Below are 66,532 nucleotides of genomic sequence, written 5' to 3'. Positions count from 1 at the left end.
TTCAGGAGAGTGAAATGCGGCCCACGGCTCCCGGCCCACGGGAAAAGAGGCAACACAGTCCCAAAAAAAAAAAAAAAAAAAAAAAAAAGTCTAGATTTTCAACTTTTCTGGAAAAATTAAATCATCTAGGAACATACTGTTTGCATTAGTATGACAAAAACTGGCTAGGGTTGAGGTAACAGCTGCTCCCTTGAAATGGGGCCAGAAGGCTTCAGTTTGTCAAAGTCCTCAACAATCCTTATTGCTTCCCAACATGGAGGCAGAATATCCGCTGCCATGTTTTAATTTATACCTGCCCTGCATGTTATTTGTCTAGTTCATATGAACACGTAGGTTTGCAACTCTCATGAAGGCTTTCTTTTTATTTTTGGCTCTAGCTCCCAAACTGACTGACTGACAGACCAATCAGTTGATCTACTTATTAATCTACCAATCTTTCATTTATTCTTTTGCAGCATTATTCTCATTAAAATAAATATTAATATCAAAAGGCAGAAAATGGTACCTACTAACATGAATGTAATATCTAGTACAATACAGTATCAAGTACTACTTTTACTTTTATCTACCATCTACTTTTAAATAAAAGTGACCTGGGCTGGGCGTGGTAGCTCACATCTGTAATCCCAACACTTTGGGAGACCAAGGCGGGCGGATCACTTGAGGTCAGGAATTTGAGACCAGCCTGGCCAACATAGTGAAACCCTGTCTCTACTAAAAATACAAAAATTAGCCAGGCGTGGTGACATGCACCTGTAATCCCAGCTACTTGGGAGGCTGAGGCGGGAGAAGTGCTTGAACCGGGGAGGCGGAGGTTGCAGTGAGCAGAGATTGCACCACTGCACTCCAGCCTAAGCAATAAAGTGAGACTCAGTCTCTAAATAAATATATGTGAGCTGAAAAGAGTATTTCTCTGTATTGTATGTTTTTTCCAGAGCTACAGATTTTATTTGTTCTTTATCACTTTTCCTGACTCACCTCATAAGCAGCACCCAGATCCTGGAATTTCTCCTGGGCTTGTGGATCATCAGGGTTCCGGTCGGGATGAAGCTGCAGGGCTAGTTTCCTATAGGCCTTTTTAATATCCTTTATAGAGGCACTTCGAGGCACCCCCAAGATCTTATAGAAGTCTCGTCTGGGAAGTAGAGGGAGAGAATACTTCATCAGAGTTACATGTTACATTTTTAAAAGTAAAAGATTTATTTTTCCTCTACATTTAGGTTTGTATCTGAGCAAAGAGGTACGAAAATGAACGTTTATGTGACACATATACACACAAAGAATGACTAAAAAGAGAACACCAGAATTTGTAATGAATCTTATATATTGAAGTAATCACAGTAAGAGGCTACATACTTCTTTTTAGATTATTCAAATCGTCTGTGGCATCTTCTTTCAGAACCACCTTCAGTCAAGAAAACCACTTCCTTATTTTATGGTCTCATGTTATCTTTAGGCAGTAACCATATAATCAAATTAACTCTTCCCCCCTTTCTCTACATTTGCTTCAAATGATTTTTTGACTTTTCTAAAAGTCAAATAACACTCTCAAAGGATGATTTTCCTAATTTAAAAAGATTATGCCACATAAATGTCCTAACAGTAGCATTGCCAGAATGTTAAAGACGAAGCAACTTAAAATAATAAATAGCTCAAGAAGCTGGGAAGTACAAGGGCTCTCCAAAGGGTCTTCTTGTTCCCCTCCCCATCCAATTTCCTTCAGTCCCAACTCGGCCTGGCATCATCCACCCACTTTAAAATCAGCCCCCCAATGGCTCTTCGCAGGCTTGGCATAGAGCATCGTCCGCTTCTCCAGCTCAGCGGGGCACAGCAACCCACCTCTTTGATCAAACAAACGTCCATCCCCCAACCTCAGCCTGGCACTGTCACTACCTTTCCTTACAGACAGGCATCCCTCTTTCTTCCCCAGTTCTACGTGACACTACTTCAGTTCACAATCACCTTCTTTCCCTCACCCCCCAAATGCCGTTGGCAATGGATCCAACTCCCACTCCTCTGGGCAAACCTAGCTCTACCAAAGACCTTCTCTGGACCTAACGCCCTCTCACTGGTGTCACCCACGGTTCTCCTCTCACCCCACTAGTCTGGCCCATACTACCCCTTCTCCGCCACCCCGCCAACCCACAGCGACGCCCCTCTCCACTCCCTCAGTCTGGCAATGCCACTTCCCCACCCCTCCCACCCCCCAGCAAAGGCTGACCCCCGGGCCCTGCTGTCTGCGAGTGTCTATTCCTCACCCGGCAATCACGGCCCCGATGAGGTACAGTAGCAACAGGCAAAAGGTGCTCAGGTTCTGCGGAGCCATGGTTCCTCTGTCCCGGGTCTTGTCCCACACACTCCTCACAGCCTCCTCCGCCGCCTCGTCGGCTCGCCAGCCCACCCGGCCTTGTGAGGCGTCTCACACCGGGGGGCGGGGGGGGGTCTCCTCCTTGGTCCTAAGAGACAGCTAGCTAGCCCCCTCCTCTGCCAGTCCACTTCCCGGGAGTCCCAAGTCCCGGTGAGAGAAGCCCCCGGTAGGCGAGAGCCAATCGTTGCCCGGGACATCACACGCGGCCGGCGCCTGAAAGCCAATCAGCGCAGTACACTTCACCTCCGAGGCGGCACGGGTAGCCAGTTAGGCTTCAGAACTGCAGTCGCAGCTCTTGACCAATTAAAAGAGGAGACGTCAGAGGGTCGCGCCGCTACAGGAATCCGCTCTGCCCGAGCTACCGCGAGTCGTAGAAAATTACGTAATGGTAGGGGGCTGGTCCGAGTAAGGGCACCTGAGGTACACGAAATCCTCCCCCCACCCCCGGCTCGCCCACTTCCTCGGACTTTGCACCAATCAGTAGGCTCCTCCCCAGCACCAACCAATTGTGGGAGAGAAGTTTTCTCTGTGTTTCAAATTTGGAATTTCATTCATACCCAGCTACGCGCCGAATGAGGGAGCAGAATGAGGGAACAGTGGCAGAATGAGCGGGGACAGTTATTCCACAACTGTACATCGGACGCATTGCTTAGGACTCTTATTTTACGTTCTCCAAGCAACTCCATAAGTCTCGGAAAGGCGACAGTGATGACTGACCGACTTAAGTTCGGATTCGGCTTCCACCGCTTCTCAGTGGTGAGACTCCTCCCAAGTCTGAGCCTAAGTTTCTTTATCAACAAAACTAAGGCAAAGCACTTATTGGCAGTTCTGTGAATTTTAACAGGGAAAAAAAATCTGTAAATCGTCGGGCATATAGTAAGCGTACAGTAAGTAAGTAAGTTGATTCCCCGTCTTCCCCCCCGATTTTGCTCATCACAGTTACACAACTAGTTGATCAGGACAAAACTCTGGGTGTTTTTACTCCTTTCATGTATAAGCTATCCAAATCTTTACCTCTGAACTATACTTGTAGTGAATCTGTTCACTACATCTCCATTACTAGGTCTCTGGATCACAGTGTATCTCTCACCTGGCCAGGGCCTCCTAACTGGCCTCCTTGTCTCCACTCTTAATATCTTCCTTAATACCTTAATATATGTTGCTCATCCCTGTCCCTCACTCCATTTTTTTTTAAGGGCCGGGCGCGGTGGCTCACGCCTGTAATCCCAGCACTTTGGGAGGCCGAGATGGGTAGATCACCTGAGGTCAGGAGCTTGAGACTAGCCTGGCCAACATGGTGAAACCCCGTCTCTACTAAAACTACAAAAATTAGCCGGGTGTGGTGGTGAGCGCCTGTAATCCCAGCTACTCGGGAGGCTGAGGCAGGAGAATTGCTTGAACCTGGGAGGTGGAGGTTGCAGTGACCTGAGTTCCTGCCACTGCACTCCATCCTGGGCCACAGAGTGAGACTGCATTTCAAAAAAAAAAAAAAAAAAAAAAAACCATAAAAAATAAAAGTCAAATCATGTCACTCCCCTGTTTAAAAGCCTGGAATGGCTCTTCATTTGCACTTAGAATAAAATCCCAGCTCTATGCTAGTTTACAGAGCTGTTTATACTTTGTCCTCTCACCTATTATACTCCTAACCATGTTCCAGCAAAACTTGCTTCCTTTCTTTTTTGTATACACCAAGCTCATTCCTGCCGAAGGCCTTTGTATTAGCTGTTCCCTTTGCCTGAAACACTGTACTCTCGCTCATGTCTTAACATGGGTGATTCCTTCTTTAACTCATGTATCAGCTTAAAGGTCACCACCTCAGAGAAGACTTCCCTGACCAATCAATCAAAATTAGCCCCTACTGAGTTCTTACTCTTACACCACCCTGTTTTCTTTTCTTTTTCTTTTTTTTTTTCCTGAGACGGAGTCTTGCTCTGTTGCCCAGGCTGGAATGTAGTGGCGCAATCTCGGCTCACTGTAACCTCCGCCTCCCGGGTTCAAGAGATTCTCCTGCCTCAGCCTTCTGAGTAGCTGGGACTCCAGGCGCACACCACCGTGTACGTCTAATTTTTTTGCATTTTTAGTAGAGACTGGGTTTAACCATGTTGGCCAGGCTGGTCTCGAACTCCTGACCTCAAGTGATCCACCCGCCTCAGCCTCCCAAATTGCTGGGATTATAGGCATGAGCCACCGCACCCGGCCTCCTATTTTATTTTTTCATCCCTGGTCCCTAGACTGTACACACTGAAATGCCAGTTTCATGACAGCATGAATCTACATTGTTCTGTTCACAGCTATGTAAGACAGCACCTTAGAACAGTGCCTGGCATGGAGTAGGTGCTGAAGTATTTTTGAGTAAAAGTTACTTGGATGGTGATCATTGCATGGCTGGCTTCTTATTCTTCAGGCCTTGGCTCAAATTGGGCACTACAACGTGGCCTTCCCTGACCCCCCTTCCTCATAGCATTTACTGCTATCTGAAATTATCTTATTTTACTCCTTAATATGTATTGTCTATTCTCCCTGTTACACACTCCAAGCAAGGACCTTGTCTGTTTTGTTCACTCCTGTCATTCTAGTATCTACCACTGTGCCAGACACACAGTGGTACTCAACAAATAACAGCAAGGTCACAGAGCTAGTAAGTGGCGCAGCCTGGATTCTAACCCAGGTCTGTGTAAATTTGAAGCCCCTGCTTTCAGGAAGATACCCAGTAGGGACAATGGAGGAACTAAAAAACAAAAGAGGAACTAAATTGCATTTTATGGTCTAAATTACCTTTGTATATTTAGGTGTGGACCTAAATAGGCCATAAACGAACTAAAAAAAAGAAGGAAACGTCCAGAAATCCTGAAATAGAAGTTTAAAGAAAGGAGTGATGGCTTCTGCCCGGCAATCTGAAAAAGCTTCATGAAAGTGGAAACACGAAGGGAAAGCTAACAGAGATAAGGAGTTGACGCTGAGGGGCTGCAGGGAGTGCCAGTCTCGCTTCAGACGCCCTGGGTTTGAATCTTGGCTCCATCTCTTGTGTGACTTTAGGGTTCTGTTACTTTCACCTTTCTACGCCCTAGTTTCTTCATCAGTAAAACTAATGTACTTAAAGGGCTCTTGAGAACACTGAGGAAATATAAAGTTGCTTTACACAGTGCTGAGACCATAGTAAGGGCTCTATAAATGCAAACTGCCATTAGTAGTATTTCTGATGAAAGCGTGCTGATCTTACCAGCAGCTGTTAGCTGACCACAGTTATGTGGAGCAACAGAAAGCTTCCTACTCCCCCTGGGTTGAAAGGTGAGACACCAGAAAGTGGTGGGTCTGGCTCCTGGTGCTACCGTCGCGGACTCTTGGCCCCAGCCCGGATTTTCTCAGACGCTTAAATGGCAATCTGCCGCTCTAGCAACGGGGTCCGCCAGTTCTCAGTGGTGCGGGGCCTCGCGCTTGCGCAGTGGGCAAGGCGGCGGCGCGCGGCGGAGGGGAGGGGAGGGGAGGGGCGGGCCCAGCGAGCGGACGCGGGTTGAGGCGGCAGCGCGGGGAAGTGCGGCGGAGCGGCGCCTGCCTTAGCAGGTAATCGCGCGCGGGCTGGCGCCGGGGAGGGCGGTGTGGGTCATTCAGGCTGCAGGCTTGGGCCGAGGAGGCCGCCCTCGCGCTCGCCGCCCCTCGAGTCAGCTACCGACCCTGTCAGGGTGGGTGTCTGTGTTCCTGAAGTCTAGTCGCGACGCTGGGGCGGCCCACGCAGAGTCCCACCCCGGATCGCGTCCAGGGTGGCAGCGAAGCCCCAGTACAACTGCCTTGGACCCACGCCGATCTTCCGACCTGAAAATGCTTAACCCCAGCGCACCGCCAGGGTCAGAACCCCAGTTTGTGTTTGTTTACGGATTGAGCCCTCTCGACTCTCGGAGTTAGAATGGAGGGCTTACCCCTGGGATCTGGCTGTTGACAGGGGCTCAGTACCTCACCGAGCAGCCTCTTTACGTTTTGGAGAGAACCGAGGTCTTCCTCGCCTAACTTTTATCGTCTGGTTTTACTCAAAACGACGCCAGTCTCTCCACATTGGAAGACAGCTGCCTTTTGCCCTTCCACGCCCATCTTTTGAGTTTACACTCTCTGATTCTTTCACCTGGCCTCCTGTCTAAGGCTCTTTATTCTGGAAATTCTCTTCTGGATCCACTCCCGTTTTTAAGAGATTCTCCCAAAACTGGATTCCTAGAGTACATTTGTAGTAATGCAGTTCTCAAGTCGACCCGAATCCTAATCCAGGGCTGTGCCGGCTAAGTAGGTGTCCTTAACGGAAATCTCTTAATTTCGCTAAGCCTCATTTTTTTCATCGAAAATGTGTACAGTCTTAAGTACTGTATCTCCAGGTAGTTGTGAGGATGAAAGGGGGAGAAGTATGCAAAATGATTAGCATGCTACCTGGTACATAGTAAGCACTTCATTGATGTCAGTTATTTTTCCGAACAGATGATTCTCGAGAGAAGCAGTTGGCAGGTCGGGCGCGGTGGCTCACGCCTGTAATCCCAGCACTTTGGGAGGCCAAGGCAGGCGGATCACCTGAGGTCAGGGAGTTCAAGACTAGCCTGGCCAACATGGTGAAACCCTTTCTCTACTAAAAAAATACAAAAATTAGCCTGGCGTGGTGGCGGGAGCCTGTAATCCCAGCTACTCAGGAGGCTGAGGCAGGAGAATCGTTTGAACCTGGGAGGTGGAGGTTGCAATGAGGCGAGATCGAGCTATTGCACTCCAGCCTGGGCAACAGAGCAAGACTCTATCTCAAAAAAAAAAAAAAGCAGTTTTCTTAGAATCAAATGCAAAATATAATAATAGCAATAAATTTTATCAGTCATATAATTGATTTTTTAAATGATTTTTTAGATTTTAAAAAATGATGTTGCTGATGTTGAGGAGTGCACAGTGAAGTGGCTACCATAGTCAAAGGATGGTACAATTTGATAAAATCATTTGGAAGCAACGAGAATGTATTTCACAAGCTTTAGAAATGTCAATTACTTCATTTCACAAAAGTACATCTGAAAATTTTCTCAAGGAAATAATTTGTAATGCAGAAAATATGAAGAAAGGTGGTTGTGATAGCATTATTTACACTGGTGACAACATTTGAACTTTTGTAATGAAATTTCTTGACATACACAAAAATAGAATCCATGAGCCCCCCATGTGCCCATCACCCCACTTCGGTAATGATCAGTATTTTGCCTATGTTGTTTTGTGAAAATCTGAAACCTAGTAAGGTGTCTAAAAATGGGAGAACAGTTGAACAAAATGGGATACATTTGTTTAGAATACTGTAAAGCTTTTGAAATAGTACAGAATTGTATATGTAACATCACAACTGTGAAAATTCAGAAACTAACATCTAATTTATGTGTAGAAAAAAGACAAGAGGACGGGCGTGGTGGCTCACTCCTGTAATCCTAGTACTTTGGGAAGCTGAGGTGAGGGATCACTTGAGGTCAGGAATTTGAGATCAGCCTGGCCAACATGGTGAAACCCCATCTCTACTAAAAGTACAAAAATTAGCCAGGCGTGGTGGTGGGCACCTGTAGTCCCGCTACTGGGGAGGCTGAGGCAGGAGAATCACTTGAATCTGGGAGGTGGAGGTTGCAGTGAGCTGAGATCATGCCACTGTACTCTAGCCTGAGCAAAAATGCCATCTCAAAAAAAAAAAAAGAAAGAAAAGAGAAGAAAGAAATACAATAAAATATTAATTAGTTGCCCTTTACTTGGGGATTGTGGATGATTCCCTGTTTTTGTATTTTATAAACATTCCATAAAAATCATGTATCATTGTTACAACAAAATCTAAAAGTATCACACCTGAACTGACCAGGGTAGAATATGCCAGAGTGGGTTCACTGTTACGGAGAATAAAGATGCTGTAACTCCTGATCTATTCTTGCAGTCTGTGTTTACATTAGCATTCTTGCCTGCTCCCTCACGTTAGCACTTCATATTGAGTTTATGTGGTCAGCTAACATGTCGAGATCTTTAACCAACTGTCTTCTGTGTAAATGATTTAACTTTGTGAAATATATTTCCCTGATTTTGACCAATGTTCCCCCTCAGAGTAGAAGAAGGTTTCCTGTGATAGGATGACTTTTTTCCCCTCATTCCTTTTCTTCCTGGGATCTCACTCAGACTTCATGCATCTACACACACTTCCTAAAACAAGGATTTCTAACAATTTGAGTAAGATAATTTTGTTTTATTACAATTTTTTTCTCAGATTATAATGAGATCTGATTAAAAAAACTGTTCTGCTCTTGGTTGATGAACTAGAGCTGCCTTTTAAGCTGATGATGTAATACATGCAACACAGTTGAGAGAGAGGGGTCACCTTCCAAGAAAAAAATGCATAAATGAGACTTGTTTCAAATCAGTTTATGAAGAAACTTTATTTCCTAGGTATGCAAAGAAGCCTTTTCACCCAGATGTCCTTAGAGATAATATGGATCAGTCCAGCGTTCTCCTCTGGGTGAAAGCAGAACCCTTTATAGTGGGTGCCTTGCAGGTCCCCCCTCCATCCAAGTTTAGTCTTCACTATCTCAGGAAGATATCCACCTATGTGCAAATCCGGGCCACAGAAGGAGCTTACCCGCGCCTCTACTGGTCTACATGGAGGCACATCGCTTGTGGGAAGCTGCAATTGGCCAAGGACCTGGCGTGGCTTTACTTCGAAATATTTGATAGTCTTTCAGTGAAGACACCTGAGGAGCGCCTGGAATGGTCTGAGGTTCTGTCCAACTGCCTGTCTGAGGAGGAAGTTGAAAAGCAGAGAAATCAGGTATGGATTGATATGTGTGTATATTTAATTACTTTTGGAAAGAAACCATTCTTTTTTAAATAAAAAAAATTTTTGTGTGTGTATTATTATAATTTTTACATTTTTAAATAGAGACAGTCTCACTTTGTTGCCCAGGCTGGTCTTGAACTCCTGGCTTCAAGCAGTCTTCCTGCCTCAACCTGCCAAAATGTTGGGATTACAGACATGAGCCACTATGTCTGGCCCAATAAACCACTCTTAATTTTTGTATTAGCTGTAAAATTTTAGGTTTTAGGCCAATGGCCATTATAATCTCAAGTTATTATTTGAGTTGTAGTAGTTCCAGTTTGGCAGTATCTCATGTATTCAGTGAATTAGTCCTTACTTACCAGACATTACTCACCTACTCCCAGAGCAGTAATGTTTCAGGAACTCTGTTATTGAAAAAGGGAAAGATTTTACTGACTTTAAAAAGATTTTGGGGTGAACGAGTGTTATGAACAACTGATATGTTACAGTCAGAGCACCTGACTATTTTAAAATGAACATCTGCTACATGATGGGATTCAAAGATGATTAGAATAGCATCTCAGCCCTCATGGAGCTTATGGACTAGTAGAGGAAGCTGGTATTAAAAAAGAGATGCTATTTAATAGTGTGATATGTATGATAAAAGAACATGCAAAGTACATAAATTGAATAAAGACTGATTTATTTTGGTGAATCAGGGAAGACTTCACAGAGAAAGTATATTAATCAAGTAGGCTGATTATAGTAACAGACAGCCCAGTATTTCAGTGGTTTCTCATTCAGGCAGCAATCCAACACAGGTGCTCCTGGCTGGACAAATCTCTGGGCTGCTGTCATCCAAGCAGTGACCAGGGATCCATGCTTCTATCATTTGGAGTCACTATTAATCAGCTTTGTTAAAAGCTGCTTTCATTTGTTAAGAACAAACAAATGTGAAATTCCAGTGGCTTACAGGGGAAAAGATTTATTTCTTGCCCATTTTACATGTGGGCTTCATTTTTGCTATGGCATTTGTCCAGGCTCTGTGTTTTCCCATTTAGGGACACAGGCTAAAGAAATAGCTTCTGTGTAGATCATTCTCGTTCTTGTAACAGAAAGGAAGAACAACAGAATGGAGGAAACTCATGATGGCTCTTTTTAAATTCTTATTTTATGTATACAGCTCAATAAGTTTGGGGATAAGTATATGCTGTGAAACCATCGTGACCATCAAGGACACAGACATACCCATCACCCCCCATAGTTTCCCCCTTCTCTTTTATTCTTGTTATTTTGTGTGTGTTCGTGTTAAGAACACTTAACATAAGATCTACTGTCTTAGAGAATTTTAAGTATACAACGTATAATTGTTATCTCTAGGCAGTATGCTATAGAGTAGATCTTCAGGATTTAATTTTCTTGCATAATGGAAACTTTGTAGCCTTCGACCATCACCTCCCCATTTCCCCCTCCTCCTAGCCCTTGTCAGTCACTCTTCTCTCTGTTTTTATGAGTTTGACTATTTTAGATTCCACATATACGTGAGATTATATAGTTTTGTCTTTCTGTATCTGGCTTATTTTACTTAGCATAATGTCCTCCAGGTCCATCCATGTTGTTGAAAATGGCAGGATTTCTCTCTTTAATTTTTTTAAGAGACAGGATCTCACTCTGTTTCCCAAGCTGGAGTATAGGGATGTAATCATAGCTCACTATAGCCTGGAATTTCTGGGCACAAGCAATCCTTCCACCTCAGGCTCCTGAGTAGTTAGGACTACAGGTGTGTGCCATCACACCAGGCAAATGTTTGTATTTTTTTCATAGAGGTCGGGATCTCACTGTGTTGCCCAGGCTGGTCTTGAATTCCTGGCCTCAAGTGATCCTCCCACCTCAGCCTCCCAAAATGTTGGGATTACAGGCATAAGCCACTGTACCCAACATGATTTCTTTCTTTTTTGAGGCCAAATGGTACTCCATTATATATGCATGCCAAGTTTTCTTTCTCTAGTCATCTATCTGTGGACATTTAGGCTGCTTCTATATCTTGGCCGTTATCAATAATGCTGCAGTGAACGTGGGAGTGCAGGTATTTCCAGGATCCTGATTTCAGTTCCTTTGGATAAATACCCAGAAGTGGGATTGCTAGATCATATGGTAGTTCTATTTTTAATTTTTTTAGAAACCTCTATGCATTTTTTAATAATGGCTATACCAGTTTACATTCTCACCAACAGGGTACCAGGATTCCCTTTTCTTCACATCCTTAGTAATACTTGTTAATCTTTTGTTAATAAGTGTGAGGTGATATCTCATTGTGGTTTTGATTTATATTTCCCTAATGAGTAGTGATGTTGAGGACCTTTTCATATATCTGTTGGCCATTTGTATGTCTTCATTGGAGAAATGTCTATTCAGGTCCATAGTCCATTTTTTAATTATGTTATTTGGTTTTTCTTGCTATTGAGCTGTAGGAGTTCATTATATATTTTAGATATTAATCCCTTGCCAGATACATGGTTTACCTTTTCTTCTGTTGATTGTTTCCTTAGTTGTGCAGAAGCTTTTTAGTTTGATATAATTCACTTTTTTTTGCATTGGTTGCCTGTGCTTTTGGTGTCATATCCAAAAAATCATTACCAAGACCAACGTCAAGGAGCTTTTTCCTTGTTTTTCTCTAGGAGTTCTACCATTTCACCTCTTACATTTAAGTCTTTCATCCATTTTGAGTTGATTGTATATGGTACAAGCTATGGTCCCAATTTCATTCTTTTGCATGTGTAGATCCAGTTTTCTCAGCATCATTTATTGAAGAGACTATTCCCCATTTTGTATTCTTGACACCTATGTGGAAAATTAGTTGACCATATATGTGTGAGTTTGTTTCTGGACTCATGATGCCTCTTAAAACTTTTATTCAGATTTGACATAAACCAAGACTGCTTTCATTCCATTGGCTGAGGCATTATTCCCATGAAGATGGGAAGGTAAACCACTTTTCAGGAGATAAGGAAAATCCCATGGCCATGGGTAGGGCTGTATAAGCCTCTTAGAGAATTTGAAAGTGAACAATAGCAAATAATAATACAGTTTGCCACAGCCATGCCCGTTGGGGCCTCAGAGTCCTTTTGCTTCCATTTCTTTTGGGAGTTTTATGATTACACTTGAAAGTGATAAAGATAAGTTCATTCACATTCAGTTGCTGTAATTCATTTGTGCCATATCTAACTGCAAGGGAAGATGGGAAATGCCATCTAATTGCATACCCAGGAAGAAGATAAAAAGTATTTAGTAAGCATCTAGCAGTCTCTGCCATGTAGGGTAATATCTAAACAATGTTTTGGAAGTTGAAAAGAAGTTTGTCAAGCAATAAAGAGGGAAAGGGCAGTACATTTATTCATTAATCAAGTATTTATTATCTACCATGTACTCGGTATAGTAGTGGATGCTGTGCATATAGAGATGAATAAAACCTTCAGGAAGTTCCAGATTTTTTGAGTGCTTTTTATGTACCAGATGCTTTGCTAGTTACTAGGGGTATAAACATGGAGAAGGCAAGGATCCTGTAGTCTCCATGAAGAAACAATGATAATGTAACAAATAATTGTTTAAAATGGAAGTATATATAAAATCAGGGAATTATGCTTAGTGAAAAAAAGCCAATCCCAAAAGGTTACATATTATATGATTCTATTTACCTCACATTCTTGAAATGACAAAATTATAGAGATGGAGAACAAGTAAGTGGTTGCTAAGGGCCTAAGGAAGGGGTGAGGGGGACAGAGAAGTGGGTATGGCTGTAGAAGGACAACATGAGAGATTCTTCTGTTGATGGAAATGTTCTTGTATCTTGACTGTATCGGTGTCAATATCCTGATTGTGATACTGTCCTATAGTTTGGCAAGACAGATAAAGGGTACATGGGATCTTTCTGTGTGAATTCTCACAACTATATCTCAATTTACAATTATCTCAAGAGTTCAGTTAAGAAAGTAAAACTTTATAAAATATACAAATTCATGGGGCTTCATATTGACAGTTGATTAAATAGGTCTGGGTGATCCCGAGAATCTGTACTTTTAAGTTTCTCAGATGATAGTGTTTTTAGCCAAGTTGGGAATCAGGGTGAATATAGCTGTAGACCCAGATGTATTACTTTACTTTTTTGCCTCTCCTGTTTGCGGGTAGGTAGATGAGGGTAATCAGGAGCTTCAAATCGTGAGCTTCAACCACACCCTTCCTTGAATAAGAAATGACTATACATCTATCAGACCAACAGTGTTTTTGTCTTTAAGTCAAACACCCCTTTAAGAATTTGGTGAAAACCTGAGGCCTACTTCCTTAAAAAATGCACATATACTGAAGAATTACATACAATTTCAGGGATTGTACTGGTACCCTAAACTTTCTTGATAAGTTTATGAATCTTAAGTTAAACCTCTATGTCTTAATTTTCTTCTTACTTCATCTACTTATTTATTCAAACTACTAAGGTTGGTTTTTTTTTTTTTTTTAACTGTAAGGTTAAACTTCTGAAATAATGTACTTAAAAAATGTATGTACTTCATCCTTTCATCAGTTTTGGGAGATAATTTCTGTAGCCCTAGATGCTATACAGCTTTCTGTGAAGGTAAGTTATTCCACCTTAATTAGTTTTAGGAACTCTTGGCCAGGCACAGTGGCTCACACCTGTAATCCCAGTACTTCGGGAGGCCGAGGTGGGTGTATCACCTGAGGGTCAGGAGTTCAAGACCAGCCTGGCCAACATGGTGAAACCCTATCTCTACTAAAAATACAAAAAATTAGTTGGATGTGGTGGCGAACACCTGTAATCCCAGCTACTCAGGAGGCTGAGGCTGGAGAATCACTTGAACCAGGAAGGCGGAGGTTGCAGTGAGCCAAGATCGCACCATTACACTCCAGCCTGGGCGACAAGAGCAAAACTCTCTCTCTCTCTCAAAAAAAAAGGAGAAACTCTTACATCTGGGTATCAGAGACATACATATCAAAACTAGCAATGTTTCTAAGTTTGTTTTTTTTAGGGTCAGCCAACTCGTGAATTTACTATGTCTACTTAGTTGTTAGACTAGTGGTTGATGTTTTAAAACGTCTGTTCGTCTTTTATTTTCTTCTTGGACAGCTTTCAGTGGACACCCTACAGTTTCTGCTCTTCTTATACATTCAACAGTTGAACAAAGTCTCCCTAAGGACATCTTTGATTGGTGAAGAGTGGCCTAGTCCCAGAAGCAGATCTCAGTCTCCTGACCTGACTGAAAAATCTAATTGTCATAATAAGGTACTCTTTATATCTTGATGTCATTCTCTAAAAGGGACAATTTGTGAGGGAGATGGTTCACTTGCATTAAAAATTATGATGGAATTTCTTACATAAGTCAGTGATTTGATGGCTTGTTTTGTTTTTCACTTTTTGTTTAAATTGTAAAACAAAATAAGTGTGTACAGTCTTAATCAAAATAGATAAACGGTTTCAGTTCCTTCACTGATAGAAAAATCACTTGCCTGATTTTTGGCCATGTCATTCACTATATTCAATTAGCATTCCCATTTTCAAAATGTTAATGAATGTGAATCAACTTATTTGACTAAGGATCATCAAGAAGATGTAGTGCTTGCAAAGTCTTTTGAAATCTACTGAAAAAAATTTATAAAAATATCTTCTCATGTTGTTTAAGTAATTACATATGTGACAACCCAGAAGCTAAATTTAACTGCCTCACATTGTGAATTTTAGAGGATGTCTTATTGCTTTTTTTCTTTCTGTTTTTGTAAAGAAAACCAAAATATTTTACTTATTCTTGTGTAAGTATTTTGAAAACTTTAAGTAAAATGTAGACCTCAGTATTAATGCCATGTACAAGCTCTTTAAAATGTTCTAAAGCTAAGAAAAAATATCTCTTTGCTATTTGGAACTTTTATAATCTCCTTTTTAATAAATCTCTCCTCCTTTATATTCCATGATGCTATTACTCTTGGTTTTGCTTCTAACTCTCCCTTTTCACTGTCTTTCATAAATTTCTCTCCCCTTGCCCTTACAAGCAGCTACTCTGTCTGGGGCAATTTTCTCTTACTCATTCAAGATAATTCTTTATATTTCTATGACTTCATATATCTCAGTGACTCCCAAGTTTGTCTCCTTTCCAGAGCTCTTGCTTTATACTCACCACTTTATATTCTGTATATTTTTTATTGAATTTAAGCTATAGCTTAAATTCAGAATGTTCAAGCCCAGATGTATTAGAGATGCCAGTCACTACCTCTCTCTCTGCATGCAGTTCCTGCAGAATGGACACTGTTAGGAGATGCGTTTTGAGCCAAGGTAGCCTCCATTCAGTTCTGCCTCTATCATTTAATATCATTTAGTCATATGATTTTAGGCAAGTCAGTTAACTTCTCTAGGCCTTGGCTTCTCTTCTCTAAGTGGGGATAATAATGCATATTTCTGAATGGCTATGAGACTTCAGTAATATATTAGCGTGGGCCTTGTTAAGCACCAGTAAATGGTGACTTTGGTTTATACTACAGCATGACCTCTCGCAATAACTGATTGGACCAGTGATGGACACTTGAGTAGCCCATTTACTGCTATACATTTGAAATTGGCCAGATTTAAAGTGATGACCTGGGCCAGTCAGTTCCCCCAGGAAGAAATTAGGCATTGGTGATAGGTGTTTGAACTGAAAACCCATTTGACACTGGGACTAGAATAGCCATCATGCTCATGAATGAACTAGAGTTATAAGGGATTAGAAATTCTGAGACCAAGGCGGGCGGATCACCTGAGGTCCGGAGTTCGAGAGCAGCCTGACTAACATGGAGAAACCCCGTCTCTACTAAAAACACAAAATTAACTGGGCATGGTGGTGCGTGCCTGTAATCCCAGCTACTCGGGAGGCTGAGGCAAGAGAATCCCTTGAACCCAGCAGGTGGATGTTGCGGCGAGCTGAGATCGCGCCACTGCTCTCTAGCCTGGGCTACAAGAGCGAAACTACATCTCAAAAAAAAAAAAAAAGAGAGAAAGAAAAAAGAAATTTTGAGATAATCAGAGAAGCACGGGTTACTTATAATCAGAGAAAAAGAAGATAATGGAACAGACATGCAGGTTCTAGGTGGCTTTCCAGTTCCAATTCTAATGAGGTTTGCCTCTACTTCAGTTTGGGAGACAACGGAGCGTCCATACAGTAAAATCTCCCTTTACTTGAGTTAATCTGTACTTCTTAAGTGAGTAAAACTCACCCATGTTCTCTCTCACCACTCATATCTCATTATTGTCAAGCCTTACTGATTCTGCCTCAGACACTTTAACTCTGTTGCTTTTCTTCTTATTGTCTAGGCTTTTTTATTGAATGACTTTTTTTTGCCTTGATTTCTAGAATTAGGTCCTGCCTGGTCACTCTGCTTTAGTCAGCAGTCCACTTACTACCACACTGGACTTTTCAAAATGCAGATGGATTATATTTATCTCTGTTTAAACTCCATCAACAAATCCTCATCCTCATTGTTGTTTTATATTGTACTCCATGGAACCACCTCAGGGCCTACTTTGGGGGAGGGGGATGGGGTAAGAGGGAGGAATAGGTTGAGACTAACTCTGCTTTTATCTGTTTTATTTGGCATCCAGAGGAAAATTTATTAAAAAGAAAATAAATATAGCTATTTAGAAAATAGTTTGAAGGTCCCTGGCATACAAAATAAAGTCCAGATGTTTTAGTATTTCATAAAAGGCCTTTCATGATTGGTCCCTGCCTACCATTTTAACTTCAACTGCCACTTCCCAGAATGCTTCCTGTACCCCACTCAGAACTTGCAGTTCTCTAACATAGCAGGTACTTTTTCTCCTGTGGGCACTTGATTATGTTTTCCATGCCTAGAATGCTTTTTGTCGTATCTGTTTGCCTAACTACCAACATCAATCAAGAATCTATTCAAATAGCACTCAGATATGATTTATTTTTCCCCAGATGGAGTTAGTTGTTTCTTTCATGCTTATAGAACATCTTTACAGGCCTCTGTAGGTCTTACCTCACGGTTATGGTAATTTATTTATCTTCTTACTACATAGACTCTTAAGTTCCTTGAGGACTGAAAAACTATGTCTTATTTAATTGGAATATTCATCACTTAACATTGTTCATGCCAAATAAGAAGGGTAAAAATCATCTGGCAGATGAATGGGTCAAATCACTGGGACATCTGCCAACTCAAAGCTTATTCCCAAAGTTATAATTTCTTAAATCTTGTCATAGTAAAATTGGTTGTCTCATTTCACCCAGTAGAATTTGAAATTCCTTCTGTAATTGCAAAAGGCAAATTAAGAAACCCAATGCTTCATTGAATGTCCATGATAGTTATTTTTATGTTTGATCTAAAATTTTTAAAGTATTTACTAGCTCTGTGATCTTGGGCAGGTTAGGCAGGTTTCTTCTTTGTAAATTCATTTCCTCATCTGTAAAGTGGGCATCATAATGGCATCTGTTTTAAGATTATTGTTAGGTTTAAATATGTTAAAGTACGTTTAACACTTAATGCCTGGCACACACGAAGGGTTACTTATTAGTATTATTTTTTAGTTAGTTAAGGTGGAGAGAGAATCTATTTATACCTATCACATACACACAAAAAAGACTTTATAAGGTTTATATAACTACCTAATTCCTTCTGTGGGATGAGGCAGAGTATAAATACAAAATTTAAAATATAGAAATTTTAGATCTTGTAGAATCTCTTTATTCTTTAAGAGTGCTTTCTTTTAACTTTTTTTTTTTTTAGAACTGGAATGATTACAGTCACCAAGCTTTTGTCTATGATCATCTGTCTGATCTCCTCGAGCTGCTTTTAGATCCAGAACAACTCACTGCATCATTTCATTCAACCCATAGTAGTCTAGTGTCTCGAGAAGCTGTTGTGGCGCTCAGCTTCCTTATTGAAGGTACAATAAGTAGAGCCAGGAAGGTCTATCCACTTCATGAACTTGCACTGTGGCAACCACTGCATGCAGATAGTGGCTTCTCAAAGATCTCTAAGACTTTCTCTTTCTACAAACTGGAAACCTGGTTGAGGTCCTGTTTGACTGGGAATCCATTTGGTACATCAGCTTGCCTCAAGTCTGGAAAGAAATTGGCTTGGGCTCATCAAGGTATTTTTTAATATTTTAATCCACATTAAATTGAATGACAAGTTAAGGAACCTAGTGTTTTCTGTTAGTGATCACATGTCTTCTCTAGAAGACTTAAACAATACTGCTCCTATAAAAGAGAAAAGGAACATCTGTCTTTTCTGCATGACTTTTCTCTCAAGGATTATACTAAAATATTAAAAGTGATGGTTAGATTACAAATTATTTTATATTCTTTAACTGTTATTTTCTAAATAACCATATATTATGTACCTGGTACATATGTAATAAAAGTAAGCATATGTAATAAAAATGAACAAGAAATGTTTTAAAAGAAGAATAATAGCATACTCATGTGACCTCTCAACATTTCACCAGTATTGTTTACAAGGGTGTCCCATTGGCTTGCCGGGAAGTACAGTCTGAGAAGGCAGTCACGTAATGGTGTGACTGTGTTAGGAGGGGAACCTGCACATATTTTTTGAGTGTCAGTTTGTGCAACACACTGTGTGTGATAGGAAGATGTGCTCTCAGGTAGTTAACGATCTTAGAGTAAAGACATGAACTCAGGCTAGGCACGGTGGCTCACACCTGTAACCCAGCAATTTGGGAGGCCGAGGTGGGTGGATCACGTGAGGTCAGGAGTTCGAGACCAGCCTGGCCAACATGGAGAAACCTCTGCTCTACTAAAAATACAAAAATTAGCCAGGTATAGTGGTGTGCACTTGTAATCTCAGCTCCTCAGGACGCTGAGGCAGGAGAATCTCTTGAACCTAGGAGGTGGAGGTTACAGTGAGTGGAGATTGCACCACTGCACTCCAGCCTGGGTAACAGAGTGAGACTCTATCTCACAAAAAAGAAGGAAAAAAAAGGCATGAACTCAAATAGGATTTATGGGATAATGTGGCAAGTGAGGAAGGATACAGAATTAATATTATGGTGATTTAGAGAGGTGAGTTATGTTTGGGATGATAAAGTAAAGCATCTTGGAGGAGAAGATATTTGAGTTAGGACAGCTCTGCCACTTACTAGCCATATGACCTTAGGCACATTACTTAACTTGAAGGACAGACACAAAAAAGTATCTTAGACCTATAGGCAATCTTAAATGCATTATAGGTTTTAAATTTTTTTAATAACAAAAATGAAAATTCCAAGCATACAGAAAAGAATAGAGAATAGTATAGCAAATACCTCTATCCAAAGCCAAGATCTAACATTTTTGTCCCTACATGTGGTATCTAACTTGAGACATGTATACATGTAGACATGTATAACCTCATATGTTTGTTTTTCTTTGATTTGAAACTGTCTCAAATTTATATGTTTTCTTAAATAGTTGAAGGGACGACCAAAAGAGCTAAGATTGCTTGTAATACTCATGTGGCCCCTAGGATGCACCGACTGGTGGTGATGAGCCAGGTTTACAAGCAGACACTGGCTAAGAGCTCAGATACTCTGGTGGGGGCACATGTAAAGATTCATCGCTGCAACGAATCTTTTATATATCTGCTGTCTCCCTTACGGTAAGCACAGTTTTCATGGTGTTCTGACGTTCTGACATTTTCTTTGGACTGTGACTGATTCTTTTTTTGCCATCAGAGAATAATATTTTAGTCAAATTTTTAAAATCTTATTGTCATTCAGAGGAATTTACCTCATTTTTTCCTTTTTTTCAGATCTGTGACAATTGAGAAGTGCAGGAATAGCATCTTTGTCTTGGGCCCTGTAGGGACTACACTTCACCTCCACAGTTGTGACAATGTTAAAGTCATTGCTGTTTGCCATCGTTTGTCCATCTCTTCTACAACAGGTTGCATCTTTCACATTCTGACGCCTACGCGCCCACTTATTCTTTCTGGGAACCAGACAGTAACTTTTGCCCCTTTTCATACCCATTACCCAATGCTAGAGGACCATATGGCCAGGACTGGCCTTGCTACAGTGCCTAACTATTGGGATAATCCAATGGTTGTGTGCAGAGAGAACAGCGACACAAGTGTCTTCCAACTTTTACCACCTTGTGAATTCTATGTATTTATTATTCCCTTTGAAATGGAAGGGGACACAACAGAGATACCTGGGGGTCTTCCATCTGTATATCAGAAAGCACTGGGTCAAAGAGAACAGAAGATACAGATCTGGCAGAAAACTGTGAAGGAGGCTCATTTGACAAAGTGAGTATTTTTTACAAGTAACAGTTTGGGTTTTTTGTGAAACTCCATGGAGAAACAATTAGTCTGCACATTTTTACAGCTGTGTTAAAGTAATAAAAAATGTAAGGCTGGGCGCGGTGGCTCACGCTTATAATGCCAGCACACTTTGGGAGGCCGAGGTGGGTGGATCACCTGAGGTCAGGAGTTTGAGACCAGCCTGGCCAACATGGTGAAGCCCTGTCTCTACTGAAAATACAAAAATTACCTGGGTGTGCCTGTAATCCCAGCTAATAGGGAGGCTGAAGCAGGAGAATTACTTGAACCCAGGAGGTAGAGGTTGCAGTGAGCCAAGATCACGCCATTGCACTCCAGCCTGGGCAACAAGAGTGAAACTCAGTCTCAAAAAAAAAAAGTGTGTTTTTAAATTGCGGTTTGGATTTCAAATTAGTATTTCAAACACTGTTAGGTTGGGGATGGGAGTGGGTAAATATCCAATATTAGACTCCCTTTTCTTAAGAAGCTAAAGTTTAGTTAGCGAATATAAGACTTATATGAATTTTAAAAATCATACATAGAATATGCCACATAATCCAATACCATTCTAGGCACTTTCTATGTACTAACTCATTTATTCTTCGTAAAAACGGCTTATTGCAGGTGTGGAAACCGAAGAACTGAAGAATTAAATACTTTACACAAAGTCACACAGGAGCCAGGATTCACACCTAGTCAGCCTGGTTCCAGAGGTTCTTTTTTTTCTCTGTTCTGGCTTCTCAGTAATCAGAGGTTCTTAAATGCCTCTAGTGTCTTCATTGTTTTCTTTCAAATATTGTCATACCATATCATACTGTACAATAATAGCATTATAATAATGTGTTGTAAAAATGGATGATCTTGAAAAAACATTCTTTTAAAGCAATTCTGTTGTTTGAATGGTTCTAGTATTTAAATGGTTAGATTCTCTACACTTGATCTCAGCCAAAAGGCCAAGAAATGATTAAATACTTAGATTCTCTGACATGTGAAAAGCTTATACATATGTGCAGAGTGTGGGATGTAAGCACTTAATAAATGCTGACTCTGAATCGTAGTGTTTTCAAGTGGTGAGATCCACAGTGATACCAGAAACAATGAAAGTAGTCAATTTAACTTGGGGAATATAGGAAGACAAATCAGTTTGAAACAAATTGCCAGTGTGATCCTTTTAACAGTGATTAGATCATGTCATTTCCCTGCTCTGACCCCTCTAATGGCCTCCCCTCATACTTAAAATAAAATCCAAAGCCTTTACCATACTTACTAGGCTCTCTTCCTCAATTTCTGCCATTCTTTTCCTCATTTACTCCTTCTCGGCATACAGCAGTCATCTTTCTATCACTTAATCACTGCCCTCTGACCAAAGACCACCAGGAACACCTCTGTAGAACAAAGGTAGATTGTGTTGACTCATGGCAAGAGGGGAGAGAAGTGTGTTTCTTCTCAGTAAAAGGTTGGAGAACATGGAAAACTGTGTTTCAACTCAGTAAATAGGTGTTAAAAGGAACTTGTCGTTGGATTTTGGCTTGTATTAGTGATTTGGGGGAGAGTTCTAGGAAGCAGGACTATCTGGAAGTGAGAGTAATCTGCAATTTGACAGTTTAATAATTTTTATATCTAAGGCAAGAGGAAGGAAGGAAGAGCTAAAACTGTAATTATAAAGAAGTAGCAGCCACTCCTCCAGGAAAGGAGTGTTTGGTGTTTTATGGTTTGGGTCACAACATTTTTTTGGAGGTTGGTGTGGGGGTTTCTGAACTGAGATACTATTACGGAGTGATCTTGTTCTTTGGTTTATCATCATCCCAGAGTGGCTTTGTCTAATGTTGGTGGTTTGAGGTATTGTTTGTGTTCAACAAAAGAATACAATAGCAAGTCCAGATCCTACACCAAGGCCTAGCTGACAGTACTAAGCTAGCTCCTGGCTGTCAGGAGCTACTCTTCTCTTTCTTATCATGAACATGTGAAATATGCTCACTTTAGAACCTTTGTACTTTTTTTGGTCTCTTCTGCTTGGTATATTCCTCTTCAAATACTCATTCTGCTTACTCTATCATTTCATTTAGACCTGAGCTCAAATGTTATCTTAGGGAGGCCATCTCTGTCCATTCTTTCTCTGAAATAACATTTCTAGAACTTTCTATTCCTTCACCCTGCTCTATTTTTCTCCATGGCACCTAGAACTACTTAACTTTATATTATATTTTTATTGTATTGTATTGTATTGTATTGATTTTGAGACAGCATCTCACTCTGTTGCCCAGGCTGGAGTGCAGTGGTGTGATCTTAGCTTACTGCAGCCCCCACCTCCTGGGTTCAAGTGATTTTCCTGCCCTCAGCCTCCGGAGTAGCTGGGACTTACAAACGTGCTACTATGCTTGGCTAATTTTTATATTTTTTGTAGAGGCAGGGTTTCACCATGTTAGCCAGGCTGGTCTCCAACTCCTGGCCTCAAGCGATCCGCCCACATTGGCCTCCCAAAGTGCTGGGATTATGGGCATGAGTCACCATGCCCGGCCTATTTATTTTATTTCTACCTATCTTTCCTGCTAGAATATACAGTCCTCAGGAGCATGGATTACATAGATCACAATGTGAATGGTGCCCTCTGGAGTCATGAAATGTCATCCTGCTTCGACAGGGGCGTTGTCTCTTCTCTTTATACATTTATCCCCATCAGTCAGAACACTACCCTGTGTTCACTTGGTCCTTGGTAAATATCTGACAATGAATAAGTGTTTAGAAAGAGGACATTGTATCTGATCAATCCTTTGTGGGGTGGGGGTGTCCAGTGTACTCTCAACAGTGAGAACAAAAGGATAACAAGAAATAATCATTTAACATTATCCTATTATTGTATAATTGCTTAGAGTACTATTTATATGAATTCATGTTCTTACATTCTTTTTACTCTCAATTGCAATTTTAGGGATCAAAGGAAGCAGTTCCAGGTACTGGTAGAGAACAAGTTTTATGAATGGTTGATTAATACAGGACATCGCCAACAGCTGGATAGCCTTGTACCCCCAGCAGCAGGCTCCAAACAAGCGGCTGGATAAGGATCTTACATGCAAACACTGGTAGGCATTTATACCACTTAAAACAGATTCTTTTGGGGAAATCTTTCAAGCATAATAAAAAAGGTACAGAATATTATATAGTAAACATGCCCAAACTTTTTTTTACCACTCCTACCAGCATACACAGACCTTTGTGTACCTATATTTACCATATTTTATAGTGAGAAAACCAACCAAAATATTCAGATGGAGCCTGTAGAATTTGGGGCCAATATAATGGCCAAATTTTGTCTTTTTTTGCTTTTTGCCTGGCACAAGTTATACTGTCCAAAGGTACCACATTCCCCCATACATAGTTTTGTTATTAACGACAGTCACCATGTTGTACATTAGATCTCTTAAATGTATTCCTCCTATCTAACTGAAATTTTGTAACCAAAGATGTTGGATGTGGCATTGTTTGAAAAAACTGTAGACTAGAAACACCCCAAATGCAATGTATTTATATGCTAATTAAATGCCTAACAATCTTTGAAAGAATATAAATAAATTATAAACAGTGTTTGTCTTTGAGGAATGAGATTGGGTGTCTAGGGTAGGAGAAAACTTCTTAAAAATTTTATTGAGTTAAAATATTACCACATAATATTATGGGAAGTAAAATTCACCTTTTAAAGTAAAGAATTCAGTTGTTTTAAGTATATTCACAAGTTTGCGCAACTATCACCACTAAAATTCCAGAACATTTTCATCACCCTCAAAATAAAGCTCGTACACATTGTAGGCCACTCCTCATTCCTCCAACCCCCTGTATTTCCTCTTCCCCTTAGCCCTTGGCAACCACTAATCTACTTTGTCTATTTTGAACATTTTATGTAAGTGGAATTATGTGACATGTGACTTCTTATGTCTGGGTTCTTTCACTTAGCATAGTATTTTCAAGATTGATCCAGGTAGCCATGTATCAGTACTGCATTCTTTTTCATGGCCAGATAATATTCATTGTGTGAATCTACCGTTTTGTTTATCTGTTCATCAGTTGATGGACGTTTGGCTTGTTTTTACTTTTCAGTTGTTGTGAGTAATGCTCTGTGTACATTTGTGTACAAGTTTTTGTGTAGACATTTGTTTTATTTCTCATGGGTATATACGTAGAAGTGGAATTGTGAGGAATATGTTTAACTTTTTAAGGAACTGCAGTTTTCCAAAGCTGTAAAAGTGTATTTTTTACTTTATATATTTACATTTCTTAAGGGTGTATTTTTTTAAAGAATTTAGCAATATTTATTCATAAATACTGAGAATTAAGAATTAGCAATTTTGCTGAGCGCAGTGGCCCATGCCTGTGATACCAGCACTTTGGGAGGCTGAGGTGAGAGGATCTCTTGAGGCCAGCAGTTCAAGACCAGCCTGGGCAATATAATGAGACCCTGTCTCTACAAAAAATTTAAAAATTAGCTGAGCATGGTGGCACATGCCTGTAATCCCAGCTACTCTGGACACAGACTGGAGGATCCCTTGAGCCCAGAAGTTCAAGGCTGCAATGAGCTATGATTGCACCACTGTATTCCAGCCTGGGCAACAGAGTGAGACTCTATCTCTTAAAAAAAAAAAAAAAAAAGAATTAGAAATCTGATGGAGATTATGCAAAAGAAATGTGAACAATAAGCGGGTAAAAATTTTTGTTTAATTTTCACTGCTTAACAGTTTTTTGTATTCATGTATGAATTTCTCTTTTATTATGATCTAACATTACACCTAGCAAAAAGGAATGTTGTTAACCTTAAACTTTGTGTATTTTACATTCTAATCTATCATTTGACCTTGATAATTTATGTGACTTTTTAAACATAGAGTTTTAAAATTATTTACATGAAGGCAATAGAAAATTAAGTGATTAATATTATTTTTTCTTTGATCTTCAGGGCCCTGGAAATACAAGGATAAATGGAGGATAGTGCTCATCTTGAAACTAAATTGGGAAGGTGCTCTTGCTGCTTAAGAGACATTGGGACTTTTCTGTCCTTTTTTTTTTTTTCCAGATAGTCTCACTCTGTCGCCCAGCCTGGAGTGCAGTGGCGCAATCTCCGCTTACTGTAAGCTCCGCCTCCCGGGTTCAGGCCATTCTCCTGCCTCAGCTTCCTGAGTAGCTGGGACTCCAGGCGCCCGCCACCACACCCGGCTAATTTTTTTTGTATTTTTAGTAGCGACGAGGTTTCACCGTGTTAGCCAGGATGGTCTCGATTTCCTGACCTCGTGATCCACCCGCCTCAGCCTCCCAAAGTGTTGGGATTACAGGCGTGAGCCACCACACCCAGCCTTCTGTCCTACTTAAGAACTTTGATTTCCATTCCATATTCATTTATTACTGTGTAGGCTGAATTTTCGCTAAACTTCTGACTTTTATATAAACGTATTGTTTATAGAACATCAGAGGACTCATCTTTGTGATGCCCAAATGAAAAAGTTGGTGAAGGTAGTACCATTGTATGTGTGTTAATATTAAAGCAACTGAGTGTAGATTTGCAACTATAGTATGTATCTTCATTTGTGTGATGAAAGAATTTTATTCTTTCTAGAGTTAAATAAGAGTTTTATAGTTCTTTGTAACTATTTAAAAGGAAATTGCTACTCCTTTTAAAAAATAATTGGAAAGAAAGTATGATTTGTTGGTATATAGATATAGCAGAAATAGTTTTATACTATATTTTAGTCCTTAAAGTATGGAACTTAATGAAATTGTGTAAAAAAATCTTTTTTTTTTTTTTTTTTTTTTTTTTTTTTTGAGGCGGAGTCTCGGTCTGTCGCCCGGGCTGGAGTGCAGTGGCCGGATCTCAGCTCACTGCAAGCTCCGCCTCCCGTGTGCCCGCTATTCTCCTGCCTCAGCCACCAAGTAGCTGGGACTACAGGCGCCCGCCATCTCGCCCGGCTAGTTTTGTATTTTTTTAGTAGAGACGAGGTTTCACCGTGTCAGCCAGGATGGTCTCGATCTCCTGACCTCGTGATCCGCCCGTCTCGGCCTCCCAAAGTGCTGGGATTACAGGCTTGAGCCACTGCGCCCGGCCAAAATCTTTATTTTCACGTCCTGCTTCAAATTTTCAATAAACAAACTCCGAAGAATTATTTCCTTTTTTTGTAAAAGATATAGCTTTACTTTTAATTTTAGAAAAGGTTTCCAGTGTCATTCCTCAAAATGTCAAGTAAAGTTTCCATTTGACTGGGAAAACCTTCTTTCAGATAAGTGAGTGAAATTGTCAAATTACCAAACGAGTGAAACGAATCAGATTGCTGATAAACATTGGTTCGTATGCTCTCTGGCCATTTAATTAGTAATTCCATCAAAAAAGTCTTTTGTATTTCTAAAGTAAAAATTAACCCTCAGAATGTTTAATTCTAATTGAAGTTTACATAGTTTTTATTTTAAGAAGAAATTTAAGAAGCAGACTATTACCAAATAAACACTGGAGTAACAGAAATATATTTTAGATATTGCTATTTGTTAATGAAATAAATGATACTCAGATACTTTTTTTAAAGTTTATAAAATTCAGAAAACTAAGCATATAGCTTAATATTTTCTCAGTAATCTTTATATCAAGGCACGTTTGCCATTTTCTGAATTGACCATAATACATCCCATTTATTAAGATATTTGCTGGATAGTTTTATTAATAGGAAGATGAGGAAGTTGGACTTTTGAGAATATACTTGATCAGTTAAAGTTAAAAATGGAGAAAAGTTAATTTGTTGTTGTTGTTGTTTTGTATTTACATAAGATGCAATCTCATTCCTAAAGTCAGAGGTGTATCAGGGCCAAAAAATGTTCTCCGAACAGGTTCGAATGTTGTATTGTGGGCCAAGAAGACCACCTAGCTGGTAGCAGGTTGTGTTTAGTTAGCTAACCCTTGGCAAATTCAGGAGTCCCAAGTCACTTTTCTACATACAGTGGCACCGTTCTTATGGATTAGAGCTCTTTTTCTCAAAAGAAATTGTGTTTTGAAAAAATTAAATAATAGTTGCAAGAATAAGTCAGTGAACTTTAACATACCCTTTATCTAGATTCGATTTGTCAGTTGTTAACATTTTGCTACATTCTCTTTACCACTCTCCACATGATAGTATTGTTTCATTTTTGCTCAACAATTTGAGAGTTAGGTTGCAGACATCTTGAACCTGTCTTCTAAATGATAGCATACATGTCCTAGAAACAGACATTCTCCTACCTAGTCATGGTACAATGATCAAATTCAAGAAGTGAAACTTTGGTACAATAGTATTATCTAATTTACAGTCCATATTAAAATGTTTCTGATTGTCCCAGCAGTGTTCTTTATAGTGACTGTTTTCCCCAAACACAAGATCATGCGTTGCATTTAGTTGTCATGTAAGTTTTGTTGCTTTTAGAACATGTCGCTTCTGTCCAGAATTAGAGATAGTCTTCTGACTCTTACCTCTCACAAGCTTTGTTGAAGAAAAAGGACATTAGGAATTTCAGAGAGGCTGCTTCCTATTAAAAAAAAAAAAAAAAAACAAAAGGGACTCTTTTGTTTTAATTTTACAACTTTGTCTGGGTTTTGGTTTCTTGACTCAGCAAAGTCTATAATGCAGCAGGGCTTGGTAAGCATTAAAGGCGGTACTGAAGCTTTCCTTTATTTTATAATCCCAATTGTTTTTTCTAGAAACCATCAATAGCATCTAAATGACTGACTCAATTTTTGGATCCTGTTCTCATGACTAAGCAAATGTTTGACTGAAACCAGCCCATATAAATGTCACTGTGCCTCTAACTCTCTGTAGCCATTCCTGAATTTCTTTCAGCACTGGGAAAACCAGTCTGTGCACCAAAAATGTCTAAAACTGGAACCAAGGTAAGTAGTCATATTGATTTTTAGCCTACCCACTTTTCACCTAATGATGCATTAAACACACAGAAAAGCTTTTGCTTCTTTGCCTAGAGGTGAATATGATAGTGGTTAGAGAACTGGGATTGAGAGAGAAGATTAAGAAATGCTTATTATATTTTCTACTCTTAACAGAATTACCAAACACTTTATTAAGGGTTTATCTTTATGTATGGTGCTATGTTGAATACTATACAGGTAAATAATTTATAAATATCACTATTATTTCTGCCTTCTAGCAACTAATATTCTATGCAACTGATATTCTCCATAGGAATAAGACATGCTAATGGGGATTATATGGAGAAGAAAACTTTTAATAATCAATTAAAATTTTGTTTTCTGAAATGTAGCCTCAACCATTAGTGTTCTAAAAGGCCAAAGTGGATGGGCTAATCAGGTGAATAAACTCCTACATCTCTCCTTCATTCAAGCAATTATTTTTACTTGTTCCCCAAATGAAGTGCTCCCTTACAGTCAGAAAATTGCCTCTAAAGTATTTGACTCACAATTGCTGGATTGGAAATTATTCTCTCAGGTAGGGCTTTGGGAATGAGGGAATATGCCTTCATTTTCTTTTTAGCTCTTCCACTGATGAGACAAAACCACTGCGTGATTTTACCCCAGCTATTCGAAAATTTTCAAACCCATTGAATCTCCAAAGAATGGGAAAGAAATGTTGAATGAATATTTATTTATCTTTCACTTATATTCTCCAGTTGTTGACATTTTGCCATATTTGGTCTCTCCTATCTCCATCTCTTTCTCTTTACTAAACCATGTGAAAATTAGTAGCAAACTTTATTATACTTTTGCCTTGAGTATTTAGGCATGTATCTCCTAAAAACTAGGGCATTTCCCTGTATAAACACTGTATCATTAGTGTGTCCCCAAGATTTACCATAAATATAATAGCTAATATTGAGACCATATTCAAATCTCCCCTGATTGTCCCCAGAAACGTGCTTCATGGTGGCCTTTTCCCCTAATACAGGATCAAAAACGTGTATTGCACTTGGTTGTCATGTCTCTTTATTCTCTTCCATTTTTTTAGCCTCTCTAAAAAAGTCCCCCTACCCTTTTGTTGTTGTTCTTGAGACATTGACATTTTTCAGAGCCTAGGTTAGATGTCTTTTAGGAAGTCTTGCAATCTAGATTTGTCTAATTGTTTCCTCATGTTTAGATTCAAAATAAATATCTTTGCCAAGAAAGCTACATAGGCAATGTTGTGTACTTCCTGTTGCATCATGTCAGAAGGTACCTGTTAACTTGTTCTATAATTTAGTGTCTTTAGTGCTCTGAGGTTCTTGAAAATATACCATGCAAATCCACTAAAAAAGAATTTTAAGTCCTTAGAGGAGGGATATCCATGTGTCTTGAGGTAAAGCTGTTATACAACCATCTTAGATGAAAACATCTGCTTTTAAAGATTTGCAGAGTAGTAATAGTGTACTCTTTTTTATTTATAGCTGAGTTGTTCATTTAGTTAAATAACTTTTGCTTGCTAGGGTAAAGGAGATAGTAAATTATTTCTTACTCTTTCTCATTGCTTCTTCCTTTCCCACTATCCTGCTAGCAGTTTAATCAGACGAGTTATGGGCTTGGCAAAAGGAATAGATTTAACTAAGTATGTTTTCATTACCTCTGGGATACTCAAGACATTTTTCTCTCTGCTGCATTGGATTAGTAGGCCATTTTTCCACAAATAAACCTGATAATGATAGGAATTTTGTAATAATTTCTGAGAAAACTTTCTGCACATTTCTTAGCCTTCTCTACAAAACGTTTTGCCCAAGGGTCAAAACCTCTAAACTGACAATAGCATGGATTTCATGGTTATTCTACAAATAGAAATTGAGCACAGCTCGGTGCAACATTCTCTGGCTCTGAGATATAGAAGGTCTCCCACTGAAAGGAGAGCTTAGTCTTGGAGCTCAGTAATGATTCCATAGCAACAGGATGAGGGCTTTGTTTCAACTGTTGGATGGTTGGCTGGTCTCCTGGGAGGGTGGACATCAGGTGACCTTATCAGGTGTCGTGTATATTTTTACTTAGCAGATATTGATAATTAGTCAAGCAAATGTGCAGAAGGCAGTAAATGTGAGAAACTATGAAGTGAAATTGATGGTATTATTAACTTCATTTCCCATAGGATATCTTTTGCAAAGGCTCTTCTTGGTGACTATTTGGTCAAAAACCAAAGGCAAATAGAACATATGAATTAAGGAGTTTAGAATCTATCCATTCTCAGATAAGTTATTTGACCTTCCTAAAGATCTCTCCACAGGTCACGAGGAAGGGCCCCTCAGGCTTAGGCCCAGCCTTGTTTCTTGTCCAAGAGAGTAAGTGCTGCCATGTTAAACGAAGCTAACTGTGCAGGCAGAAAGACAGCAAAGGAAAATAAAGTGAACAACAGATTACTCACCAGGAGTTTTGCACTGCAGCCCACCAGCTTGTCTGCAACTAACTTGTAACTAGGTAGTGACATTAGGCCAATCACTTAACTTCTTCATCTGTAAAAACTGTAGCAAAAGCTTATTGCCAATTGTGAGTCAGCTATTAAACTAAGTACTTTATCAACATCCCCTTGGACCCTCAGAACATACCATCTGCAAGAGGCACTGTCATGCTGTTTTGCAAATGAAGAGCTGTAGAGAAAGGTTAATTGCCCTGTCCAAGGTCACATAGCAAGAAAGCAGTAGCACTGGGGTTTTTGTTTTTTCTTCATCCATGTATCTAAATCTATATACTGTGCTAAGATGGGAAGGGAACTGACACACATAAAGAAATTTGGGCAGGGGGTAAAGGAGATGAAGTAGATGATTTAGGGGTGGGAAGGAAAAAGGACCCTTTTAGGGAACAGGAAAGAGAATAGTTGAAATAAATGGGAAGGGAAGGGAAAGATTAAGGTGGAGGGAAATAATTATTAGTATATTAGTATCTAGATAGAAAGAAATACCAAGGGTAGAGGAGAATGACGTTTTATGCCTTTTTGTGAGTCATTCTTGGTTTCTTCCTCTCCTCATTCCCTCCATCTAATTAGTCACCAAATCCTGAAGTTCTTTACTGTTTTCTCATCATCATTCACATTGGAGTTGCGTTTTGGTTGGCCGTCATCATATCTCACCTGGCCCACAGCAGCCATCTGTTTCTAGACACACACTACTAAGTCCAACTCACTCATAATCACCAAAGGGATTCCAGCGTGGTTCTTGTGTCATTTTTCTGGCTTTATTTTCTAATACTTCACCACATGTTCAATATGTACTGGGTTTAATGAACTACTTATTGTCCCTATAATGGGCCATGTTCTTTCACTTCTATATTCTTTTGAACATGTTTGTTCCTTTTCATTTGCCTCTGGAAAATACCTACTTATCCTTCAATCCTCAGCTCAAAGATCCTCTCAAGACAATACCTGGGCTCTGCTCCTTTCATCTGAAATGACTCACATAATTTTCTCCCCTGAAGTCCATAAAGTAAATCAGCCACAAGGTGGCAGCATAATGCCAGGTAATTAACTGTTCAAAGCATGACACCTGTGATTTCAGTTTATAACCTAGCATTGATCTGAAATTCCATCTTAAAAAAAAAAAAAGATGAAAATATTGTGGAATTATTGAATAACAAGGGACAAGCTCTGTAGCCCATTTGTAGTTTTCATCGTGGTTTTCAGGAACCGCTTGCTGAATCCTTGGGAGTTCCCAGGAACTCTGTCTCCTGTTTTAGCCAGAAAAGCTCTGAGAGTTGTTTTAAAGCCTGGACTTCAGTCTGCTGTAGTCTTCAAATAGGAAGCTGAAGCTCAGAGAGGTGGCTTTGAAGATGGTAAGGCTAATCGTGGAGAGGGAACTCTGTAGTCCAAACTTACTGTTTCTGGTTTCACAGGGCTGCATATTTTTCAGTGCCATCAGAGACTTACCCCAGGCATTGTGGTAGAAACTTGATCATTGGAGGCACCTTATCATTTTGTTACTTTGCAACTACTCTGTTGGCAATAAACTAATAATAAAGAACATAATATATTTTCATATATGAAATCTCTACATCCATCTAAAATAAGCTCTCTAAAGATAAGGTTTATGTTTTATTTTTCTCTTTGTATCTTCCATATCACCTAGGAGTCATTCATCTTCATGAAACAATTATTGAAGTCAAGTCAAGTGATGGGCATAGAGGATTGATAGCTCAAATAAGGCTTGGAAAAAGTGTACTTGCCTTGGAAAAAGTGTACTAGGATTCTGGTGGGAGGCGTAGACATATAAATGGATAATTTATAATATAATGTAAGTACAGAGAGCTGTGGGAACATAAAGGAAGGAAAATGAACTTGAGTCTGAGACTGTTCGCTTCTCTTAGGGCCCTGTTCTGTTTTGCTTCATGTTCAGCTTTCAGGAAGTACTCATTTCTGTTGTTGACAACTGAAGTTGTCTGTCAGAAAGCAATGTTGTAACGTGACGTACAACTACATATTTTTCCTCAAAATTGAGGAGAAAGAAATTTCTAAAGTAGGCATTATATTCCTAATTTTTATCTGTGAATTAAGCCCTCCAACTCCTCAGCTCTTTCTCTGTTGGCCCTCTACTTCAGATTACCTTCTATGAAGACAAAAATTTTCAAGGCCGTCGCTATGACTGTGACTGCGACTGTGCAGATTTCCACACATACCTAAGTCGCTGCAACTCCATTAAAGTGGAAGGAGGCACCTGGGCTGTTTACGAAAGGCCCAACTTTGCTGGGTACATGTACATCTTACCCCAGGGAGAGTACCCTGAATACCAGCGTTGGATGGGCCTCAATGACCGCCTCAGCTCCTGCAGAGCTGTTCATCTGGTGAGTCGGGGGACTGTGCAGTCCCTCTCTTTCCCATACCCTCTGCTTTCTCTTGCTTTTAGGTAAAAATTTTCTTGAGTCTTTTCTACCTCTAAATGAGTAGCTGTTTGTTGGCTGCTGGGGCTTGAATAACATCTTAGAGCAGTTCATCACAAGAATGACTACACTAATTTCCAGGGTGCTATCTCTGCCTCTTGAGTGTTTTGAAGAATTAATTTTTTCTTATTGAAAGTTAGCTATTTTAGTCAGTACGTGGTGAGATGGGAGTTCAGATTATCTAGCTTTCAAGGTGATAAGTTCTGAGCAATACTGCTCTCTAAGTTCTTGACCTGCTGGTGATTTCCATAATGGTTTCTGTTCATTTTCTCCTGTGTCTTTTCAGCCTAGTGGAGGCCAGTATAAGATTCAGATCTTTGAGAAAGGGGATTTTAATGGTCAGATGTATGAAACCACTGAAGATTGCCCTTCCATCATGGAGCAATTTCATATGCGAGAGATCCACTCCTGTAAGGTGCTGGAGGGTGTCTGGATTTTCTATGAGCTACCCAACTACCGTGGCAGGCAGTACCTCCTGGACAAGAAGGAGTACCGGAAGCCCATCGATTGGGGTGCAGTTTCCCCAGCTGTCCAGTCTTTCCGCCGCATTGTGGAGTAATGACATGAATGGGGCCATATTCTTCCTGAGGCCCAAATGCTGGCTGGGCTTGTGGTCCAAATAGGCATCATCAATAAAACAGTTGGCATGCATCCCACTGCTGACTATAATGCCTCTCCTTAAATGCTTCTAGGGACCAGCAATATAATGCTCGCCACAGTGGACAGTTACACTAAGCAACACATCCACCAGATCACTGATCTAGATCTTTGTGCCAAACAAAATGAGATCTCATTAAAAGGTTAGAAAGTCATACTGCCATGTGGTGGTTCCTTTTGCTTATGTTTTGCATTAATTCAACAGGCACAGTAATAATTGCTACCATTTATTGAGTGCCTACATTATTTCATTTTCTCTTTACAACCCTGTGAGAGGTAGTTTGTCTGTATTTTATAAATAAGGACAGAGAAATTTAAAATTTGCCCAAATTCAGCAGTTGGTGAATGGAGGAGCCAGGATTCAGTCCGGGCTACTTCTGCTCCCAAAATCATTGTTCTTCTTTCTAACACATGCATTCAACACATTGGCTGGAGATCTGTGCATGCAGTGTCTGTAGAAGCCCCTGAAAAATTTTAAAGGTAGGAAAGAGAGGGTCCACTGATGTTCCAATTGAGGGAACAGAGTATCTATCAAGAACAACCAGTGAAAACAGGGATATTATTTGAAAATGATGGAGCCATAAGCCATCTGAAGTCCTTGTTTAAGATCCAAAGACTGCTGTGTTAGTTACTTCTCAACCCTAAGTTTAGACTTTTTGTGTAAAGAAAGGACACATTGGCCGGGCGCGGTGGCTCAAGCCTGTAATCCCAGCACTTTGGGAGGCCGAGACAGGCGGATCACAAGGTCAGGAGATTGAGACCATCCTGGCTAACCTGGTGAAACCCCGTCTCTACTAAAAAAATACAAAAAACTAGCCGGGCAAGGTGGCGGGCGCCTGTAGTCCCAGCTACTCGGGAGGCTGAGGCAGGAGAATGGCATGAACCTGAAAGGCGGAGCTTGCAGTGAGCTGAGATCCGGCCACTGCAGTCCTTGGGCAACAGAGCGAGACTCCGTCTCAAAAAAAAAAAAAAAAAAAGGACACATTAAAAATGTCCCTACGTTATAATAGTTGAAATGGAGTTTTATCAAGTTTTACTTGCTTTGAGTAACCCCTGAGATTTTATTTAATCTTGAAGAGGAGAATGATGAAGGAAACAGTATGACCAGGAGTATTTAGTGAGCATTCAGGTGAACCTGGGGATATGCGGAATGCACCCATCTGTAAACAAGATAGCAAAGCCCCTGTCGTCTAAGAGCCTCCCCCAAAAGGACAAATTAGAATTGCTAAATTCCCTTTGGGTATACTCTGTAGTGTGTAGCGCACAGTTGCCCCAAAATATGTTTATTCATGTTGTTATCTTCCCCTCCCTTTTGTCATTTTGTCTGTTTCAAGTGAGAGTGAAAAAAAGTGGGTGTAAGTAAGGGAGGGAAACATGACAAATGGAGAAGGAATGGGAAACCATTTGCTGAGCTGCAGAGATCTCTGGCCTGTGAGCTGACTGCAGCCATGAGCTCTGAATCTTGTCACCATACTATGAAGCTACCTTATCTCCAAAACAAGGGAGTTGAGCCAAATGCTCTCTAGAGTCTCATCTAACACAAACATTCTCATTCCCCAGAGACCAGCAGGAGGACACTAAAAAACTAGCTGATGACCAGGGACTACTGACACCTAGTTTTAGAGGCACAATTTCCAGAAATGACCTCAGAGATCCACTGATTTTTTGCCAAAGAAATAGGCTGTGATAACTGAGTTGGTATCAGTCTCTTATATCAACTGCTTGCCATGTTCTTTGGTGAGTTGGTCACGGTCTGTTCAAAACAACTAGAAAAGCAGCTCTGGCAGCAGGATAGGAAAACAAGAAGTGTCAGGATGACTAACCACAGTTACAGAGAAGTAGAAGATGACTTTTGACAGATAAAAGCAGGATTATTATTTTGGAGTGTTGCATACCTCCTGGTTCATGCCTTGGTCTAGAAAGAGGTTGCTATCATTTTCTCCAGCTGCAGACACACCAATTAACTTTAGGCTTAAAAGGAATTTGACTAACAATTGATATTAGAGGTCAAAAACACTTTATATCCTTATCTGTCAGTCAGTCCCAGCTCTTTTGGTAGAACATTCGGCTGTTAGGACAAGAAGTCGGTGTCTTACCTGCCACCCACACCCAGAACAGCACCTGATAATTCAGTTATCTCCCCCTACCTTTTATTGTTTTATCACTCTGAAATGGGGGATCTCAATAAAATAAAGCAAGGACAACCTTAAACCATTTTGGCCCTATTTCCATCATAAGAATTTCTCTAAGACAAGTCTCTGAATATTCCCATATATGGAGCTCACTATCTCAAAACAAAATATCAAAGGCTTCCATCTAGAACTTCCAAGTATTGGGATAGAAAAATAAATATAGTATAGATATGTGCCATGTAATATTTGTAAAATTTGTCTGAAATTCAAATTTAACTATTCTATATTTTTATTTGCTAAATCCAGCAACCCTACTTCAAGGACAAGGCAAGTTACACAGGAGTGACATGGGACTAAGAGCAGAGAGTGGTGCAAGCTGTGAAAATGAGCACATTCCCCAATAGAAGGACATTTAAATACTTTTTTTTTTTTTAAAAAAAATCACTGCACACCAACAAAATACATCTGTATCTGAATGTGGCTTGTGGACCACCAGTTTCCAATCTTGGCTTGTAGGACAGCTCTGAATATCAGAAATTGTTTCTTGGATTGAGCCAAAATCTGATCCCTGAAGCTTTCAACCTGCAATCCTAGTTTTCATCCACAGGATAGCTCTTTAGGTATATAAAGATGCCTCCAGTTTGCTTCCATGGTGGCATTTCTACACTGAGCAATGTCTATTTCTTTCATCCTTTCTTTCTTGATATGTGGGCTCCCAGACTCCTCACCATCCTGGTGCCTCTCCTCGTGCTAATGGTCATTTCTCTCTCCCCACTGTCATAGCTGTATGTAGTCTGACCAGTGCAGACTACAGCTGGAGGATTATGTTCAGTTCTTTCATCTTTTTTCTCTGATTTATACTGTTCTTAACTAAGCTCAGCTCTCCCTGTGGCCCAGCCCTGATATGGATGACTGGCTACCTTTCCCTAAGAACCAACTCTGCAGTCAAAGGGCTAAAGAGTTCTCTTCCTCTTTTGGTAGTTAGACAGAAATGGATTCAAATTCCGCCACTTCCATATGTTAGCTCTAAGTCACATAATCTAACATGTATGTATATCCTCAATTTTTTGTGAAACTAACATAACACCTAATTTGTGGGCATTAAAATGAGATGGTATGTGAAAAATACGTAGCATATAGAGTTAATTCTCATTATTTGCTGTAGTTTTACTCCATAAAAATACCCCAAACACTGAATTGCAAATACTGAACTATTGCTCTTAGATAAAATACTAGGTTAAGTTCCTGTAAGCCTCTGGTCACATTTTTGTCAACTGATCAATATATAAACTTTTTTCATATGTGTTTCTGTTTAAAGACTCTGGAATACATGTTGTTGATTTATTAACATGGAACTCAGGGCCAGCAGCACTGTAAGTGCTGCCTGAAGAAAGAGGATCTAACAGGTATCTCAGTAAGGCACATCGCAGCCTTCTCAGGCTTAGGAACACTAGACAGCCCTTCAGCACTACATTTGGGGATGTTTTCAACAGTGACATTACCAATAAAGAACAATGCAATGTGGAAAGCATGGCACTAAATAGGCTGAAAGGAGACTTCTTTACAGTATGAGAGCTGAAACGAGAAGGGGGAGCATTTGTTCAACCTTAACTGGGAATATGCTCATTGGATAACTCAGGTTTTTCACTGCTCTGCTCATATCCATAAATGATCACAAGAGTAGCACAATTAGTGATTTTTGCGATTACAATGAAATTGGAGGGAGTGGGTGAATTTGCAAGTATGGAATCTATGTTATAATGAGGGTCACCGGTTCTTTACCACCATGGTTGCCACATTAGTATTGTTTCTGAGCACTAAAGTACTTCTATTATCAGATTTTGTGTGTGTGTGTGTGTGTGTGTGTGTTGTCTAGCTTTTTAAATGCCTGTTTCTATCCCCTAGTTGTTTTCAGAAAAGCATCTCTGCATTTTTGGCAGATACCCCATAATTGGGAAGAAATATATCAGAATGGTCCAACCCATCCTACTACCTTGAAAAAGAGCCTTATTTTTGTTATCATAGGAGTTCAGCCTTTTCTTGGCGCTCCCATAAGCTTCTCCCTTGGTTCTAGCTCCCAGCAATTTCCACAGCCAGCAGAATTGTCCCTAGAGTTCACACAAGTCCCCTTGATTTTTGTCTCTCTTTTCTGAGGTTCCTCAGGAGACAGAGGGTAGCTAATCACTGAGCTTTGGGTGACCAGCTTCTGACACACACAGGAGTCCCTCATGGGTGTGACTTCAGTGCAAGGGAAACCTTTCTGTCCACAGACACCTCACACCTTTACCTCTTCCTTCAAGCCTCAAACTTCAAAGTCAGGCAATTTTAGAACAGGAGAGGCTGGGGCTTCCCCATATACTATAAAAACAGTGAGATGGGGCTAGTAAAACCCTAGTTTACAGATGAGGAACTGGGGCTCAAAGAGGCTAGACAACTTGTCTGAGGTCATTGGTTCCAAAGCTCTCATTCTTTCCACTGTACCATGCAACTTCTGCTTCTCAACTTTCAAGAAAGAACCATGGTAACTTGTCTATCATAGAATGAGCTATTTCTTTTTAAATAACTTTATTGAGATATAATTCACATGTCATAAATCCACCTGTTTAAAGCATACAATACTGTGTTTTTTAGTATCCTTACCACAGAGTGTGTGTGCAATCATGACCACAGGCAATTTTAGAACATATTCTTCACCTCGAAAAGAAACCCAGTACCCTTTAGGGATCACTGTCTTGTCTATCTCTCCAACCCCTCAGTCCTGAAGAACTACTTTCTGTAGATTTCTGAATCTATTTTCTGTGTGTTTGTATTTGCCTATTCTGGACCTTTTATGTAAATGAAATGATAAAACACATGGTCTTTTGTGATTGGCTGCTTTCACTTAGCAAAATGTTTCCAAGGTTCACAGATATTGTGGCCTATGTTGTTGCTTCCTTCCTTTTTGTGACTAAGTAATATTCCATTGTATGGAAATTACACATTTTGTTTATCCATTTATCAGTAGATAGACATTTGAGCTGTTTTCACCTTTTGGCTATTTTGATTTTTTTTTCTTTAAACAGAGACAGGGCCCACTCTTTTGCCCAGACTGGAGTGCAGTGGCATGATCATGGCACGCTGCAGCCTTGAAATCCTGGACTCAAGCAATCCTCCTGTGTTGGCCTCCCAAAGTGCTGGGATTACAGGCATGAGCCACTGTGCTCGGACTGTGTATAAGTTTTTATGTGAACATGTATTTTCATTTCTCTTGGGTATAACCTAGGAGTGTAATTGCTGGGCATCTGAGCTATTTCTTAAATGCTGGAAACATGCAGGGCCTTGAAGCCAATACAGACCTAGGTCGAATTCTACCTCTCCCACTTTCTAGTTGCAGGATTTGGGCAAACACACTTCGCTTAGTCTTAGATTTTTCATATGTAAAATAGAGGTAGTTATAACTACTTCGCAGCATTAGATGAGATAATAAGAGAAAAATTCTTAGCCCAGTGAATGACACAAAGGAGCAGGTACTGAATAAAGGCAACTGTTCTAAAAGATGGAACCTCTGGAAGGAGGAGACTTAAGAGGAGTCCCTTGTGGTAAACAGATTGGGAACCAGAGGGATGTTTGTCTCTCCAACCCCACTCTGTTTTAATAATCAATGATTTTATAAGATCATTTCTGGGAGTAAGTGCAGGGGAGGGGGTTGGGGAGGGAGTTGGGGAGGGAGTTGGGGAAGGGAGGGGAGGTAGTAGTAGGGAGTACAGGAGAGCCAGAGAGCTCTTTACAGCTGAGGGGGTAGCTGATTGCACAGAAAGGGGAAGTTAATCTCACTCTATTTCTGCCAGGCCTGAGCTGCCCACTTGGTCTTCTCTTATCTCAGCTAAATGATCTCATTTCCTTTTACTTTAGTCCTGTTTCCCCAGCACCAGTGTGCCCCTTTGCGAGTCTCAGCACCCTGGTTGAGTGGTTCTGGAATTGATTAGCTTTCAGAGGAAATCCTGCCAGCACTTTGCCTTCTGGGATACAGCAGACAGAGATTTATTCCTATTGTTCATGCCCCACCCCGCTGAACAGGCCACATTAGCCTGTCCATTGAACCATGGGGCCAGAACAATGGTGTGGCCTGGCTGTATGCTGACCTCCACAATTTCTGGGTACACAATGAATGGTTTGCTTGAGCTCACAGTGAACCTGGTGACCCTAGCTAGGCTAGTACTCCAGGATCCAGCACTCAGGACAGAAAGATGAACCTTTAGACTGTGTTTCTGTGAGCAGGGGGAGAGGAAGGGATGAAAGAAGGGGGAAGAGGGTTGCCTGTGAGTTAGTTATAAATTAGAACCACTCACAAGCTTTTGGGGCCTCCCTAAAGGCCAGAGGTCCTAGCAGTTGTGAGGGAGTCACTTTTACCTGCCACATTCACTCTATCTTGCAACCACTTAAGCAGCAGCTCATATTTGCACATAGTATTTAAGAGTTTGTAAGGCTCTTTCACATACGATACCTCATTTGACCCTCACCATGGTTATGTGAGAAACAGGAGACAGTTACCATTATTCCCATCTTACTCATGAATAAATTGAATGAGAAGAGGCTCTGTGACTTTCATGTGGATTACAGACTTTCTATGCTGCCATATTTAAGACCAGCCTGTTGGTGTGATGGGGGGGTTCATGCCAAAAGTCTTCTCCGTGATGTGACAATTTCAAGAAAGCAATTTTCCTCATTTTGTCACAATTCTAAGGCATGCTTTCAGTGTAAGTGGACCCTATGGTTTCAAGTAACGTTAGTGAAATACAAGTGGGAAGAAGAGTGCTAGAGTTGGGGGTAAGTGTGAATGTCTGTGAGTATGTACCCAAAAGACAAATAGAAATGTATTTATCCAGAAAATGTGGCACATATACACCATGGAATACTATGCAGTCATAAAAAAGAATGAGTTCATGTCCTTTGCAGGGACACAGATGCAGCTAGAAGCCATCATTCTCAGCAAACTAACACAGAAACGGAAAACCAAACACCACATGTTCTCACTCATAAGTGAGAATTGAACAATGAAAACACATGAACACAGGGAGGGGAACATCACACACTGGGGCCTGTCATGGGGTGGGGGGGGGCAAGCAGAGGGAGAGCATTAGGACAAATACCTAATACATATGAGGCTTAAAACCTAGATGACGGGTTGATGGGTGCAGCAAACCACCATGGCACATGTATACCTATGTAATAAACCTGCACATTCTGCATATGTATCCCAGAACTTAAAGTTAGATTTAAAAAAAAAGTAAATGTATTTATCCATGGTTTCGCTGATCTTTTGCCCTTCTGCCCACCATTTCTCTGGTTTCTGTCTGGGTCCTGTCATAATGGAAGGATGAATTTGGCAGATCTGCAGAGCACAATGGAGGCTCAGGTCATACTCTTCATGTGCCTTTCCTTTTAAGCAAATCTAATCATGAAAAATTTCAGATTTGTACAACCAGTAGATTGGGGAAATATTCACTTTAAAATGACCATGGGACTCTTTTAAAATGTACACTCAAAATTTCAACAAAATTCAGTGTTCATAGAATGTCTGTTATCAGATAGTTGTGTGTTAAATGAGAGAAAAATCCATAGGATGTTAAAAGTTGACCTATGCCCAGACTTACCAAAGCAGATTCTCTCAGTCAGTGACATTCTCACACTGTCATTAGGCCTTGGGAAGAGGAGGTCTTCCCTGCCTTGGGGAGGTTCCTACATATCTCAATAAAAAACATTTCTGTCTTTTATTCTGTTCTACAATAAAAAACATTTTCTGTCTTTCCTGTCTAAATCTCTCTGTCTATCTCTGTCTGGTTTGGTAACCAGTTGGGCAAAGGGAAATTATGAGAGAGGGCAATAGGCTGGAATAGACCCTGTAGACTAGGGGATACGGATCTGAATTCTCAAGTAGGGAGGTGGATGAAAGGAGAAAATCACAGTCTCTTCTCCGGGAAACCAGAGAAAGAGGGTCTGATTGATTGATCAATTGCTTACTAATTACTTATTTGAAGGGTTTGCTTTATTAAGGTATCATTTGTAAACTATAAAATTCACCCTTTTTAAGTGTTTGGTTTGCTGACTTTTGACAAATGCATACAATTGGCTAACTACCAACACAATCAAAATATAGGACATTTTCATCACCCAATTAAACTCCCTATGTCCCTTTGCAGTTAATCTCTGTCCCTGCCCCCTCACTTCCTGCTGTGGAATCACTGATCTGTTTCTTCTCCCCATAGCTTGCCTTTAATATCATGTAAATGGAATCATGCAGTATGTAGACTTCTGTGTCTAACTTCTTTCATTTAGAATAATGCTCTTTAGATACATCTATGTTGTTGCATGCATAGTGGTTTGTTCTTTTTAATTAGAGTATTATTCTGCTGTATGTATGGATGTATCCCATTGTTTTCTTTTTTTTTTTTTTTTTTTTTTTTTTTTTTTGAGACAGAGTTTCACTCTTGTTGCCCAGGCTGGAGTGTGATGGCACGATCTTGGCTCACTGCAACCTCCGCCTCCTGGGTTCAAGCAATTCTCCTGCTTCAGCCTCCCGAGTAGCTGAGACTACAGGCATGCATCACCATGCCAGGCTAATTTTGTATTTTTAGTAGAGACAGGGTTTCTCCATGTTGATCAGGTTGGTCCCATTATGTTTTACCATTCACTGGTTAAAGGACATTGAATTGTTTCCAGAAAGGCTACTATTGTTTATAGTTGCTTCAAACCACCCAAAGTGGGTGTATAGCCAGGCTAGTTTCCCCAAGATAACTGTGCTCTTTCCCCTCTCTCTACTCCAGTGATGGAGTTTTGGCAGGTGCTTAGAAATACCTGGAAATCCTGAGTTGAGAAAATGACAAGTGAAACCCATCTGCCTTGGCTTCCTGGGGATCTTGTGTTAGTTTCTATCCTGGGTTCAGAAGGTCATCAGCTGGGAGTCCTGGACCCATGTCCAGCTTTAGCCCCATCTTGTCCCAGCAGATCTGAGCTACTCCCAGGTTCACAGGTGGCAGGGGTGGCCTAGGCTCCTTTAGCCTCTGGGTTGCAAGCTAGGAATGCAGGCTGGCATTTGCTCCAGGTCTGCAAATGTTAGGGAGGACCTGTTCCTGGTTGTAACTAGGGAGGACATCTCACAGTTTCTTCCTACACTCCTGTAACCAAATTACTCCATCAGGCACCAGCGGCCCTCTGGTGGTTCAGAGGAATAAATTCTTTACTAGAAGTACCTGCTTTGCTCCCAGGGTGTAGCTTCTGTGCTGGGAGAATCTTACCTCATTATTCCATCTGGTCCCCTGACTGACAGCAGTTGTCAGGACAGGAGAAAACAACCCGTGCTTGGCAGTTCTCCTCTATGTCCCCAGTCAGCTTCCTCACCCACTCTCAGCAACAGCTGCTTCTCCTCACTCTCCCCAACTCCCCCCCCATCACACAGCCTGGCCTCCACAGATACCTCCACCTTCTACTTAGTAGAGAAAAGAAAGACGTTTGTTCAACTTCCTACCACTCCAGCACATTTCTTCCTGTCTCGAATATATCAGGGTTCCCTGACATTTTGTTCTTGGTCTTCTTCACGCTTGACTCTCTCATGGATTTAGCTTTCCTCTCTTCCTACATATGACTTCCAAATCTACCTCTCCTGACTCACTCTCTCTTAGCTTCAAAATCCAGCCATCATCCTATCCTCTCTTCTCTCATATCCAGCTGGTTAGAAAATCCTGTCCAATCCACCCTCTGCGGATTTCTCAAAGCCATCCTCCATCCTCTGCTTCTCTGCCTTGTGCCTCTGCACACGTCCTTGGCGCGTCCTCCCACAGGTCTCACAGCCTTCTCTGTCACTCCTCAAAAATCAAGAACCTCACTGCCTTCAGAGCATTCTTTCTACAATGCAGTGATGAGTGTATCAAATCTTTAATTTAAACCCTCTAATCCTCTGGGTTCCAAGTGTTTGCCAAATAAAATCCCAACTTCCTGGACCGTGATATGTGTCCTTCATGATACAGTACACAGAGGCATCCAGCAGGCATGAAGGGTGATAAGGTTTGGCTGTGTCCTCACCCAAATCTCATCTTGTATTCCCAAGTGTTGTGGGAGGGACCCAGTGGGAGGTCATTGAATCATGGGGGTGGGTCTTTCCCATGCTGTTCTGATAGTGAGTAAGTCTCGTGAGATCTGATGGTTATTATAAGGGAGAGTTTTCCCGCACAAGCTCTCTTTCTTTGCTTGATACCATCCATGTAAGACTTGACTTGCTCCTCCTTGCCTTCTGCCATGATTGTGAGGCTTCCCCAGCCACATGGAACTGTAAGTCCAATTAAACCTCTTTCTTTTGTAAATTGCCCAGTCTCGGGTATGTCATTATCAGTAGCATGAAAACGGACTGATGCAAGGGGCTGCAGTGCCGCTGGAGGAAGGGGCTTGGGAAAGCCTAAGGCCTGCAGGGGGGCCCTTAATTCCACCTGGCACAAGGGTTCATAGCTCTCCACTCCCCCAGGACCCTGACTCCCACCTCCAATCTAATACACTTGCAGTGAATCACTGGTAATTTTTCAAGGGTGTCATGCTGTTTTCCACTGGGAATAACCCTCCCTACGTTTTTTTTTTTTTTTTTTCTGTGAGTCTTCTCCCTGTCACTCTTAACAGCTTAGATGTCCTCTCAGGGGCTTCTCTGACAACATACCTCTCTTTGGTGCTCCTGTGACACTCCAGCTTCACCACATCTCAGTCCTTAGTATCCAGATAGTGGTTTCTCATCTCCTTTAGATTGTGAGCTCCTTGAGGTCAAAGACTGTGTCTTTTGCCCACATATCACCAGGGTAGATGTTTGTTGTTAAATGGGCATTTATCATGCACTTACTATGTGTCAGGCTATTTGTGTGCTGTTACCAGTACTGATACATCAAGAATTAAAAGAAATAAGAGTCCTCTTGAAGACGTAAATGTATCAAGTATACTTATTAAGGATACAGCAGAGATCCTCAAAGTCATCTTAACAAGACCGATAGGCTCCCCATCCTTCCAGTTTAACCGTATCCTGATTGGAAGCAAAAAATGTCTTATATGCAGAAACAAGTCAAAAAACAGGAGGCCCATGGCCAGCCACAGAATATAAGAAAAGTTGAGTCCCGGGGACTAAGGTTAGATGAGTAGGTGAGTATGTCCAGGTGTTGTTCCCAAAAGAGGAAGCCTTGGCTAGTGCCTTTAGATGTTGCTGTCCCTTGGGCAGGAGCAAGCAGGACCCTCACCTACTGCTGGTGGACTCAAGCTTCTAGCTGTCAGACACTTGAATCCTCTAACATCCCTCATCCTGCTCCATGTTTCTCAGGCAAACCTCTGATTCTGACTTGGCTTTCAAGTAATGTGACTGCTATTAGTCATAAGGGCTCGTTTCCTATGATAGTTATTACTTATTGTAAATTACCAAGCTGGATGCACCCACCCATCTTCACTGTGCTGACAGAAGCTGGTTTCTGGACTCAAGGCTAGGTGAGTCTTGTGAAATGTGAACTCAGATCTTTTGCCCACTTTAAATTCAGATTATTAGATTTTTTTCTTATTGAGTTGTTTGAGTTCCTTATATATTCTGGTTATTAATCCCTTGTCAGATGGGTAGTTTGCAAATATATTCTCCCATTCTGTGGGTTGTCTCTTTACTTTCTTGATTGTTTCCTTTTGTCAAGACTCATAAGCCCGTTCAATTTTTGCAGCAATTCTCAGCCAGTGCATGGGGATGGCCAGAAATGCTGGGAAGTTAATGCTCCTGGGATCATTCCTGACCAATGATGGGTGGAAGTAGGAAGACAATATGCCTATTTCTTCACCCCTCAGGTGGGGCAACCCTCAGGCATGTTCCACACTGTCTCACAGAGATCCACAGTGGAGCTGAGCTCCACAGAGTGATCACCTGCTCCATGACAAACTTTCATTGGTTTTCTTCTCATTCCTGTCTCACTCTCCCACTCTCTGACCAGGGCTTCCTGGGGTCACCTCCCAAATACCTTACCTCTACTCAAATCCTTATTTTTTGTTTTAGTGGAACACAGCCTAACACATCCGGTAAGCTCAGAGAGATGAAGTAATGGCCCAGGATCACAAGTCACAAGTGACAGAGCCAGATTCAAACAAGCTCTGCCCATTTTGCCCCCACTGCCTTACCATGTGTGACTCTTTTGCTTTTCTCTCCAGTTTTGTGCCACAGATGGGGGTCATGCGCTTCCACCTACGTCTGGTTCCAGCTGCTGCTTTAATTCAGTACTTGCCTGCCAATGCTGCTGGCAACTCCCACTAGCAAAGGGAACCCCCCCACATCGTGGGCAGCCAGGCAGAGCTGGGTTCTTCAGATGTTTCCATCAGCTCGGTAGAGTTGGTACCCGTGTGGCTGGCTTATTTCTGGTGGACAGAGTTTCTTTTTCTGCATTTGTACAGATGCTGGCATCGAGCTCCCCGTTTTAAATAAAAGCTGATATTTTAATACACTTCAATGTGATTTTTAAAAATCACCAAAGGCGGATGATAGCAAGAGTTGCAAAATCCCCAGGGTGCTATTAGCAATTTGGCTCTGACAGGAATCTTACTAGCACTGTAGAAGCAGTGTCATTATGATTAAGACATTGTAACTGTAGAAACTTAGAAATGTGAACTTCAGCAAATATCCCACAGGAGCCGTTTATATACATAAGTTTCCATCGGCTCCCCCTTGTAACTAAAGCTCTAATCTGGTTACAAGGAACACCAAAAGGTTTGCTAGGGTCATTGACTGTTTGAGCTGCTGGGCACAGGAGACCATCTGGTCCATCGACCTGCCTTGGAGATAGGAAACGGCTAGAGAGAATGTGTGACTGGCCACAAAGTTCAAAGTGCAAAGCCAGGAGTAGGACACAGGTCTTTCCCCACCCAGACCAGTTCTCTCTCTCTTATGTCATGCTGACTCTGTGCTCCTATCTCGGAGCCTCAATTTTCCCCTTCTGTAAAATGAGAATTAAAATAATTCCTAGATTTTAGAGTTGTGAGGATTAAATCAGATAGTTTAGACGAGTTGCCTTGTAAACTGCAAGTGCCATGCAAATGGAGGGAGGTGGCGGGGCAGAGCAGAAGGAGTGTGCTTTTTAGAGACAGATCTGCTGGGAATCCCTGCTGCCCACCTGCTTATCTGAGCCCCAGTTTCTATAAAATGGGGTGATCCCATCTCCTGCCTGAAGTTATTATGGGATACAAATGAGATATTTTATGCAAAATTCCTGGCAAAAAGTACAAATTCGCTCTTTTTCATATGCTACCCATTATTTTGAAGGCATTATTTTGAAATTGGACATTTGGTAGTATTTCTGGAAATAGAAGAATGCTTATTGTAAAAGAATTGGCCCAAATGAAACACATAGGGTCTTTTGTTTTCTAAGCCTGCCTATCTTTTTCCAAAGGTGTCAGTGAAATCAGCAAACAGAAAAAGCAGAAATGACATCCCATGGGGTTGACAGGGTATCAAGAGACGGTCAGAAAGGAAAACCTGTTGCTCCAGTGTTTAAAGCAAATGAGCTGAGCTGTTTGTGGGAGCCTTATTTACTTATGTAAAGAAAATCCTCCAGGTTTGCCATATTTACAACCAGAAGCAGATTAGCTTGGCAGGGATGCTGTGTAAAAGGAAGGCTGCACTTCATTCCTTCGAAGGTGAGGGAGCAGGTACCACTAATCCTGTGTCCAGCCCTTCCCCTTCTGTTGTAAGAGTGCGGTACCAGGAAGATACTCTTGACCAGATTTCAGATTCTTTCCAACTCATTTTTAGACTCAAGGGGTTCTGCTTTTCCTTTCTTCTCCTCTTTTTTTTTGAGACGGAGTCTTTCTCTGTCACCCAAGCTGGAGTGCAGTGGTATGATCTCAGCTCACTGCAACCTCCACCTCCCGGGTTCAAGTGATTCTCCTCCCTCAGCCTCCTGAGTCACTGGGATTACAGGCATGCACCACCACGCTTGGCTAATTTTGGTATTTTTGGTAGAGACAGGGTTTCACCATGTTGGTCAGGCTGGTCTCGAACTCCTGACTTTGTGATCCACCTGCCTCAGCCTCCCAAGGTGCTGGGATTACAGTCAGGAGCCACTGCGCCTGGCTTTATTTTCTTTTTTAAAGGTAGGATACCTGTATAAAAAATGCACACAAGGCCAGGCACAGTGGCCTGTAATCCCGGCATTTTAGAAGGCCAAGGCGGGTGGATCACCTGGGGTCAGGAGTTCAAGATCAGCCTGGGCAACATGGTGAAACCCCATCTCTACCAAAGATACAAAAATTAGCTGGGTGTGGTGGCGTACGCCTATAATCCCAGCTACTTGGGAGGCTAAGGCACGAGAATCGCTGGAACCCAGGAGGCAGAGGTTGCAGTGAGCAGAAATAGCGCCACTGCGTGCAGCCTGGGTGACAGAGCGAGAGTCCGTCTCAAAAAATAAAATAAAATAAAAAATGCAACAATATAGAATGGTACTCAGTCTCCTTCTCATCCCTCTTCTACCCTCATCCCGCCTCCCCCTAACAGATGCCCGGGAATGCCATTTGCTCATGTGTTTCTTCAAGGACATTCCTTTCATGCAGTTCCATGGACTCATTCAATAAATACTTATTGAGTGCCTGTTCAAGGCATTGGTGATAGAGCAGTAAGTGGCAAATTTGAGAATGTCTGCCCTCCAGGAGTTACATTCAAGCACTCAAGTGGTGCTGCCATTCTTACATGCTTGTATATGCGTTTTATGGCCATGTCTACCCTATTTCAGCACGTCAGTCATTACTGATTATACACTGTACCTTGCTTTTTTCATTTTCTCACACATCTAGGAGATTAATAAAGGCCATGTTTAAACCTAGCCCGGAGGTTTTTTGTTTGGGTCACTGGACTCACAGACATCAGCGGCAGCCAGAAGGAAGGCAAAGTCCACAAATAACTCTTGATCAGACAGAGGTGGGAACAAAGGGCTAGCATTACAAAGCCGTCTCTTTTTGGGGCAGCTTTGGTAATCAGGTCCAGATTCCAGCAGGAGATTTAGTGCTGAATTAGTTAGGATTCTTTATGAAACCCAGCTTAAAGTGGCTTAAGCAAGAAAGAGAATACATGGGCTCTCCAAGCCTATGCGAACACAAGGGCAGCCCTAGGGTAGACAGAGGAGCCAAAGGAACTGGCTTGAGGGCACAAGGTTCCCCCGACTCTCCATCTGTCTCACGTCTCTGCTTGTCTCTGCTTCAGTGGGCAGGGTGCTGCTCTGTCCCCCAGCAAGCTGATCTTTTCGTTTTGTGGGGAATTGGCCCTTCACATCAGGCAACCACTCCTGTTGGCCAGGACAGGGTAATGTGCTCACCTTTTTGTCCAGTGGGATGGAGTCTGTTACTAGGAGAAAGAAGATGGGAAAATCCTCTCAATAGACAGCAACAATGATTAAGTCCTGTTTAATGCATTTCTGGACTATATTCCTATTGGTCTAATGTATCTTGCACAAAATAGCATGCTTAAAACTTAAATTACAATTAAAATTTCCAGAAGCACTTTTGACAATTTTATACAACTTGTCTGCATTTTGCTGCACAGACATGTTATTCTTTTGTTGGTTCATTGGCTCATGGATTCATCCAACACTAATAAAGCACTAATATGCCAAGCACTGTATGACATGCCAAGCACTGTGGTAGGCTGCTGAAGATACCTGGCTCCTAATCAGGAAAGAAACTCAGTCCTTGCCACAAAGGCATGGGGAAAATAAATGGGCAAATGGCTCCTTAGATCATAGCCACACATGGGATAATGTACAGCAGAACTGTGCACAAAACACAGTGGGAAGAGAGGCACGAGCAGCTCACTCTGCCTGGAGAAGACTTCATTCAGAATGGGGAGGTGCGCACAACAGAATCTTAGAAAGGTGGGTGAAGGAGCCTGAGATATTTATTAGGACTCTTTGGAGGATGACAAATAGAAAGCAAATTTAACTAACTTAAGTTAAAAGTTAGTTAACTCGCCGAGCATGGTAGCTCACGCTTGTAATCCCAACACTTTGGGAGGCCGAGGATGGCGGATCACGAGGTCAAGAGATTGAGACCATCCTGGTCAGCATGGTGAAACCTCGTCTCTACTAAAAATACAAAAAATTAGCTGGGCATGGTGGCGCACGTCTGTCGTTCCAGCTACTCAGGAGGCTGAGGCAGGAGAATCGCTTGAACCTAGGAGGTGGAGGTTGCAGTGAGACGAGATGGTGCCATTGCACTCCAGTCTGGCGACAGAGCGAGGCTCAGTCTGATAAAAAAAAAAAAAGTTAACTTTAACTAATGAGATTACAGCTGGATTTGGGAAATTCCAGACTCAGTCCCTGGAGGAGCAAAAGTACCCAGGCAGCAGCCTTCTCTTTGTCTTTTGTCTCTACTGTGCCTCTGTTTCTCTCTTTCCCTAATTGCCTCCCCAGATGGGCTTTCTTTCCTCTTCAGTCCTCAAGCAGGAGTATGGTGTGCTGGAAACGGAATAAGGGGCTGGAGGGGACACCTAACGGGAGAACAGAACGGAGAGCTGGACAAAGGCTGGATGGAAAAGGGCAGAGTTGCAAGTCGAGGACTCCTGCACCAGCCCCGGGCCCTCATAGAGGCCGGGTCATTGAGCCTTTCCAGGAGGCAGAATGGAGTTGACTGGCCACACAGTGCAATTTGTCACAGCAAAGGGAGGACTACAGATTTCCAAAGGAAAAGAAAGAGAAAAGATGCCTGACCTCAAAGAGTGAGGAACATTCCAGCTGCAGAGGCCTCCTGACAGAAGAACTGTCCCAGAGAGCCAAGTGAGGGGGCATGGCCTTTCACCAGAAGAGGGAATAGGAGCAGGAGGTATTCCTCCCTTTGCACAGCACCTGCTCGTCACAAGCCAGTGAGTTTTGCTCAGAGTGCAATGCAACCAAAAAAGAAGAAAGTCCTTTCAGTTTGAGTTTCATACTCACACAGCCTTGTTTTCCCAGAAGCCCAGGCCCTGGGGACTCCGGAGTCAAAGTTACTGGTAAGAGTTACCTCAGCTGTCCCCCAGGGCTGCCCACACAGACAAGGACCAATCTCCAAGAAGCCACAGACTGTGGGCACAGCAGTGTTGAGTGACAAAGACATGAACTCAGCAAGCAGTGCCCTGGAGAAGGATGTGATGGGCAGTTCACCTCTGGAGCCCTTCTGTATGTCACCCATACCTCAATTGGTTTATCAGTGGCCTGGATTCTGAAATCATTAACATCACTAACGTCACACACACAAACACTCTCTCTCTCTCTCTCATACACACACACACACACATACACACACACACACACACACTTCAGCCCTTACCCCTCCATAATCTACTGAGCAGTCTCCATATTGTTCACAGAGTTCAGAACGCTTCCAGCAGCCATTGCTCCCTCCTTGCTCCCTTATTTCTCCCTGAGTGCTGGAGCAGGGAAAGTGTTTATCCACCCTCTAGATGATTCCAGTCTCAAAAGCAGAGGGATCAGCTGGATGTTCAGACTATTTTATTTACATCCTGAGTGACTTTGTTTTGGCTGTGCAAAAAATGTTTCCCATCTCTCTTTGACTGGAGCAAGGGACTGGGTAGCATGGGGTAGAAGGAGGTGTCAGAAGGGATTAAAGAGTGCCTGTTTGATCCACAAAACTCTAGAACTATCCTACTCTCCTCTGGGGTGTGTCTCTAGGTAGGTGATCTCATTTCATCTCTTACAAATATTCTGTTTGCTCCCCACATTCCACCTCACCCCGCTGGTATGGGGCAACCAAGTTTCTGATAATACAAAAGGAGGTGATATATCTGGAAGTCAAAGTCCACAGGGCTGGTGAACTTTAAAATGAGAGGCATTTGGTACATGCGTTTGGTCATTCCCTTTCTTCAAGCCTGGACTTTTGAAGACAAATGGGGAAATCTGGAGCCCAGCATGCCAGAGGCCCATGTGAAGGGGCACATCCAGATGAAGTCAACACTTATATAAAGTCATGTTTGAGTGCCTGGAAGAGGGATCTGCGTCTGGCTAAAACCATAGTTTGTATTTATTGAACTCACATTCTGTGCCAAACATTGCACCAAGCATTTTCACATGGATTATGTCATTTAATCCTTACACCTCCATCCTGATCAATAGAAATAAATACCTTCATTTAATAGAAGAGCAAGCTAATGTTCAGAGAGATTAATAATTCACTCAAAATCACACACTTTGTAAGTGACAGAGTCAGACTTCAAATCCAAACAGGTTGAATTCAGAACCAATACTTCACACTGTCCTACCACTTAGCTGTGTGTTTGGGGGAAATTATTTGACTTGTCTAAGCTTCAATTTCCTTATCAGAAAACATGTTTATAAATAATAGTACCTACCATTTAAGTTGTTGAAAACATTCAATGGGATAATAAGTCTGAAGCAGCTTCCAGCACACAAGGGGCAATGGGTAGTAGCAATTAGTATGCGGTACTTTGAAAGAGACAGGCAACCAGGACACACATGGGAATGACGTTTTTCTTATTTTTTTGAGACAGAGTCTCGCTCGGCCACACAGGCTGGAGTGCAGTGGCGCGATCTTGGCTCACTGCAATCTCCGCCTCCCAGGTTCAAACAATTCTCCTGCCTCAGCCTCCTGAGTAGCTGGGATTATAGGTGCCCACCACCATGCCCAGCTATTTTTTGTATTTTTAGTAGAGACAGGGTTTCACCATGCTGGCCACCCTGTCTCGAACTCTTGACCTTGTGATCCACCCACCTCAGTCTCCCAAGGTGCTAGGATTACAGGTGTGAGCCACCGCATCTGGCTGGGAGTGGAGTTTTTCAAACCCTGTGCTGGTGTCCCAGGCTGTGTAGTTCTCAGTGCTCAGATCTCTCCAGGGGAGGGTGGCTCAGGACAGACCCTGATTCACAAAGGTGCCACCTGTGAGAAGGAGGTTCCTATTAGGCACAGTGTGGAGCCCTTAGTCCAACTGGGTGAACAGTGCTCCTGCCCTTTGCTCCCCCAAGCTAAGCTACTTGGGGCTCAGAGTCAGGAGCCCCCCCGCCTGACACTCAGGGGAGGACCTTCTTCAGTGGCCACGGGTGGTGAATGGTCTTTCTAGCTGGAATGCTACTGAGAACAGATGGGGCTTTCCGAGCTGTTTGACGGTGGCAGCTTGATGTATATTAACTGGCAAACTGCTTATTGTGTAGGGGAGGTCCGGAAGAAGCTGTGGTTGTAAGTGGGCGAAGGGAACCTCAGAGGGAAGTTGGCATGCAGGAAGGCATGATGTAGGTGGAGGCGAGGGCAGAGCTGTGGGCGAGTTGTTCTCGGGAGGTGAGGAGGTGAGACAGCTTGCTCAGAGCTTGCTTGGCCCTGACTCCTCACCAAGAGAAACATATTGGATAACATTTGCATAGCTTGTCTCATAAAAGCAGCATCATGTGAGCCAGGAATCAGAGTGTGGGGCTGCAAGAGGCCTTGCAGCTCTTCTGGTACAACCTGCAGGCCAGGAAACTGAGGCCCAGAGAGGGGAAGGGGCTTGTATAGGTTGCACAGTAACCTGTTTTCCTCTTGCTCTGTGTGAAAGTCACTGTCTGTATAAATTCAAGTATTCAGACATTCTTTTGCTTTTTTTGTTGTTGTTGTTTTGTTTTAAAAGTATAACGATCAACACAAAAGACATTTTGAAAGAAGAAAAAAAATCATCCAATACCCTAATGAGGATCATTTTGTGCTTTCATTTTCAGGCTTTTTAAATGTGTATTTTTATGTAGCTGCAATCACAGAGGAGAGAAAATTCTGCTATTTCATTTAATAGTTTGATCTTTTTTCACGCTACAGTTTTCAGAGTTGTCACAAAACACTATATCCCATTGTTGGACCACATATCAATGTTTAAAGAAACAGAATTGAACCCATGTAATAAGACTGAACCTGAATTTAGTTAAGACTTGGCTGGCAACCGCTTCATGTCTGTCTCGTGTCCCTCCTGTCCTAGAAGGCCAGGCATGTTTTACAAAAAGCTAATTTGTAGCCCAGATGAGAAACAGGACAGGGCAGGAAACTGTTTGGGTTTGCCTGGAACCACAGACATCACTAGCATTCATGTTCTGCAGAACAATGGTTCTCATCTCTGGTGCACATTTCAATCACCTGGGGAGCTTTTAAAAAAATATTGATGTCTAGATCCTGTGCCCAGGGATTCTGATTTAATCATGCTGGGCTAAGAACAGGCATAGGTATTATTTTCAAAGCTCTGCCAGGTCCTATTATGCATCCAGGATGGAGAATGACTTGTCTCACAGGCCAACTCCTTAGGAAGAGCCAAGCCACAGTCACACTTAGGATAGAGGCACATTAATTAGACTCTTGTCCTATAACAAAGTAGAGACTTCTGTCATCTGTATAGTGTGACAGCTGCAATTGTGTAAAACACACTTAAAATTATTTGTCAGAATATGACTGAGAATGATGCGAGGGTTGTTTAATAAGAAGGGAATGGAGGTGATTAGAGGGAGGCCTGGAGTGTGTTTTAAAAGAGGGGATAATGACATGGAAGATTTATTTCTGGTCCACAAGAGGCACTTGTGGTGGCTTTCTGATGCTGAGGCTCAACAATAATTAAAAGACTTGGGTTGGCACTGTCTGGTAAACTAAATGTTTGTAGCATCCATCTAAGCCAGCCTGTGGCGGACGTCTCTGGGCACCCTGATGGACTAGAATCCTCCAGCCCAGAACCTATGGGAGCTGTCCAGGGAGTTGGGAAGTATGCTTCTGGCCAGGAGGCACCAGGTCCACAAATATTGAACTGCTATTGATGAGCAAAGAGTGATGGTCACTTCCAACCTCCTCCATCCCTCTTTGGTTCAGCTTTTTAAACATTGGCTCAAAGGTTTTTCTTTCCTCTCTTATGGAAAGCTTTGCCAGCACTGATTTGGTACATTCAACCTCACTAGTCAATTCTAGGCACTCTGAGGTTTTCTTGATTATCTCTGTCGGGTCTTGAGGCTGCCTTATCTGCCTTGAGAGACTAGAGAAAGGAAAGAAAATGAATTAAATTTAGCACACATTGTCTGAGCATCTACTCCGTGCCACGAACCGTGATTGGCACCAGAGTCACATAGATGAGCAAGACAAAAATCGTCGCCCTTCCCAACTGTTGTGAGTCAGCCCACTGAGTCTCTGCCAGGCATCAAGAGCCATGAAGGCACAGGGAAGACATCAATTCATTCCACCCAAGGGCTCAGGGATCCCTTCACTGTGGAGGGAGTATTTGGCCTGTACTTAGAAACAAGCTGTTCCAGAAATCTACTCTTGTGTCACAAACCACTCCCAAACGTGGTGGCTTAAAACAGTGATTTATTATACTCTCCCATAGTTCTGTGGAATAACTGGTGATTCTCATTTGAGGTCTCCCACAGAGTTGCAGTCAGGTTGCAGCTGGGGCTGGAGTCATCCAAAGGCTCAGCTGGGCTGGGCATCCAAAATGGCTTTGTCACTGCCATGTCTGGCACTTCCTCTGGGATGGCTGGAGCAGCGTTGGCTGGCAGAGTATCTCTCTCTACATAGCCCCCCTCCACTTGGCTAACTGGGCTTTCTCACAGCATGACAAATTCAGGGTAGTCAAGCTTCTTGCACAGTAGTTAACTTCTCTCGGAGCATGCACTCTGAGAGGCCAAGGAAGAAGCTGTGAGTCTTTTTATGATCTACCGTGGGGAGTTATGCAATATCACTTCCACTACTGGATATTGGTGGGGCCAGATTCAAATGGGAGGGGATTCTATGATTGCATCATGACCAGGAAGCAGGGTTTTTTGGGGAGGCTCGTTGGAGCCTAGCTGCCACTGATGGAAAAGATTTTCACATCCAAGATAGGAGGAGAAAACATACTTAGTAGAAGAGAACTCGGCTGGACACAGTGGCTCACACCTGTAATCCCAGCACTTTGGGAGGCCAAGGAGGGTGAATCATTTGAGGTCAGGAGTTTGATACCAGCCTGGCCAAAATCACGAAACCCTGTCTCTACTAAAAAATAAAAAAAAAAAGCCAGGCATGGCTGCAGGTGCCTGTAATCCCAGCTACTCGGGAGGCTAAGGCAGGAGAATCGCTTGAACCTAGGAGGCGGAGGTTGCAGTGAGCCAAGATCGTGCCACTGCACTCCAGCTTGGGCAATAGAACAAGACTCTATATCAAAAAANCCACTGATGGAAAAGATTTTCACATCCAAGATAGGAGGAGAAAACATACTTAGTAGAAGAGAACTCGGCTGGACACAGTGGCTCACACCTGTAATCCCAGCACTTTGGGAGGCCAAGGAGGGTGAATCATTTGAGGTCAGGAGTTTGATACCAGCCTGGCCAAAATCACGAAACCCTGTCTCTACTAAAAAATAAAAAAAAAAAAAAAAAAAAAAAAAAAAAAAGGGGAGGAAGAAGGAAGAGCCCCTCAGCAAACGGCGGCGGGTGGGGGGGAAAAAAAAAAAAAAAAAAAAAAAAAAAAAGAGAGAGAGAGAGAGAGAGACCTCATGAGCAAAGCGCTGGTGTGTGTGGAGAATAAAAAACAGTATTAGTCTTGATCATTTTAAATCTAAAGGGAAGATAAGATTGTGCAGGTAGGTGGGGGTTGGGCCGTGAGGAATGTGGATTTTCCTTGACAAGGCCATGGGGGACCACTGCATGTTGCAGGGTTGGGAAATCCATATAATTAGACCAGTGCTTTAGGGTATGCTTACAGGGATATGGAGGACAATTGGTAGATGGGGGAGTCTGGGGACAGAAAACTTAGACAACAGACCAGGTGAGGGAGGGTGAGAATTTCACCAAGGCCAGGGCAGCTGGGCCCAGTGGGACAATGAGAGATAGTGGATGCAATGAATGGCTCAGAAACAAAGTTAGCAGGGTGGAGCAATGGATCATGTGTGGGGAATGAGGAGGATGGAGTAGAACAGGAGACTGGGTTTCAAGAGAGAAGCCTGAAGGCTGTAATGAATCGGCAGCATTCAGAGTCATCAGCCTGCCGGTGGCAGGTGGAGGCCTTGGAAAGGCTGGGCTACCAGGAAAGCACTGTTACTCTAGGGACAGAAGAATCTCCTGGAGAATTTATTAAAAATGCATACCTGACTTTGAGAGTGATTTAAAAGGTTAGGAGTGGGTCCAGGAGATGCATTTTTCACATATACCCCAGGTGATGACCCCAGGTGATGACAATTTTCACATATACCCCAGCTGATCTTCAGGCCTTGGTTTGAGAAATACTTATGTAGATAGAAGGTCAACACACCTGACAGCAATAATTGAAGAATACCCTCAGAATGGCAGATACAGCTGAATGTGTGTTCCTAGCTAGGGAATCCAGGAGTGGCCAACCCGGAGATTCATTCCTTACCTATGATAAACATCTGAATCCCTGGCCTGTCCCATGAAACATGGTCCATACAGGGGATTGAGGCCCTGAGTTTTGGGTTAAATGAAGATTGCCAGGTGGAGGTCGTTAGGGGAGGCTGCCAAGTGACATTGTCATGTAAACTGCATGATGTTTGCAAGCAGTCGTGGTTTTCCTGCCCAGCCCGCCACCACTGAACTGTAGGCAAGGCAGATCTCTTGTCCAGCCTGCCGCCACTGGGCCATGTGTAATGTGATTCTCCTGCCCAGCCCACTGCCACTGGACTCTCTCCCCTCATAAAACCCCATGTCTCATTTGCTGGCTCTGGGTCTCTTCTTTGGCCTCTTGAACCTGGTGCCTTCCCTATTGAGGTTAGTAGTGGTTCAATGCAACAGTAGGCGGTGATGATCACACTAGTTAGTACATTTGGAAAGTCAGTTCATTATCTTTATAGGAGACAAAGAAGGAGTCAGGGTCATTAACAGGAGAATCCCATCTTTGACAGGTCAACCAGAGAGAGGACGCTAAGAAGGAAGGAGCAGACAAGTGAGTCGTGTGCTGTAGGGAGGTGAGATGAGGCTGAGGTCATTCTCCAGGTTGTGTTTATGAGGTCTTTATGATCTTAGGGTAGTTGCAGTCAGACTACGAGAGACTAAGAAATGAATGGGTGTGAGGATGAGAAGGCAGGTAAGTGTAGATGATTGTTCCCAGCAGTGTGGGGGAGGGAAGAGAAGAAAGAAATGACTGTGCCACCGAAGGGGTGGGTGGAGGGGAGTGTCCTTGTAGGAGGAAAGAGCCTGGAGGAAGGAGATGGTGGAGAGGGAGAGACAGGAGATGAGCGAGGGAGAAAGAGAGAAGACAATAACAGAGCATAGCGACGAAGATCAGAGGCTCTTACATCTGGCTTCTAATCCTGATTGCCCCTTGCTAGCCAGGCAATGTTGAGCAAGTGACCTATTCCCTCTGAGCTTCAGTTTTCTTGTCTGTACAACAAGGATAACAACACCCACCCTACGGGATTGCAGGGGAATTACAGCAGCAGCACAGTTCCGATCTCACCTGACCGGTGCTATTGCTGCTGCTGATTACGGCGGCGATCATGAAGCGAGGGAACAGGGCAATAATACTACTACTAATGATATCTCATACTGTAAAAACAGAGGGGTTCACTTGTTTTACTTTATTATAAAAGGAAAACTCGAATAAGAATACGCATATGCCCATCTTTCAGATTTAGTAATTCCTACAATTTTGTCACACTTGCTTCATTTTGTTGTTGTTGACATTTTTTAAAGCAAATCCTAGCCCTCCTATTATTTTGCCCCTTTACACCTAAAAAACCATGGATTTCAAAAACACTTCTTACATGACCACGATGTCATTACCTACCTAATAAATCAGCCCTAACTCTTTGGAAGCATCTAATATCCAGTTCATAATCAAGGTTCCCCAGTTGTATACAAATGATTGGTTCCATTCGAGATCCAATATCCTGCATTTCATTCTTATATCTTTGAATCTCTTAATTTGTAACAGTCCCTCCTCCCCTTTTTAAAGGCATTGGATTATTGAAAAAATACGGTGAGCCCATTGCTAGACAGAGCGAGCTGCACTCTGGATTTGTCCTCCTCACATTGGCCCTTCACTTGTTCCCCTATGCCCCAAAATATTTTCAGCTACAGATGAACTTGAAAGGCTTGATGAAAATCAACTCTTGCGGGAGCTAGCACAGTTCACACTTGTGCTTCATTTGGCCGTGGTCTCAACCTTGGCCTCTCATTGGAATCAGCTAAAGGCAGTTTTTAACCATCTCTATGCCCAGGCTACATCCCAGGCATTTAAAATTATAATCAGTAGAAATGGATCCCAGACATCAATAGTTAAAGCTCCCCAGGCAATTCCAATGTGCAGGCAAAGTGCCACCCATTGTATAGTTCATCTCATCGGCAAATTCATAGCATTGTTTATGCCATTGTTGGTGACTGTGATAAAACTGAGAAGCAGGATCAGCTGGTGGAAGCTTTATCTCTCCATGGAAAGTTCTCCATTAATACACCATCTGATTGTTTCATCTGCGTATGATTTTTGCCTAAACCAAATGGGATTGCAAAAAATGGCTTTCTACTTCTGCACTCTTTTCAAATTTTTAAAGCTTCTATGAAAATGAACTTTCCCTTATCAACCTGGGCTATTTGCTTACGCTGCAATGCAATCCAGGCAAGGCAAAATAAATGCTTAATTTTTTTTCCCAAGGGGTTAATCTCAAAAATCATAATCGTTATCTCTTTCTGAGATCGTTTGAAGGAGATGGGGTTGAAGACAAACATTCTTTGAGGTGGAGATCAGAGTGGGAGGAGTGGGAGGCACATCATAATAGGAGGTCAGGTCACCCTCAGCGAGTGGGGTAGGCAGGAGGAAAATAGAAGCCTGGACTATGTGCTGCTGGGAATGTGGCAGGCAGTTAATTATCAAGGAAAGAAGGAGTACTGAATGGCCAAAGATCCAACTGGGATTAGAGTGTGACTTTATGTTGGAACAAGGGGTGGCAAATTCTATGGCAATGTTCAGCAGTGGAAGAGGATTTACTCAGCCTGCCTAGCACTGGAGTTGCCTAGGTGGGGACCGAAGGACATGGGGGTGAGGGAACCAAGGACACAGGCAAGGCCACCGCGACAGCAGCGTCACGGTTTCTTGGTTCACATGCCTGGCTTCCCCTGCCCAGAACATTCTCATCTGGCTGACCTCACCTTTCAGGTCTCATGTCAGATGTCATGACCTCCAGAAGCCATCTCTGGCTTTCTGTGTCTGAGCAGCTTCTTTTCTGTGCTTCCACAGTCCCCAAAGCTGCCCTGATCACAGTTCATATCACTGGCACTCCAATGTTTACTTGGTCTTGTCTCTTATTAAACTGTAAGTTCTAGTTGAAGCCAGTTGAGTCCATGAGAGAAACCATGTGGGCTTTGGAGAGAGGTGGGTGTTGAGAAATAGTGATGGCAACAGAAAGGACTCCTAAGAAAACATCACATAAAACACCACTATTGATCTCATAACTGAGGGGGGACAGCACATGCATACACTTATGTTTTCAAGTTTTTAAAAACATGGTGCAGATTGTGCCGCCCCTTGCACAAGCCCCTCTGAGGTGTTTCTAACACATTGGGAATAAAATTGCAAAGGCTCTCCATGCCCCCTGAGGACCTCCAGGCTCTGCTACCATATTGTGCTGTCTCACTCTGCTCCTGCATTAGTGGGCTTCACTGTTTCTCAATCTCTCCCCACATGAGCCACTGCAGAGCCTTGGCTCTTGCTGTTCCCTCTGCCGGGGAACACTCTTCCCCCAGATTTCAGCCTCTCTCTCCCACTCTCTTCATCGGGTCTCTGCGGAAATATCACATCCTCAGAGACAACCCTCCCTGACCACCCCCTCACTCTCTGCCATTACCTGGCTTTCTTTTTCATGATGCTGGCCACCACTTGGCCCCGTATTACTACTCAGCTGCTGATGATTTACTGTCTGTCTCCCCAAGCAGAATGTGACACAACGATGGTGGGACCTTGTTCTTGTCCCCACACTGTGTTTTCAGCACCTAGAACAGTGCCTGATGTGTGGTGGGTGTCCAGACATGATTAGTTGAATGTATGAACACACACCCAGTGCCTTTGAAAGGCAAAGAAAAATTTGAACTAGGAATGGGGTATAAGTTTGTCAGTACCCACAGCACTCCCTGAGCTCCATGGGATGAAGCACTGAGCCCCAAACAGGGGCAGGGCCAGGGCTGGAAGCAGCAGCAATGGGGTTCCATCCTCAGCACTGAGAACAGGGCCAGGGATATGGCATGAGTGAATGGAAGAAACAAGAGTCGTGAAGATGCACGTGAACAATGAGAAGTGGCCACTATGCACAGGGACATTGGGCATGGACACATGTGTTCAGCAAGTATGGATTAACCCCACCCACCTACCTACGGTCTACATGCTGAATCAAGTGCAGAGATACCTAGGGGAATAAGACAGAAGCCTTCTCCTCAAGTAGCCCGCAGAATAGAGAGGAAAGCTGAGACATCAACAAGTAAAATGAGGTGTGAAGTGGTGCTGAAGTGGCCATATGATGTGGTGGTTACAATAAGCGATTTGGGCCAGAGAGAAGCTCAGATTCTGGCTTGACCACACACTAGCTGAGTAAGCTTAAGCAAATTACTTAACTTCTTTTACAGAAAGGGAAACCAGTGACAGATTGGTTTCCTATAAACAAGGACAAATACCTGTAGATATGCTCAGTAAATCTCAGTAAACCAATTATAGACTGGTTTCCTCATCTGTAAAATGGGCAGTAATAATACCTATCTCATAGCATTGTGAGGATAAAATGAGTGTGTGGATAGATAGATAGATAGATAGACAACAGTACTTGGTACATAAGATGTACTACATAAATGTTGGCTAGTATTTAATATTATTGTGAGAGATGTGTATATATGTGGAGACAGTGAGGGCACGAAGCAAGCAGGGGCAATGCTACCTGGGGTGTAGGAGCGGGCAGAGAAGACTCACACAGGGGAACGCCTGAAGCTGAAGCGTGAGAATGAGTAAGTCTGCCACCTGTAGGGAGAGGGGCCGTGTGAGGGGAGTGGTACGGGGGCTTGGAGAGCACTTGATCTTATGTGGAACATCAGTTCATAGGAGACAAGGGTGTAAGGACATGTCACTGGCAGGAGCAGAGGGCCTGGCCAGAGCAGAGCACAAGGCTTACACAGCTCAGGGAGGCCTCCCTTCCGAGGGACCTGCCTGCTGTTTCCAGCCTGTCCAGTGGAAGCAGCCACAGGATGGCTCCACGTCCCCAGAATAAACCAGGGCCCTTTGCAGCCTGACTGTAATTTTTCAAAGAAAGAAATGCAATTTGCTGGTGCTGGACAAGACATTAATTTTGTTCTGTGGGCTGCATGAGTCATCTAGGAACAAAGCAAGAAATGTAGGTACACTTTCAACAGCCTCTGCATGTCACTCCATGCCTGCCCAGGGCTGGGCATTATTTCATGCAGCTCAGAATGCCCACCATGGGAAAGTCCAGGGTTGGGTCCCTCCGAGCTGGAGAAACTGTGTTGTAGACCCCCTGGGTCCAAACCCAACCCAACCCCATTTTGCAAGCTCAAAAAGAGCGGGGAACAACTGCCTCCTTTCATTCCATGGCGGGATTTTGGAGCCAGCAGGTGTGTGCTCCCACTTTGGCTGTGTTTCTTCTCATATGACCTGGGGCACCTCCCAGGAACCCTCACCTTATCAGGCTTCCCATCTGGAAAGGGGGTGCAGGGACCTTGAATCAGAGCTGTGATGAGGATGAATGAGATAGCACAACACTAAGGACAAATACCTGCAGATGTGCTCAGTGAATCTTCATCCTGCTCCTCCCAGCAGGTGTGGAGCACAGAGAAGACGGTGTCCTTTTTCATGTCTCTCCTTAAAGCCCTCAGGCCAGCCCCTTCCCTTCTCTGAACCTCAGTGTGGATCTGTGAGAAGAGGTACTTGAACCTGGTTGTCTCTAAGCACTCCATTGCCTTCCAGCACTGTAGTCTAAACTGCTATGACTGAGAACAAACTTGCCTTGGGTGATGTGAAGAATGTGTTTGTACCAGTAATGGCTCCCAGCAGGTGTGAAATGAATCCAGGTTGTTGGTTCCAGTGGGCAGGTACTATCTGAATTGACAGTTACGTATTTAGGTTACATATTTAGGGCTAAATCACAGGCGGGGGTTGGAGAGAGGAACTAGCCCCTCCTGGGAGGAATGTGGCCCCTCCCAAGCTACTATCAGGCTTTATTGGTCCCCTGTGGGAAGAAGATAAAAGGACATTAGCCTGTCTCAGAACAGGTGGATTGTACCTGCCTAGAAGCAGAACCAAAAGGAAGGCCCTCCCCACCCAGAGCCGTGTGGCAAAATATCAGCCTTATTTCAGGCCTGGGACGAATTCAGCCTCCTCTAAGAAGTAGGTAGCCTGGCCTTCTTGAAAAAGCACATGTTTCAGACTCAGAATCTTGTCCTGGTTGTACCTCTTAACTGGCTATGTAACTTCTGAGCAAGTTATTTAACCTTTCAGAACCTCAGTTTCTTCGTCTGCAACATAGGGGTGACAATAATCCCATTCCTCACAGAGTTGCGTAGATTAAACAAGGGGAGTATACTGCACATAGTAGGTACTCAACAAATGGCAGCTGTATGAAGCCTTTCTAGCGCCCCCTCTTGTTGCAAAGTCTCAGCCTTCTCTGTATTTCTGTGAAAATTGCTCAGTGCCATACTAGAGGCTCAGGATGAGTCATAGATTTGCCTTTATCTCTGTTAAATTCTAAGCTTCTAGGGAGTGAGGATTGCTTTAATTCACATCTGATCCCCCAGTGTGCCTGGCACACAGTAGGTGTTCAATTAAAACTTCTTGAATTAAATGGGATTCAAACTCCCAGAGAAGAAACCGTATTTTTCTCCTTGCCAACCTCCTCACCAGCCTTGCTTCCTGGCTCCTGCTGTCTAGCCAGGTGCCACTGAGCTTGTGTGAGTGTGCACGCCTGGCCCTCAAGACTGAATATGCCATGGGGACCCAGATCACAGGACAAAATTGTGCAGAGGGAAGGACTAAGGCCAGCTATGACCTGCCCAGGGGCCCATCTTCTGTCTCTTTAGCAATAAATCGTGAGGTGAAACAAGCCTACCACACTCTGTTTAGGCCAAAGTAGCTGTTCTCATCATTTCTAATGGAAGCCTCCAGCAGAATATCACAGTTAATTGCAAAGAACGATGAGTCACACAAAGCAGCCCGGAAGGAGAGGGCAGTCACTGTGAAAGGACAAAAAGACCCACCAGAAGGCAGCCCAGGGCCAGCTCTGGTGTCCGGGGACCTGCAGGGCATTCAGGGCAAAGGACAGAGAATGATCGTCATACACACGCTACCCCTTTAGGTGCCAGGGACCAAACAGGTGATCATTCTGTAAGTGTCTTTTATCATTATATTTTGAGGTTTTAAAAATACAAAACAAGTGCAAATAATATAACACATCTGTATACATAATTATTTCATCCTTGTGGCCGTGCTGTGGAGTGAGACATATCAGTCTCATTTATGGATATGAAAACTGAAGCCTAGAGATCTTGTGGTTTGCTTAGTGTGCCAGTGGTAGCTGCATGATGTGACCAGAGCTGTCTACCACCAAAGCTTATGCCCTGTTCTCTGAGCCATGGTGTGGTCCCATCTCCCACTCAATATGGGAATGGCCTCTAACATCTCTGACATTTGTCTTGCAGCCATGGTTTAACCTTTTCCAGCAATGAGGTGCTGATCACTTCACAAGCATAATCCTCCTTAATATCTAGCACTTTGATAATCAGTATATGTATATATCAGGCACTATTCAAGGAAGCTATATTGAGCCTTTCTAGGACCCCCTTCAGTTGGAAAATCTTTTTTCTCCATACTTCTATGGCAATTGGTCAGTGCCATAGTGCAGCACTATTAACCCTCACAAATACCCACAGAGGTGGGCACTATTATTTCCTTTCCTTTCCAAATGAGAACAGAAAGACTCAGTAACTTAGAAAGGTCATATGACTGTTAAGCAATAGGGCTGGGACTTGACCATGGTTGCTGCCTCCTAACACCAGACTTGTCCACTATTCTGTCGGCCCCCGAGAAGTAGCCCACGTTGCTGCTATGCTGCTTGGTTTAAAAGATTTTCCTTATTCTGATACAAATCTGCTGCCTTAGAACTTCTACCCATCGGTTTCAGTTTTGCCCTATGATGCAGAAAGATTCTAGTCCCTCTTAGCTGTGTTAGTGCTTCAGCCAGCTGCCCGCTTGACTCTTCCTTCCACCTGAATCTTCTCTTTCTCTGTTTCTGATTTCTATCTCCTGGTGTTGAAGTGCGTTGGTGGGGGCACAGAGCTGTCCCCAATATTCCAAACATCATTGAAATGACTCTCCAGATTGACTGAGCTTATTGGGAGTCAATCACCCCATGGGTCTTGAGTTGTCTAAAACCTCATTTTCTGTTGAACATGGTGAGTCATGTGACCCTCAACCCATGCTTATGCACTTAGCTATGAGTCAGGGGACTCCACGGTCCCACCAGCTCAGCTCTTGCCTCTCCAGAGGGTTCATTCAGTTCAGCAACTGAACCTGAGCACAAGAGCTTCTACACTACCCCTTGGGGTGCATGCTCTTTCTGGTCTTCCTGTTGTTCTGACAGCCCCATAAGTGTATCCTCATAGATGAGGCCGAGTGAGAGCAGAGCAGAGCACTGATTCACAGCATGACCCAGGCTTGTGGATCATGGGCATGTGGAGTGAAACTCTGTCTCATCTCAAGGCTGCACAGGAGGCATACTGAGGGCTATTGCAAGCAATATGAAGGTACCACTCATGGGAATAATGAGGATGGATTGTAAGCTGTCTGATCTGATTCCTCAGCACTTACTTGAATGTTGTACATAGAGGATAGAGGAAATTCTTCTCTTAGCCCATCATTAAGCAGCAATGTCTTGAGGGAGAATAAAGGAAGATAGCAGAAAAGTCCTTTGACGTTTTGATCTCTTGGTGGCTTGACACTTCTATCTAGTTGCTTATTTCTAAATAATCCAAAGAATGCCAGGGAAAGAAGTCGCCCTTGGTTTTGGCCAAGTCCTAAAATATGATCTATGAAGAAAAGGAAATTTATTAGAAAGTTATCAGAGAGTTCATGGAAGTGCTGGGAAGTCTGGAAGACGGCTTGGAAACAGGAAGAAATCAGGACAGGATGTACTTGACAGGGTGTTGCTTCTCCCCTTTTAGCATCTTTGTGTTACTCTGCTCAACATTCAAAGTCCCAGGGGAGAATATTATTAGTTGGGCTTAGGTCACATGACCACATGGCTGTACTGGGATGAGAGAGAAAGAATCTGGTGAAAGGAGCCCACAGTAACCCTTCTGTTTCTGTTATTTGGGGACAAGACACACCAATCTGTCATACACCAGTCTGCAAACAATGGGGGAGAGGATTTCCTAAAAGGAAACTAGGATGTTATTTATTTATTTATATATATATTTTTGAGATGGAGTCTT

The 66,532-nt window shown here is 42.4% G+C and overlaps 3 protein-coding genes across 5 annotated transcripts in view; 2 read left to right on the top strand and 1 right to left on the bottom strand.

The window, feature by feature from the left end:
* Positions 1 to 2,570, bottom strand: part of DNAJB11 (DnaJ heat shock protein family (Hsp40) member B11) — a 19,795-nt gene extending 17,225 nt beyond the window's left edge. Inside the window, exons 1-2 of the mRNA XM_017866504.1 lie at positions 2,259 to 2,570; positions 979 to 1,135 (exon numbers count right to left, since the gene is read on the bottom strand). Of these exons, the coding sequence (XP_017721993.1) occupies positions 979 to 1,135; positions 2,259 to 2,326 (225 nt within the window). The 5' untranslated portion in view covers positions 2,327 to 2,570. The remainder of the gene's footprint in view (positions 1 to 978; positions 1,136 to 2,258) is intronic.
* A 3,280-nt stretch (positions 2,571 to 5,850) lies between these two features.
* TBCCD1 (TBCC domain containing 1) lies at positions 5,851 to 28,266 on the top strand. Of its 2 annotated transcripts, none has more exons than XM_017866483.1 (8): positions 5,851 to 5,929; positions 8,789 to 9,167; positions 14,293 to 14,448; positions 17,940 to 18,306; positions 19,625 to 19,811; positions 19,965 to 20,462; positions 23,404 to 23,554; positions 28,174 to 28,266. In XM_017866483.1, the coding sequence occupies exons 2-7, from the start codon at positions 8,832 to 8,834 to the stop codon at positions 23,531 to 23,533; spliced, it is 1,674 nt and encodes a 557-aa protein (XP_017721972.1). In that variant the 5' UTR covers positions 5,851 to 5,929; positions 8,789 to 8,831; the 3' UTR covers positions 23,534 to 23,554; positions 28,174 to 28,266. The 2 variants fall into 2 exon arrangements, with proteins under 2 accessions (XP_017721972.1, XP_017721966.1); XM_017866477.1 differs by lacking the exon at positions 28,174 to 28,266 and adding an exon at positions 25,420 to 26,023.
* Positions 28,217 to 34,133, top strand: CRYGS (crystallin gamma S). Of its 2 annotated transcripts, XM_017866499.1 has the most exons (4): positions 28,369 to 31,908; positions 32,072 to 32,220; positions 32,983 to 33,225; positions 33,608 to 34,133. In XM_017866499.1, exons 2-4 carry the CDS (start codon positions 32,218 to 32,220, stop codon positions 33,878 to 33,880), a joined length of 519 nt encoding a protein of 172 aa, XP_017721988.1. In that variant the 5' UTR covers positions 28,369 to 31,908; positions 32,072 to 32,217; the 3' UTR covers positions 33,881 to 34,133. The 2 variants fall into 2 exon arrangements, with proteins under 2 accessions (XP_017721981.1, XP_017721988.1); XM_017866492.1 differs by lacking the exons at positions 28,369 to 31,908; positions 32,072 to 32,220 and adding an exon at positions 28,217 to 28,362.
* The last annotated feature ends 32,399 nt before the right edge of the window (positions 34,134 to 66,532 follow it).

Source organism: Rhinopithecus bieti, unplaced genomic scaffold, assembly GCF_001698545.2.
Source record: "Rhinopithecus bieti isolate Rb0 unplaced genomic scaffold, ASM169854v2 scaffold_2432, whole genome shotgun sequence".
Classification (NCBI taxonomy): domain Eukaryota; kingdom Metazoa; phylum Chordata; class Mammalia; order Primates; family Cercopithecidae; genus Rhinopithecus; species Rhinopithecus bieti.
The sequence above is the reverse complement of the archived record's forward strand: the minus strand, read 5'-3'. Positions and strand labels throughout refer to the sequence as shown.

What these genes read in the sequence shown, in the direction of transcription:
- CRYGS (XM_017866492.1), top strand. Translation starts at nt 28,342, where the DNA reads ATGTCTAAAACTGGAACCAAG. An exon ending in TGTCTAAAACTGGAACCAAG is followed by an intron (nt 28,363 to 32,982) that starts GTAAGTAGTCAT and finishes CCTCTACTTCAG; the next exon opens with ATTACCTTCTATGAAGACAA. An exon ending in CCTGCAGAGCTGTTCATCTG is followed by an intron (nt 33,226 to 33,607) that starts GTGAGTCGGGGG and finishes GTGTCTTTTCAG; the next exon opens with CCTAGTGGAGGCCAGTATAA.
- TBCCD1 (XM_017866483.1), top strand. Translation starts at nt 8,832, where the DNA reads ATGGATCAGTCCAGCGTTCTCCTCTGGGTGAAAGCAGAACCCTTTATA. An exon ending in TTGAAAAGCAGAGAAATCAG is followed by an intron (nt 9,168 to 14,292) that starts GTATGGATTGAT and finishes CTTCTTGGACAG; the next exon opens with CTTTCAGTGGACACCCTACA. An exon ending in TATCTGCTGTCTCCCTTACG is followed by an intron (nt 19,812 to 19,964) that starts GTAAGCACAGTT and finishes CCTTTTTTTCAG; the next exon opens with ATCTGTGACAATTGAGAAGT.